This window comes from Cupressus sempervirens, chromosome 11 (assembly GCF_028749045.1).
Source record: "Cupressus sempervirens isolate cs-2001-9-10 chromosome 11, ASM2874904v1, whole genome shotgun sequence".
In the NCBI taxonomy this organism is placed as follows: domain Eukaryota; kingdom Viridiplantae; phylum Streptophyta; class Pinopsida; order Cupressales; family Cupressaceae; genus Cupressus; species Cupressus sempervirens.
Genome location: NC_143128.1, coordinates 723,017,848 through 723,089,936, shown reverse-complemented (window position 1 = coordinate 723,089,936; position 72,089 = coordinate 723,017,848). Strand labels below are relative to the sequence as shown.

Sequence of the window (72,089 nt, the reverse complement as noted above, 5' to 3'; positions counted from 1 at the left end):
AACCCAATTAATGATGACCATGGGAGTCAAAGAGGTCATCAAGAACATGGAACAGGATGAGGTCAAACTCCAAACACTTCAAAGGTAGGTCGAGATCCTAAAGGGATATTTAGCTGAAGTGATTGGTCCTCTGGATTCTGAGTGCCCCAAGAAAACTTTGAATACTATACTCAAAGAAGGGGGAGGTGTATAGTTGGACTCATTTTTGAAAGCCTCTCAGCAGTGGCAGGAAAGTTTTGAGGAGAAAGGTGTTTTGATTATCATAGAAAATTTGAAGTTACTGCATGCTACACAGGAGAATGTAAATAAGATCATATCAATTTTGAAGCAAGACTTTGACATTATGGATGAAGTATGGGTTTGGAGTAAGGATTTACAAACTCTACAAGCCATAAAAGGGCAAAGGTACTAAGTTTTGATTGAGATATATATATATATATATGGGAGAAGAATTAGATATGATTGATGACCGGATAGAGAAAATAGCAGATAGTAATAAAGTAATGGAAACATTACATGAGGAGATTCATCAGCTTAAGGACCAAGCCCAAGAGCAAATTTTGGAAGTAGAGAAACATTATAGCGATGCGTGCTTGGATATTTTTGAAGATGAGGAACGAGAGAAATTGTTGCCTGTTGAGGTAGTAGTAGAGAATTTCAAGATGATTTTTGTGGAAGTTGCTAATGATGACAACATCTTACAAGCCTTTAGAACTAAAGAAGCATTTTTATAATTGGATACGAAACTCGAGGATTTTGCTGACACCTGGATTGAGGTAGACAATTACAGACAAAAGGTCAAGGACAAATACGAGGTTTTAGATTTATTAGATGCAACCAAAATTACTGAGATTATAGAGAAATTCAAGGGCAAACATCCAAACATAGCTTTGGGATGAAGAAGAACAAAACCTAGATTCTAGAATTTCAATTTTGACACTTAGTAAAATTTTGAGATTTTGGACCATTTTGAGATGTGCAGGTCTACAGGTACGCAGGTGCGCATTTTCAAAAAAGTTTCACTGATAGTTAACTGCCAATTCCAAAAATAGAGCTTGCCATGCATCAAAAATGCATTCTGACGGTAGTTAAACTCCTACAAACCCCTTGTGAAGGATCAACTTCCATTTTTGGCACTTACAGACACTTCCACTTTGACTCAGAGCTTTGACATTCTTTCTTCTCTCATAGTTTTGTTGTTTTTAACATGTAAAGATTCATGCATCCAATTAATGAATATAAAATGGATGGAGTCCTTTTTAGCACCAGTTAGATAGTTAGTCTGTATATAATTAGTTTGTTTTGTTGTTTAAAAAGCATTTTATTGCATGAAGATATCTCTCACTCTCAACACAAATTGAGGAGACGATTTCTTATAAATACCCCATTGTAATATGTAATCAGGGCCACCATTTTTATGCAATAAAATTATGCTTTTGGTGCTCGCATTTGGAGTGTAGTGATTCTTGCTTAAATGCGTCATTGTTTTGTGAATTTTGTTCATGAGATTGTGATTGAGCCAAAGACTTTTTGTGTTGTTTCTGGTTGTGTGATCTATTAATTCTGATGTTTGCTATAGTTTCATGAATTTTGCTGACGTATCTAGCTTGAGAAGAGATTATCTAATTGTACTTGCATAACCTTTTGTCTCACATGAGTGCACTTCTCGTGGCATTACAATTTGATGAAAGGTGAAATATCATACGATCATCAAAGTTTCTCACTGACGATTGCATCAATGGAATCTAGGAAGTGTTCCTACTTTCATTGGTTACCTACTAATTTCTTTGAAAGCTTAACTCGCAGATGTGTTGTTTTCTATAGCTTATGTCCGTTAGGATTTCAATTTCATGTTATTTGCTTTGAATTTCATGTTATTTGCTTTAAATTTATTGTTATTCACTTTACTAACCCCCTTTGTTAAAATAGAATTTCCTATTAGCTGCATGGTTAGATTGTATTCATCAAAAACATAAAAATATAAAAACATAGTTTTTTTAGTGTTATTTTTGAAATACTGTGTTGATTCTTCATTCCATCCAAAATCAAAACAAACCAACAAAGGCCTCCTCGTGAACATTCACATTTATCTTCAACTGAGTGGATTCAAGTAGGTCGGAAGATCACCCGAAACCTTGGAGTTGATTCACAAAATCAGCTTTTCAAGAGAGGAATTTGCAAGAATTCTTGTCGTTTAGTATCATGTAAAATGACATCTCAACAAAGTGGACTTCAAATATCTCAATCATAAAAACAAGAAGAAAAAAAAAAAAAGGTGTAATGGTGAAAACCACATTGTGGCAGTGTTAGAACCTAAACAAGTAAAAATAAAAGACATATCCAAGGGTGAGAATTTCTCTAAAGCATCTATGGATGAGATATTTGATGCACCTCCTATTCATTTCCAAGAAAGAGTAGCAATGTTGATAGAGCCAACACAACCGGTCAACTTGGGAACATAAGAAGATCCTCATATGATACATCTTACACAATCGCTATCTTCAGAAGAAAAGGAGGAATTTATTGCCTTCTTCCAAGAGAAAAAGATAAACTTTGCATGGACATAATCAGACATGCCAAGATTAGATCCTGATCTCATAATGCATCACTTGTCCATTACACTAGGAGTTAAACTAGTCAAATAGAAACTTAGGAAAGTGCATCCTCATGTTGTATTGCTTGTCAAAGTTGAACTGGAGAAGCTTCTAAAAGTTGGTTTCATCTGCGCTATTGATTACACTTAATGGATATCAAACATTTTTCTAGTCACCAAACATGAAAAATCTATCAAAGTTTGTATAGATTTTCAAGATCTAAATTTAGCATGTCCGAAGGATGATTTTCCACTACCTAACATTGATATGATAGTGGACATGACAACAGGATATGAAATGTACTCACTCATGGATGAATTTTTTGGTTATAATTAGATCAAAATTATGCCAGAAGATTAGGAAAAGACTGCTTTCACTTGTGCATGGGGAACTTTCTGTTGGAATGTGATGCCATTTGGCTTGAAAAATGCTGGTGCTACATATCAAAGGGCAATTACTACAAAATTTCATGACATGATGCATATAACAATGCAGGACTATGTTGATGATACACTAGTTAAGAGCATAAAACACAATACTCACCTTCAAGATTTGGAACCTATCATGGATCGCATGGAAAAAATTAATCTGAGACTTAACCCCAAGAAGTGTGCATTCAGTGTAACATCTAGGAAACTACTTAGCCACATTGTCTCTGCAAAAGAAATCGAGGTTGATCCAGAGAAAGTTTGAGCAATCATGGACATGCCTCTACCTCGTAATATCAATTAGATGAGGTGTTTACAAGGAAGACTTCAATCCATTCTTAGATTCATCTCAAATTGGAAGATAGGTCACAACCTTTTACCAAGACACTGCATAAAGGTGTGAAATACAACTGGAGTCAAGATTGCGAGCATAGCTGAATTCAGATAAAACAATACCTTGCTAATCCATCAATCTTGATGCCTCCTATTCATGGTAAGTCTCTTATATTGTACATCTCAACAATAGAGTCATCTTTGGGTATCTTACTAGCATAAGAAGATAATGATAACAAGGAAATATCTATCTACTATTTGAGTCGCATGCTGATTTCTCATTAAATGAATCATAGTATCATTGAGAAGGCTTGCTTGGTAGTTGCCTTTGACTCTTAAAAGTTGAGACACTGCATGTTCACTCATACTACATGACTGGTTGCTAAAATTGATCCATTAAAGTACTTACTTAGCAAAGCAACTCTAACAGAAGGATTGGCTAAGTGGGTCATGATACTAAACGAGTTTTGACATTCAGTATGTTGAATGAAAGGCTATTAAAGGACAAGCAATTGTTGATCAGTTAGCAGAAGCAAGAACAGAGAGTCTTCTTGCACTCAACACTAATTTTCCTAATGAATCAATTCTAATAATTACACGTCAAACTTGGGATGGTTCCTTCACACAATAGAGATTGGTGTTGGACTCTTGTTCATTACACCACAGAGGTACCCACTGCCTAAGGCATACAAGATTTTTTTTCCTTGTATAAACAATATCACAAAGTATGAAGCTCTCATTAATGGCATGAAGATTGTAGTTGAATGGAGCATGGATCAATTGAAAATCTTTGGTGATTCACAACTTATAATCAACTAGGTCAATGATGTATATCAAACAAAGGATGAGAAATTGATTCCTTGTAAGCACATGGTGGATGACTTGAAGAAATACTTTTCTCATATCACTTTCCAATAGATTCCTTGGGTAGAAAACAAAGCGGTTGATGTGATGGCTACTCTGGTTTCCTTGTTATAGATGCCAGAAAATGATCTTTGACACAAGTTCCTGGTGGAAACGTTACTCTAACTTGCCTATGACTTTCCCAAATCTAGGATGCTTTGTTCTATTGTAGGACATGATTCATCTCGCCACCACCATATATACTCTTACTTGCATGACCAAACCATTATGAACAATCTAATCCAAAATGAAAAATGTCACCTTATCTGTAATGCTTCATGGTATGTTATTATTGTTGACGACTTGTTTAGGAGAGGTCTTGACGGAACACTCCTTAGGTGTCTAGAACCTTATGAGTCCAAATGCGCATTAATAGATGTGCATGAGGGCATTTGCAGATCTTACTCAAATCGCTTTACACTAGCTCGTAAACTTATTAGAGTTGGTTACTATTTGTCAAATATGGAGCAAGAGGAAATCAAATATGCCAAGTCCTACAAAAAAATGCTAGCTCCATGGGAATTTGATTCATGCTCCAGCTAGGGAGCTACTTCTAGCTATCACGTTGTGGCCATTCCAACAATGGGCCCTTGATCTTGTGGGTCAGATTCACCCATCCTCTTCAAATGGACATAAGTTTATCATTACTACTACAAACTACTTCACTATGTGGGTAGAGCAGTCCCTCTTTCCATAGCAAATGGAAAAACTATAGCTTTGTTCATCATGAATTACATCATATGTAGGTATGGTGTAACTTCCTCCATTATTACTGACAATGGAGGACAATTTAAAAACAATGATCTCAAGGAGTTGTGTAAAAGTTCAAAATCATGCAACATTGATCTTCTATTTATTACCCCTAGGGTAATGGTCAAGCAGAAGCATCCAACAAGGTGATCCTTAAGATCTTGCATTGCACAGTTAGTAAATCTTGAAGGGACTGGCACCTTTAGATTAGTCTGGCTTTATGGGCTTACAAAACAAGTATCAAAACTCCAATAGGTACAACATCCTTTCCTTTAGTATATGGAGCAGATGTTATGCTTCCTATTGAGGTTGAGATCCCTACTCTGAGAATCTCCATGAAGGGCTTCATTACTGACGATGACTACAAAATATCTCAGCTTCAAGAACTAGTCTTGTTAGATGAACATCAACAAGTGGCGTGTGATCATCTTTGAGCTTATCAACAATGTATGCCTAGAAGTTACAATAAGAAAGTAAAGCCATGTGGCTTCCAACTAGGTGATCTCGTCTTGAGAGAAAACCCTAAGAATCAACAACAAAGGGTACAAAAGGGGAAGTTAGAACCCAATTGGCTTGGTCCCTACATAGTCACTATAGTGTTTGGATCTAGTGCTTACCAACTTTCTACAGTTGAGGTAGAGGTCCTCAAGGAGCCTATCAACGCTCTTCACCTAAAGTGGTTCTACATCTGATCTGGTTTTGAAAGCTCTCTATATATATCTAAATGTTCTGAAAAAATTCTAAAAACTGCAAAAAGCCCTAAAAAAATCATTACCTTGGTGAAAACCTAGCAATAAGTACCTTGGTAATACTAAAAACATTTGAAAATTTCAAAAAATCACAAAAAAATCAAACAAGAGAAATTTTTTTTTAAAAATGAAAAATGAAAAAGTGTCATTGACGAAAACTTGGAAATAGACATCATGGTAGCAAAAATAGAATTTATGTTGAGAAGGTGAAAACCTAGTAACCAAGCACCTCTTGTTCCCAATGCTATATCTTACAACGCATCTTCAGGTTCATGTACAGTTTCTTTCTTGCTTTAGTTTGCTACTTTCACTCATGTATCCATGGATTGAATCTTGTCATAACTTGGGGGCAACACCCTACAATGTCACCGATAATCTCTTAAGTGTTAGTCACTAGTTGTTCTAACTACATCTGCCTATTGTCGCTTGTGTCACCTTTTGAGATTCCTCTCATGAATAATCTCTTAAGCATCAATCACCACTTGTTTAAACTACATCTACCTACTGTCACTAGTGTCACTTTTTGATATTCCTCTCACGGATAATCTCTTAAGCATCAATCACTAGTTGTTCTAACTATGTCTGCCTACTATAGCTAATGTCACTTTTTCAAATTCCTCTGACAAATAATCTCTTAAGCTTTATTCACTAGTTGTTCTAATTGAGTCTGCCTACTATCGCTAGTGTCATTTTTTAAGATTCCTCTCATGGGAGATCTCTCTCGCGTCAGTCACCAGTTATTCTAATTGTGTCCATCTCATGTTGTCCTCCTACTGAAGAGATTTCTTTCATATATGTTCTAAACATTGACACTTGACATCAATCCTATAACATAGATTTTGAACTCAAAATGATGAATTTATTTGGAATATGCTAAGCTTTTCTTTGTTTGTTTTGCTTTTTTCTATATCGTGTCTCTTTGAGCAACTTGATGATGTCACTTTTGACTAGAGAAGCGAGTACTAGGGCCATGATCTTTTCTTTGCTTTTTGTTTGTGGTTTAGTTCCAACGATCTAAAGCAACCATATAAAGAGGGGTGTCCACTATAAGAGCCTTCATCTCATATTGGATGGCCTTGTGTACTTCGACTCCTTTTATATGGATAAATTATTGAGGTTGGTTCTTCTCCTTAATTGTTTGAGTGAATTATCTATGCTATGGTAAATACTGATACTTGTCCTACTAAGTGAACGTATGGGTCACTACGAGTATACTTAGCACACTTTTATCTCAGGTTACGAATGTAAGGGTCGTTGTGGACAAAATACTTACTGATTACTTAACATAAGAAGGATCTCTTGTGTGTTTTTATGCAAGAAATAGTCTGGTCATCCTATCATTTTGCTTTGATGCTTATGTTAACTTGCTACATTAAAAGGGACAAATGTTTTGGTCATTTTGGCTTCTTGTGTCTCAAATGCTTCATTTAATCCTGACAAAACTAGAATAGATGTCCTATTCATATTCCTATGATTGTAATGTCAGTGGAGATTTTATGACATCTAAGATTCACTACATGCTCAATGATGATAATTATCGAAGCTTGGTAACTAGACCTAGGCTTGCATCTAGTTTAAGGTCTAGCATAGGATTGCATTTGCATAAGCACATGGTTTGATTACAATACTACTTGCATCCTTCATGATGAGTAATTGTTGACTTCTTCACAATATCACATTTCCTCATGACTGCACAAATGATTGATTCATCACCCCCTGGCTAATTTGGCTGCTATGAATCCATTTTTAGGATTGAATTCGAAGACTGACAGACTTAAAAAACTCAAATTCACACTTTAAATTTTTGAGATTGGCACGATCGAATGGTTGTGCAGTCCAATTTGTTGATATTTTATGAATCTTGAAATCTTTTCAAATCACATTTTTCTTCAAATTTTCCAACATTTCTGGAAAGAGTGAACTCTAGTCAACTTTGGTCAAACTTGGTCTTTTGGACCTCACAATTACTTCGAATTGACTCCAAATTTTCTTCTGATCATTCTGATATCTTCTATATTCTTTTGAAACTCACATTTCTTCTATATCTCTTAATATAGTATTCTACATCATATTTCTGGTGTGTCATATTTCGATTTCGCTCTCAAGGGGGTAAGATGATTACATCATTGAATTTGAATTTCAACTCAATCTGAATCTTATGTCCTCATCACTCAGGGCATCTCATCACTTAGGGCATCTTGTCCCCTCTACTTGGCATCATTTGCCATATATCTTATCTTTTGATTAGCTGATCAATCTTATAACAGTTCTTGTCAAAGTTCGATGGATAGGTATCGAGATAGTCTAAACCTTGACTCCTGAGGATCAAGCCTCATTTTAGGGATGATTCCATGACTCATGATAGGTCTTGTTATCTCTTTTATCAATCTAGGTATCTAGGTGCTCTATCTGGATTCCTTAAGGTTAAGCTTTATTCTAGAGATAATCTTTAAAAGCTTATCAATCTAGGTATCTAGGTGTTCTATCTAGATTCCTTAAGATTAAGCTCCACTCTAGAGATAATCTTTAAAAGCTCATTGATCTAGGTATCTAGGTGTTCTATCTGGATTCCTTAAGATTAAGCTTAATTATGGAGATAACCTTTAAAAGCTTATCAATTGGTCTTTGTATCATCAATTCCAAAACCAATTTCATTTCTTGATCTTTGCATCATACTTTTGATTTCTTTGAATCAAATGTGCTGCTCACACATTCATTCAAAGAGGGGCAAATGTAATACCCCCAAATTGGCACATTGCCATATCAACCAACTTTGGTTTATTCAACTATTCCTAACTCCTATTTTACTAGGCAATTCTAATTTTGATAATCGCTACTTGGCCTAGGTGTCAAATGCAGAAAACCCTAATTTGCATTAATTACACTATTAATTCAATTCTTAAATATTGACTCAAATTAGCTACATAAACTTATTGATTTAATTTAATTATAAGTGTTCTACTTTAATTAAATTAAAATTACCTCTTTAACTAATGTACAAGAGAATTAGATACATTTAATTTAATAAGATATCTCCTTTTTCTAATTATTGAATTTAATTATTCAATTAATTAAAATTATTCATTTATGAGGTCATATTCTAATTTATTAAATTAATTATTCTCTAAAAGGGATTAACTCATTTTATCACTCAAAAAGGAATCAGTAAACTCCTTTTATCACTAAAAAAGGAATTAGTTAACTCCTTTTATCACTTAAAAGGTAGGCAGTTAACTCCTTTTATCACTCAAAGGCAACCAGTTAACTCCCTTTTTCATGAGGAAGTTTCCTTTATGACAGGCTCTCATCTTCAATCTTGATCATCCATTCCGATTAAATCTCAATTATTGATCACCTCTTGGATTCTATAAAAGAAGCTCTTCATTCCTTATTACGTAGGTAGAAAATTGAAATTTACGTTGAACTTATGCTGAAATATCCACTCATTTGATCTTACATTCTTAGTTTAAATTTTTACACTGCAATCTCATATTAGCTTAAAATGCATTCATTTAGCATAATATGTTTCTTTACTTCTTAGCTTAACAATGCATTCTCATCCAGATTAATCTTGCATATCTCATATAGCTAAAAATCTTTCATTCTAGAGGTCCAGTTGCCCGCTTCTCATTCTGAGAGCAAAGGCAAAATCCTTCCAGTTAGAAGGCAACAGGTCACACTGTTGGATTTACTCAGGTGAATAATCTCATATTCATTCCAGGATGATCTTTCGGATAATGACAGTGTTGAAGTGTGTGTGAGGATCCAAGGCCCGCATTTCACATATATAATGAGCACACTTATGTCTACAAGACATAAGCTATCTAAGAATAATTAATTTGTTGATGTGAACTAGACATTATATAGATCCATGATTGGAAAATTGCAATATGCTGTTCATAGTAGACCTAATATTGCATTAGTAGTTGAGATAATTGTTAGATTTTCAACAAATCCTAAGGAGAATCACATTGTAATGCCTCACTTGGGAACCCCAAAGAAATAACCTAACATGATTTAATGTTTAGTGAACTACTTTTTTAAATGTTAAACAATACCAATGTAACAATACAAAATCAATATACACATACACGTACACATCAAGTAAACATAAGCAATTACAAATACAAATTTCCATTCCCCAAGGTTTCCTTCATGTTGAGTTACATTGAAGAAGCTTATTATAATTAGTTTAAGTCTCAAGTACGATGTCATGATCACAAGGAAATAATAGATATATCATCTCATAAGCAAATGCATAAGTACAACTGATACAATGAGAACACATCAAATAAATAGCATCCATTGCACATGTCATAGGGTATCCAAGAATAGATGCCAGTACATTAATATACAGTTCAATATCCTATAGGATCTCAAAACACATGATACACAGATACATCAAATGAATAGAAGTCTCCAAGATAAGAATAAGAATGATAATAATACAACTACATCCATGAACATCCAACATTTGTCAAACTAAGGGGGACCCAAATGGTAAAAATACACTACCTCCTGACCGCGTGGCCACCTAGTTAGGCTTCCACTCCAATTGTGTAGGGAAGATAATGACTGATCCACAAATGGATAATCAAACCATAAAATAATCCTAGGCAAGGAATCCTGATAGTCAAATTGACCTCAAGAGTAACACAAACTAATCAAGAAGAAGAGATAAACAAATTGAAAGAACACTCACCCACTACCAATATCACATACTAAGTCAACACCCAGATACCAAATATAATACAGTATCAAATCAAGATAAATTCAATAAAAGGTATCCACCTTAAGTCAAAGGCCACATGTCCAAGAACAATAATAAAAAGATACAACCATTATCAATAAAAGTAATTCACCAACAATAAGAATATCCAATAATAAGTACACCACAAGTCCTCTGTTGGCCCTTTCGGTCCTTTAGATCTCATGTATGTTGTTTTTTCCATTGATATGGCTGATGCATTCAGCTTATGGGTCTTATAAGATAGCTATTGTATATTTAGTTTGTCCTTGTTTTTCAATAGGGTGGTTTGTTCATAGACGAAATCAAGATCTCCTATGGTTTTGATGCAAGTCTTTAGCTAGTTTATGAAAATTAAGGATGTAATGTTTGGATGGTTTTATTGATATTACGATCCATGTAATTATAAGTAGGATAAGTTTTAGTGTGTATCATTGAATGAGAATGATGGTTAAGAGTATTTTGTTAGATTTTGTAGTTCTGATCCATTCCCCAAGGTGTTCTGCTTGTTCCTTATTAGGTAAATTTTGAATATGTGACTACTAATCATTTTGATGATCCTGTTAGAAGATTTTCAGTGACATTACTCTTAGTGCTGAATGCAGCTGATATCAACTGGCTTAGCTTGATACCACAAGTTTTCAGATGTTATAAAAGGCAATTGATTAAGTAATTTTATGGATTTAATATTGTACCAAGATTAGATGAGTTATACAATTGACTAGGGTATGCCCCTTTTATGCTGTAATAATAAAGGACCACGGTCGCAGGCAAGACTGGAGGTTTTCTTATGTATTCTTTCCTACCAGTTCCCATTTGAACTGAGACATTCTCTTGTACAACATTTCACTAATTAATACTATCAAGGCTATGACTGTTTATTAATCAAAAATAATAATAATAAGTACACCACAACTAAATAGTGGACACTCATCAATAAAAGTCAATTGTCAAAAATAAATGACACCCAATCAATGAGTAATAACTTACAATAAATACACTATCAAAAGTAATATCTAACAAGTACACCACTAGAGGAAAATATTAAAAAACCATGAAGGAGTCTCAAACTACATACTAGGGAGTGTCATCACATGGTCAAACTACTTGAGTTAACCTAGACTGGTCTCTCACTAGACCCCAAACCCTCAAGTGTTGAGTTACTCTGGACTGGCCACTCTAGATCCCAGACCCTCAACGTGACACATGCAGAACTAGAATACCCTCTCATGAAGATGAGGAAAAATGGTCATACCTCTCACTAGGTATCATCCCATTCCCATCCTTAGCCTGTACAAGTGCTCAAGGCATGCGAGGAAAAATATCTAACTTATCTTTTTAATGAATTCTAAATATTTTAATTACTGTGTTATCACTTATTACATAACTTACGATGAGTTACCCTGGCAGCCTCTTTGGGCCTCGACCCTATTGCAAGCCACTCCCATAGACATGAACATAAACTACCTTCCCAAAACTCACAAACCACATTTGTGTCCTATAGCACAAAAATAATACTAATCAAATCCGGTTTCTTAACATGCAACCCAAAAATAACATTGGTTCTCAAAACCCAAGTTCTAATAAATGCTAATCAAAAGATATCTCGTAAAAATAAATCTCAATTTGAATCATAAAATACATCATGGCATCTAGTCAAATAATCATAAATATAAATCTCAAAAATGCCTTTGGTGCACATCCTAACTTGGCCAACTAAACAATCGACAAAGAAAACCATCACGAAAATAAACATCACAAGACTATAAATAGAATATAAGAAAACACATACTTTCCAGCCATATGATTTAATTCCATCAAATTTTCTTGTTTAGTTTGGGTCATAAGGATGTGTTTAGAAATAAAGTAAGAATATAGATGTTAATATATGAAAAAACATTTATTGAACCCTAATTTTCTTGCTAAAATATCATACTAAAATGATTTTACTCCCTTCCAAAACCTAGTGTAAGCATTCCCTCTAGAAATACATTTCAAAAGAAACATATCAAACAAATTTGACTTTAACGATATCAAATTGCACTGATTTCAATCTATGCAATAAGAAGACTTACTTGATAACATATGAATTAAGCCATTTATTCTCTTTTATTGATAAGAAAGAGGCTACCCCCTAGCTTCCTTGAATATCATCAAAATCATCATTACAACGTAGGGAAAACATATGTAGCTTGAAAAACGATTAAAATATGTCATAAAAATATGTGACCTTAAAATAATTGCCAATAATATCTTTGTAAGTTGGATGCCTAAACAACTCCATGTTATTTTCATCAATCACATAATGAGATATACAAGATATAAGATCAAAACAAAGCAAGGATAACATTGCAACAAGATAAAAATGTATGATGCAATGAATATAGTCCATTATTGCAAACTGAAGTTAAAAAAATCACCCATATTGCTTTATATTTCACAACCAATGAAAGTGAATGAAACTTATATTTTAAATATAGATGGTTCAAAAATTGATAGGTATACATTAGTTAAGAATAAATATTTTTAAAGTTGGAAAATACAGTTTCATTGATTTGTTAGAAATGTAATTCTTAATCACAAGTTAAATATATTTTCCTTGTCTATAGTTCTATCACAAAAACTAAAAATGTTTGATTTTTGTTCTCAAATATTTTGCAAACTATTTATTACATTTATTTTTAAAATGAATTTCCAAATATACCTATCACTAGCAATAGTCTTATAATACATGTCATTAAAAATAATCTTTTGATATTTTTTGGTAAATGTACAGTATACTTGTTATTAGAAATAATCTCACCATCTAGATCATTATGAAAAATGTTTGATTTCTAATCTTAAAGATTTAGAATAATCTTGCTATAAATGTCATTATAATAAAAAGTTTGATCTCTATTTTTATTAAATATTTGAAACAACAAAAAATATTTATGACAAGATTTTTAATTAGTAAATGAGGTAATGCATGCATCATTAACAATAGTCACTGTCATTAAAAATAGTCTTATTATGCCTCACAAAATAATGATCCTTATCCTAAATAGACCAATCCCAGCAAAGACAGAATGTTTTACTTTTTTTTTTTTGTTAATCTATAAAAAAATGCTAAATTTCCATTTTCATAATATTAGAAGAACTAAAAGATTTATTTTGGTAAACGAGCTAATATAATTGTCATTTTTTTGGTAAATGAACTATAGTATATATGTTACTAGAAATAGATTTACTATGCCTCCAAAATGATTATTCCACATTTTGTGGGTTTCATTAGAAAGAATATTAGCATGTGTGTCATTAAATGAGCTACAACACTCATGTCATCAGAGTCATGTCATTAGCAACAATCTTACTATGCCTATTTGAAAAATAACCTTATTGTGCTTAGTGAAAAATCTATTCCAAGATTTTTAAGTAATTGAGCTAGTACATGTATTATTAAAACACTTTTATTATATTCTATAAAATTTCGATCCCTTTTACATTTTACAGTGTTTCAAATATGATCAATAACAATTTTTTTCCTATTTTCAAATATTTCAAAATTCAAATTTATTTTAAAATTTCTTTGAAATAAACACTTAAAAAAATCCTTTCACCTAAATTTAATTTAATGTCACAAATAAATATCCTATTTTCAAATATTTAAAAACTTAAACTTATTTGAAAATTTCTTTCAAATAAACAAACACCTAAGTAAAAAAAATCCCTTTACCTAAAATTTATTTAATGTCACACATAAATAAAAAAACATGAAAAACCACTGAAATCCGTTTTTTGAATTTTTAAAGATTTCTGATAAAAACAAGAAAAATCACTGAAATCCGTTTTTTGAAGTTTTTAAGATTTCTGATATTTCAATAAAGTCATACTAAATAAATAAATGGGGAGTCCACTTTCATTGGCTTGTCTTTGTTGCAAAACAAGAAAGTGCTCTAGCCACATCTTTGTGCACTATAATTGAACGTGTTATATCATACCCAAGACTCGGTTGACCCAAATTATCATTCACGATTAAATTTTATGAATTTACGTAGTGCAACTTTTCACGTGAAGAAATTTTATGAATTTTATAAACTTTTCTTGCTTTGTTTTTCCTCTCACACCAAGGGAAGGGATGTCAGAATGGAATAAATACAAAACCCTTTTAATAAATTTCAAGTGAGAATTTCTAATTATTATTATAAATATTATTTTTAGTATTTTATGTTTTAATTATAGGAATGATTTTAAATGAAGTACATTAATATAGACTAGGACATATGGTCTACAACATATCAAATGATTTTATTCATGAACTTAGGGAATCTAAGAAAGGGCAAAATTTACGAGAAAATCTAAAGTAAACACGTTTCAACACAAGTAATAACAAGAGACGCAATGCGTCATAGTCCCTACCATTGTAGAGGTGTAGTAGAGGTGTAGGTGAGTGAGAATAAGGTTAAATAGTTGTAAATTAGGATTGTGAATGCATTGATTTTTGCCTAGAATTGCACTTGTCATCTGATAGATGGCTCATATGTTTTCATAGAATAAAGTAATTTTTAATTATGAAATAATATGTATATAATTTAATATGTACATTTGTAAATAATATATAGATGTAATACATATAAATTAATGCTAATGAATAAATATAATATAATAAATAAGAAATAGCATATAACTATTTAATTTTAGTACATAGTTTAGGAAAACTTAATAATAATTTATCCATCTTTTAGAATTGAAGTATCTTTTTTTTGTGGTTATTTCCTTCACTATGTTTTTTGATGTAAAATATAAGTATTAATTTAATATTAAAATATATATTTAAGCTTTAAATATATTTAAGCTAAATGATAAATTGTTTAAATAAATAATAATAATAATAAATGATATAATTTTTAAATTGTAACACTTATCAATTATACATATTACAAACACTATTATAAAATATAATTAAAAAAGAATGTTGTTTAATTTTTTTTTAATTTATAAAAGTAAAATGATAGCAATAATTCAAGTACTTTTATTAAAAAATCAAAATTTAAAAAAAATTACAAATTGAAATACTAAACTCTATATTTGATTAAAAAACTTGGTAATAAAATAAATAGTAATAATTGTTATTGATTAGACATATTTGATTAAAAAACTTGATAATAAAAATAAATAGTAATAATAATTATTGATTAGACATTCCTTTTTTGTGAGGTGGAGGATAAAAATAATTGTTTTAAAAAAAGTTAATCCACTTGTCACAAATGTGGAAAAGATAAGGTTGTAACTAGCAGTTGCGCGTTTATGTACGTGCAACAATTAGCCGATAGGAATGATTTTTGCAATTGAATGAAAGAAAAAAAAAAAAAGAACTATTATGGTTAGATTTAGAATTATAATTAGATTAGGTTTTCAATTTAACATAATATTTAATTAGGGTTAGAGTTAAGTTTGAGGTTATGTTTCAAGTTGGACAAGATTAGAGTTAGGATTATGATTCAGATATATCCTAAATTTTTAATATCACTTAGGATTAAGGCTATGGTACACAAACATTTCTTAAAAATAATTACATAGTATAGGATTAGGGTTAACTTGTTTATGTTTCAAATAGATTATGATTCAATTTTGTTCTATGTAAGTATTAGAGTTAGGTTCAAAGTTTAATGTATAGAGAAGATTTTGGAAAGTATCAAAAACTCATTTTTTTAGGGTAAGGGTTCAATTTCTAAGTATGATTTAATAAATTTTAATGATAGGTAAATGGTTAATTTATTAAGATTAATGTATTTATATTTTTAGTAGGTGAATACAATTTTCAATCCATAGACAAAATTGAATTAAGTTGGAATTAACATTATGTTTAAGGTTTAAGCCATAGTTAAGGTCATATTGTAGGTACATGATTAAAGTTTGAATTAAGGTTTAGCCTAGGGTTAAGGGTCTAGGAAAATGAATATGGTTAGAATTGAGATTATGATTATAGTTAGGATTGAGATTATGGTTATAGTTAGGATTTACATAATGGATAGTTCTAAAAGTTGTGAGAATGTAATGATCCTAGAATACATTATTAAAATATAAGTAAATAAATTCTTATATTATGTATTATGTTGGAATTAAAATAATTTTTATTTATTTTAAATGAATAAATGATTATGAATTTTTTTTAAAATAACAAGAAATATAAATTAATTTACATATATGACAAACATTTCTAATTTTTAAATCTTTTTTATTCAAAAAGATTTTAATTATAAAATTAAACTATAATTATAAAACTAAAACTTAGATACAAATAAAATCTCTCTATTTATTAAAGGTATGTAAATAATATTTAATTGCATGCATTTCATTTTTATCTTAATACTTACTAAATTAAAAAATATAGAAATAATCTAAAAAATTAAAACCAAAAGACTAAAAATTTAGACTTAATGCGAAATTTCTATATTTTTTTAAAAATATAAGTATCTATATTCTATTTTATATTTTTGCAAGCATATAATTTCAAATTGTAATTAATATGAAAACAATCTTTCAATATTTTTTCTATAATCAACTTTTCTAAAAATAAAATCTAGATACAAATGCAATCTTTTTATTTTGTTTTAATTTTTCTTTTGTATTCCATTGACTTTTTGCATTTAAAATTATAATTTAAGATAATTTAATTTTTTAATTCTAAAATTCAAATGTATATATAAATTGACTATCATTATTATTTTTAAGATTTATAAAAAAACATGAATCATTGTCAACATATTTGATAATAAAAATAATAGAATTTCAATGTCTTTCATAAACAACACATATATATGAGTACATATATTTGTAGAGAGATGGATAAATTTGCAAATCAAATCCAAGGTATCAAAAATGATTTGAACAATAAATCGCAACAAACCTATAGTTATAAAATTAAGAAATTTTTATAACTAATATGATTTAGCCTTGGTCATATTTTTTGTTGTCATGCACGTATTACCATTTCTATTTGTTTCCTCAACTTCTTTATAATCTATATGCATGCATTTTGTAACTACTCACTATGTATTTATTATTATATTAAACTCGTCAAACAATTCAAACCAGTATATAAACTTGCTATAATCTATATGCATGCATTTTGTAACTACTCACTATGTACTTATTATTATGTTAAACTTATCAAGCAATTCAAACCAGTATATAAACTTGTGGCATTATAATACCTGCATATATGAAAAAAAATGAACATGCAGAAGAAGAAAAATAACCAAAATTGTTGATAGGAAAAAATTCAATAGAGCCTACACAATGTTAGAAATGAGAGAAAAACATAAGTTAATTGATAAACATAAAAGTTAAATAAAAGAAAAAATAGAAACTTTTGAAGAAGAAATAAAAGTTAGAAACTTTCCTACAAAATTGACAATGATAAAGGAAATTTCAATATTTTAAAATGAGTTTTTACATCAACGAAAAATCATAAAACCGAGAAGTCTTACAACATTTCCATCCAATCTTACAACATTTCCGTGCAAAAAAAGAAAATTAGGGAGCAAAGCTCCCACAATAAGCCTATCAACTTAATTAATGCATTTTATAAGAATTTAATGTCTTTGCAAAGTGTTGAAAATTCTATATTTATATGTAATGAAAATTAATTTTCCGCTTTACTATTTTTACTCCCCACCAATCCCAATAAAGATAATTAGCCTTTTTTCATTATGTTAAAATCATAGAAAATAAGTCAACATTACAAAAAATATTTTTACTCCCCACCAATCCCAATAAAGATAATTAGCCTTTTTTCATTATGTTAAAATCATAGAAAATAAATCAACATTACAAAAAATATTTAACATTACAAAAAATATTTATTTGCCATTGGTGGAATAGAAAAGGTCGTTGGCATTTATTTGCATCTGACCGATGCGTTAGCATCCTGCGAACGCCAGGAACTAATAATAGGAAGTAAAATTCGCGCGGCTAAAGTAGAGGGACAAAATCCTACACAACGCACAACACAATCCTAATTGTTCGCACCTTTTCTATTTATCTGCCCCGAGAGAGGTATATTACTTGGTGCCATATTTAGTGAAACCACCATGGCTGTCGTATGAAAGAAATCTATAGCTGAATTATACAAATTATTTTTTCTGGGGTTAAACAGTCGAGCATATTTGCATGCTATTGAAAGGGTTAAAACTTTTACAAACCCTCGTTCTGTTATTGGTCGCGGATTCGCTACGGCTACTGCGGTGATCGGCACAGGTATGGACTGGAATTTTTTGTGATCTGCTAATTAACCCTAGAATTCAATGCCCCGCATGCTGCTTCGAACTTATGCAAGTAATCAACAGGCTAATTTCTTGAACATTGTAGATTGATGAAATGAAAATCGTAAATTATTTGTTGATAAATACTGCCGATTATTTATCAGTCAACTTAAATTATACGTAAGTGTTTAAATATCGAATTGTGAAACAAGGAGCTAGAGCGAGCAAGAAGTTGGAATTGTGTACATATGATCTGCGTTGCTATCTTCTAGGGTTAAATATGTTTCTGCTTTACGAAGTAATTGTGCAAGGGCAATTATTCTAGGGTTACAATGCGTTTGTCTTTTAATTCATTTTTTATAAAAGAATTAAGGATTTATTTGGGTTGTAATGGCTAATTGCTGAGTGTCTGGATTTGTGGAAGCTAAGTGAGTAAATGGGTGTCAAAATATAGCAGATTTCGTTGCTTCTTTTGTCAAGATCGGTGCCATTTTGCTTTGTAAACCTGTAAACATTATCACTCATTTGTTGTACTTAGTTTGTTTTCAAGCCCACTGCTGGGTGCAAAGCTTGATGAAGTAAATATTTATTTTTAACATTTCCCTTTTTAATAGAAAACTATCTGATACATGTTTACTCAACTCCCATTAGCCAATTGTCTTAAGATTTTTTATAACCGATATCAGTTCTAAGGCAATGTTAAACTGTCTTTGTTGTGAGAGTATTCGGTAGCTGCAGAGCTCGTACTTTTGGTAAAAAGGTCTTTGGTGCTTATCTTTATCCCTATGTGTCTCTGTAGTTTGTAATCTGTATACAAATTTGGACGAGTTTAAGTCCTGGTCAGGCTTGAATTATGCCAAGCAATTGTCGATATTTGTTCATTTTCTGATTGGACGCAGTGGGCATCAATTATCTGCAGCTAACATGTGTCTATACAATGCTTATTTATTGTATATCCAAATTGTCCACGAGACAGTGAGATGTAGGGATACTAGTTAAAAATCTTGAAACTGTTCGGTTTTAGAGGTTGGCTTCCTAGCTTGTAAACTAGCTCGTGGTCTGAAATGCGGAAGATTAGGAAAGGATTTGTTCCTGTATATTTCCTGTTTGATGGCTATACCTTCTAGCTGGTTGAAAAACACTTCAAATCAATAAGGGAACAAGTTCGGCAAATTAGAGTTTCTTGTATGTTTTATAATTTTTTTTTTGATCTTTCATAGCTATTGGTGTATGCTTAAATTGCCATGACATTTCATTGACATTTAATTATCTTTTTATTTTCATCCGTCTGCATTTATATTAAATGCTTTTTGTCAATGGGACATGCGTTTGTTTTGAGGACAATTTACTTATGCAGTCTGATCCAGAATATCTATAACAGCCTAATCTTAGAACTGCATTTATATTGTCTTTCTGACAGATTTTCACAATTCTCTGCATAGAGGAATATGCGAGTCAATGTGTCAGGACATAGTATCTACTAATTTGATTATTGTGATCTTCAATAAGATTTAAGTAAATGCTTTAGCCAGTGGGATCCTTGAATGAAGCCATAGCTGAAAAATTATGTGGCAATTACTTGGTTGGTGTTGGATCTCTGACTTCATCTGGTATAGATTGAGGATATTGAGCTCTTGAACAAATCAGAGAAATGGCAGGGACTTCAAGGTTTGAAATATCCTCAAGCCCAGATGGATCAAATTTTCCTCCCTATTGTAATGGGCAGCGTAGTCATTTTTCAACCGCTTCAAACATGGAAAGGTCAAGCAGCTTTCGAGAAAACCTTGACAACCGAATTTTAACAGCTGGAGGAAATTTTCCCAGGAATAGTACATCAGTACATGGAGAACATTTGCCTCTGTCACAGATTTTACTTCTGGATACACTGTCAATGGGAGATCAGAAATATGCTCGTTATCCAGAACTGAAAAGGGTGACTAATGCTGCATTGGGAAATGTAGCAGAAGATCCATCATTGGCTCCTTTGCAGGCCAAACCTCTTTGTTCTCTTGGACCAGAAGAATTGAAGCGAGTAAGGAGTTGTGTGACTGAGTATTCCCTCAAGGCGAGGTAATATTGCTTCTAAAGACAAAGATATTTCCTTACTTTTTATTGATTATAGCTAGGTTACTTCATAAAATTTTGTAGTGATTGCGTGGGTTGTATGAGAAGCATTTCCGAGCAGAATATAGAATTGTTACATGCATTTTTCAGTCCCGGATGCTGTGAGGGTTGGTAATTAGTAATCATGGTTTGGATGCTAATGGCACTGGTGTGCATTGTCTTCATCATACTTAATGTGATTCATCTCTTGTGCAGAGATCGGATAAAGTTTTTGAATGAAGCCATATCCAGACTAGATAAATATCGTAGTCCAATGATGCCAAGAAAACGGACTCGAACAGAACCGTCAGCACCTAATCCATTGTTTTCGGTTGACCGATCTGCTTTGGGTGGAAATTTGCTGAAGGCTGGGCCTCAAAATCACACTGCTTCAAGTTGCGCAGATCTTGGTTCCCAAAAACCCGATGACAGGAAATCTACTGTACCAAATAAACGAGTTCGCACCTCCATGATGGATATGCGGGTTTGTATCAGAAACGCCCCTCCCCAAAATATACTTTTTGATCCTTACATTTTTCTGTTTCACAGCATTTTCTTTCTTCCACATTCAGATCTGCTAGTTTTACTTTATTTTTTGGTAATAGGAGCTCAGGAATTTTAAGAAGGTTGAAAATTTCATTAAACAACTGTTTTGATTGACTTGGTTTTCAACTTTTTAGTTTTCTCTCCATATCTTCATTCGTGCTGTAGATGCTGATCTTATATTAATGAATGTTTCTAGTATTCTTGAAGATTTTGTAACTAGAAATAAATAAAATAGAAAGAGAGATGGCCATTTTAGATAAAACTATTTAGGGTTTAGAATTTGTTTCCTTTTTTTGGGAAAATAATTGTGATTTATGGTAAAGTGCTTAGTAGTGTGAGATATTTGAATCTCACATTATCTCAAGCACCTTGGAATAGTTCAGGATTGTTCTTGACTGTTTTTGAACTGGTCCATGCTGCCACTGATGGATAAGACTATAATAAAATTCTGAGGTGTTGCTTAATGTTGATGAATGGTCTTAGGTGGATGGGCGTCCCAACAATTTGCTTAGACCACCTGGAATGACAGATAGGGAAAGAGACATTTTGAGGTCTGGAAATGCTGTGAGTCAGTTAGAAGACAAGGATCGAAACTTACCAGCTGGAAGTGAAAGCTGGGAGAAGACAAAAATGAAAGGAAGACGTACTGGAATGAAATCAGATATTTCTGTTAATACAGTAGCAAATAGAATGTTGGATGGAGATAGGGATTATAAACGGGGTATACCACAAAGGCTAAGCACTGAGAGCCGCTCAAGGCCAAGTGAAGGTCATGGCTTCAGGTAGGACTTGTGATCGACACATTTTATTCTTCTATCCAGGATGCTTATTTGTTTTAAAATCTTTGTGGTCAATGGTAATGTGTACCATAATAGCATCATAATACTGATGCTGTCAGACTTTTAAGTTTTGAGCATCATATATTTGGGAAAGATAATAAATTCTTAACTTTTGAGCATTGAATTTTTTGGAAATATAATAAACCCTGTAAATTTTGAGCATTGAAAATTTCTGTAAAGACAATAGATTTCTTAGAGGATCTAAAGACTATGCATTCAGAAGTTCAAAGCTATTAGTTGAACAGTTCTCTCGAGTATAATTGTTTTTAGTAAGTAGGTCTCTGTTATTACCCGCAGAAGCTGCTAGATAATCCACTTTAATGGTTTTTTACCACTCTTTATTCTAATTTTTGGAAGGTTACTAAAGTAGCCAATTATTTCTCATTTTGAATTCGTTCTATACTACAAATTGTTGGTCAGCCATGGATGATAATGTGCATCTGTAATGTTCCCAAATGGGGATCTTCCACAATGTGCCTTTTTTGCCATATTTTCTGGGCATTCAATTGAAAGTAATATGTGGTTTTTGTAAAATTATTTATCTTTTCGGTATATTTTGATTTATTAAGCTTGCATAAATACTTATATCTTAAATTCTAAACCTAGTGTAGTGCTTAAAAATGAAATTTAAATTTTTGGACTGAAAATTAGTTGATACTGAATATGAAATACTAAAAATAAAGCTGACAGAAAATATGTGAGTAAATTAAAGAAGCAGAACAGCAATATGCCTCATTTTGGCGTTCAATTGGAAATATCTGGTTTTGGAGAATTCTGTCCTTAGAATTCTCAAAATAAGATTCCTTTCGAAAGAATATTGCCTCTTGAATAAATGGACATTAGAATAAAATGGCCACATGTTTTATCTGTAATTTTGCCCAAAGATCGAACTTTTTGGTCACCTGCATCTTCTTTTATCCTTTGCCATTATCTTTTATTTCTGGTGTACTTACCTAAGGTTAAAAATGATTGACATCCTATTTTAACTTTGGCTTTAATATGATAAGTTAAAAATAGTAAATAAATAACCACCTTTCTATAATATTCTTCCTTTTATGAATAAAACATCACTTGTGTAAAGTGGCTGATATTATTTTTACAAGCGTTTTCCTGGAATGTGATGTAGTAATAAAAAAAATGCTTTGTAAATGATGATCTAGAACTCTTGAAATTTCACTTTAATATTCTATATTTTTTGTTGTACATTTAAGTATTTCACATTCTTGTAGATCAAAATGTTCCGACCTCTCTTTTATTATATCATTTTTCAGATTTTCATAAAATTAACTGGAATGTGATGTGTAATCGGCCTTAAAGCAGCATTGTAAATTATAACTAGTAAAGTAAACCACGGGACTCTTTTGGGTGACTAGTTATGGTTTGTGTTGAATCTGTATACAGTTTTAATGTTCTTGGACAAAATTATTGTCCTTGAGCTCCCGTTATTATCCCAGCTTATTTTTTATTTCATAATGATAATATGGATAACTATTTGAGCATTTTCTTATATATTTATAGGAAAGTCTGTGTCATTTAGGTTTTGCTAGAGTTTAATATTCAATATCTGTCTCTCAGTCCTCTTCATAATCTCGTATTTTGGTCCTATGTAATTTAAAAAGCAATGTGTTTGGAAGAAATTCATTATTCTTCACTGTGGAGCTTTGTCTGTATCATTTTCTAGTGTAATTTAGGAAGAGGAAAATGCTTACTGAAGGTATTCATTATCCCATTCCCTGGAGCATTGTTTCTTTCTTTGAAAGAACATGAATTTTCTTTTGTGCATTTTGATCAAAAGAGTTGGCTGAAGGACATTATTCTATTAATCTACATGATTACCAAATGTAGGTTCTCACCTCAATGTTGGGATTTAACTTTTGCTCAGGTCTGGTCCTGTTCATGGGATTGTTTCTATCCATAAGATGGAGAACCCCTCTCAACCAGGTGGTCTAAATGTGCGCGCTTTGGCAAGAAGTGAATCTGATTGTGCAATTCCTGCAAATGAGAAGAGGGATCGATTTGTTGGTTCAGAGAAGGATCGAATAATTCCTAAGAACAGTATTAAGTATGAAATTCAGGCTATTGGCCTGCCTTTTCCTCTTTTGTGGCATACTTTGATATTGCTTATATGACAATGAAGGTTAAGTTTTTTAATTTTGTTCCATTTTGAGACCAGTTCTTCATACTTTTAAGAGACTATGTCATGTACGCATCTATATAATATAGGTAATAGCATAAGTATATACTCAACTCCCTTGTCAATGTCTGGAATAGTTTGTAACATTTGACTTTATATGTCTTAACATTCAATATCTGAATGGTATTTTATTTTCAGGGCAAATGTCCGTGATGAAAATCATGCGGTAAGCCCCACCACAATTACAAAAGGCAAGGCATCTCGTGCACCTCGCTCAGGTTCAGGTGCATCTGCAAATTCATCTCCAAATGTTTCACGCACCTCTACATTTGATAGCTGGGAACGGACATCAAATCCAAACAGAGGTCAGATCACTGGTGGTTCAAACAGCCGCAAGCGTCCATTTCCTACAGGATCTTCATCAGCTCCTGTGGCCCCGTGGGCTGAGCAAAAGCCACCAAAGAATCAACGCACAAAAAGATCAACCGTACCCCCAGTTTCCAATCGCGATGATGTACTGGTGGAGGCATCTTCAAATCCCGAGTCTGTTGCTAAACCTGATTCAACTGAAAGCAATGGCCAAGGTTTTTTAAGACGGTCTTCAAACAATAGTGCTCTCCAACAGAGCAGATTAAAGACTGACAAAATCTCTTTAACTGCCTTTTCTGAGAGTGAGGAATCAGGAGCTGGGGACAAGTGCAAGGACAAGAACAAGAAACAAGGAGAAGCCGATGAAAAAATTGCTCCTGTTAGTCAGAAGGTTGGATCATTGGTTTTGCCTCCAAAAAAGACAAAACCTGTCAAGGAAGAAAGTGGAGATGGTGTCCGGAGACAAGGAAGGAGTGGAAGGGCTAGTACTCCTCTTAGAGTGAATGTTCCTCCATGTGGAAAACTTGAAAATCCTCCGACGACAAAGCAACTGAGAAGTAATAGGCCTGGCAGTGATAAAGTAGAAAGGTGAGTGATTTTATATTTATACAATTCTAGTTTGGCATGATTAAATGCTCATGTATTATTGGAAAAATATGGCTATTACATATACATGGAGTGGTAACAGCCTATTGGATTGTTCAGTAAGACAGGTCGACCTCCAACCAAGAAGACATCATTGGATCGAAAACCCATTACACGTCTAAGGCGGCCAATAAACAATGGATTGCCAGATTTCACAGGCATGCTGTTTTTATTTAAAAAAATTTAATGCTCAACTCTCTATGGACCTTGAGAATCATTGTTCCATGCTGTCATGTAATGATAATGATTGCCTGGTGATCTTTGTAGGGGAATCAGATGATGATCGTGAAGAACTCCTGGCAGCTGCAAATGCTGCTAACAATGCAAGTGGTATGATTTCAAGACTTACTCAATTAAGGATTGGCCAATTGGCACTAATTCAGAATATGGATACATAGTCAGACCTGGAGTTGAAAATGCCAGTTGCTGTGATTCACCATTTTGTTTGCTAAATTTTAAATTATTTTAAAGTCAGATACGAGATTCTGTTTCAAATCCTTTTTTTTGTCGCAATAGAGTTACTTCAATTGAAATTTTGAGGAAGTTTCACTTAATATCAGTAAGATTTTTGAGTTGAATGGCGTCTTTATAAATATGCCAAATTTTAAGTTTCTAAAAATCATCTCTGCTGCTTAGAATGATTCTGTTCAGAGCTTTTGTCTGACCTAGAAGTACTTGTGGCAGATGCTGCATGCTCGGGACCTTTTTGGAAGCAAATAGAACCATATTTTGCATATCTCACTCAGGCTGACCTAGATTATATTGAGCAATTGGTAACCGCTTTCCCATGCATGAGTACTTTCCAAAACATAGATTAAAGCATATATTTCTGGTAATTTATATAGTTGTGTTGTTTTCTTCAATTAGATTCTTGTCTAAGTTTATGACAGCATATGTATTGATTGGGAGATGCAGGTTAGAGATTTAGATGACGTAGATGCAATTCTGATGAGTCCTTCTGGCAGTAATCAAAGTGGAAAGGTGCATGCCTAGTTCATTAATTGATCATCTTAGTTTTTATTAGAAATGAGAATCTGATTTCAATGCACCTTTTAGAGTCTTGTAAATGACTCATTTAGTGTACCAAATATTGTTCACTAAGCATCAAGTGCTCACGCTTTTATGATGTTCATAGGTGTAGAGATTTTATGGGTTCACAATTACCTTCAATTTACTATTTTACTGTTTTTCTCGTAATTTTGCACATTTAAAAAATAATTCTTTGTAGTGCTATTCTTTGACAAATAGTTCCTCTTTTGCTAGGTGGGTCTTATTTGCAGTACTCTCCCAGCAAACCTAAGTCAAGGAAATTTGGCGAATGGGTGCATGGATAATGAGTCCCTGAGGCCTTCTAGCAGTTTGAATGCCAAAGATGATATTGAGAGGCCTGATAAATTTAGGTGGCTTGACAAGATGATTCCACTTTCTCAAAGATTGCTTTCAGCTTTAATTGTTGAAGAAGACTTGGAGGAAGCAAACAGAATCTTCTATGATGGAAGACAAGGTGATTGTGTTCATTACACAAGTGATGATTCTCCTCGTGGTAATTGTACTCAGATTGAAAGTGAGACTAGAAATGCTGGGAAACTGGAATTGGAGATAGAGTCAGAAGTGGAGATGAAAAATTGGAAGCATCACATGCTTGACTATTCTAATCACAAGAGTCATTTTGCTAATGGGCATCAGAATTATAATGCAGAAAATATTGTCTGTGATGATTTCATGCAAGATGATATTGTAGTACAATCAGAGGTTTTAGGTTTTAATGCAGATTTTAGAGATTGGGATGAACAATATACACATGGAGGGCAAAAGAGTCAAGATGAATTGAAATCCAATTGTCAAACTTTTGGAGTAGTTTCGGGTATTGCTGCATATGACCTCGACATTCCATACCAAGAAATGGACCTTAACCAGCGAATTTTGTTGGAGCTCCAAAGCATCGGACTATTTCCAGAATCAGTGGTATTTTTTCTAGTCTAATGTTATCTCAATCATTATTTATGGCAGTTGTGTGTATTATCATGTATTTTGAAATTACTTGCTTTAGGTTTTCAGTTTCATCTACAGTTTTCTTGTAATATACTGCAACTTCCCTTTTACAGCCGGATCTAGCACAGAGGGAAGACGAGGAAATAAAGGAAGATATTTTTAAGCTTCAGGATGAGCTCCAACAACAGGTATTTTTCATTAAAATATCTGCAGTATGGTGGTATTCCTATCATTTCTACCTCTCCTAAAAGTTGAAAATAATGGCCAAGTTACAATGAGTCATGGTAAAAGTGTATGTATATTAAATAGATCCAGAAGAAATCACAGAATCCTCTAGATAGGACATTTTTTGATGTTGTCAATGTGACTGATGTCATTGTTCTATAAAGTAAGTGAATTTTGTTTTATTGTTTTATGCTAGTTGTTTTTATGAGAGTTAGTTACCATACAATATTTTCTGAGTATGGTATTTATTTTTGTATTTGACGAGTGCCAGCATAACTATCTTATCATGCTTTTTTGCCTCTGTAGAAATCAAAAACCAAAGAGCATCTTCACAAACTGGAAAAGGCTGTTATCAAAGGTCGGAAAGATGAAGAAAGGTACAGTGAATAATAATCTTGTTTGCTAGCAGCAGATGTTCGTTCAATAACATTGTTATTGAAGCTTCTTGGTGCTCTTCACCTGCTCACTTTGAATTTTGTTTGGAGAAGCAGTACTCTGCATTAATAGACAGTTAGGCTTATCATTGGGCATGAATACATGCTTAGTACTGGCACTACTTTCTATATTTCCTAAATAGAGAGTTGATAAAAATTTGTGGTGCACCTTAATCATAATGATTTTTTAGCTGTTTTCTAGTTTATCTAGAGTACCTAATATTTTTTATTTTTTTTTGTTAATAACGTGTTTAGAGATCGTGAAATTCTTGCCATGAACAAGCTGGTGGAACTAGCATATAGTAGGCACACGGTAAGCTCTCTAACACTATTTCAACTACTCTATTGATTTTATATTAGTTATTAGCTTCTTCTTGCATATTGATTACAGAGATATACACCAATCTTTTCAAATAACCCATGCATGTATTTAAGGTTCTTTGATGCTTAGTCTTCTTAGCGCCTTAATTCTTGATCTAACAATTGAGAGTTTGTCTTAATTTAGTTATCCAAATGTAGAAGTCTTTATATAAAACTTATACTGTGATGACCTGGAAAAGTTCTATAAAGCAGATATGGTATTTAGATGGCTAAGGATTTTGTCAATAAGAAGACTTCTGCCATTTAATGTATGCTTTACTCAATGCTTGAACATTTAATGATGCTCTGTTAGATAAATAAATATACAATTAGTGTACTTCAAAAAGTAAGGTCTTTGATTGACTTTACAACTATTTAATGTTTTAATTGAGCATAATGCACACTGAGTGCAAAGTACAGAGGAAGTTTCTTAAAACTCTAGAGAAGCATTTTTTTAGGGTTCTATGTTCGACCATTTAATGAAGTTAAATAGGTAGCAGATCTGCACTAAAATGGGCAGCTGTAAAATCCTAGAGAAGTTAACCTTGGAGCAGTATACAGTGGACTGTTGTGTAGTGATGTTGTTCATAGAATTCGAATTTTTAATGTTGATGGTAGTTGGGTTTTTCTCATGAAATTTTGAACTGATATACTGGAAAATTAAATAGCAAAGTTCCAAACATATTGTAAGTATTTTTCATTTTAGGACTAGAGTTGTCCAGTAGATTTGGTTGTACTTATGCTGGCTTTCAAGCCTGCAGGGTTACATATAAGAGTCACATGTCTAAGGACTTACAAGCAAAGGGCCAACCCACAGTGAAGAAAGCTCCCCCAGAGCTTTACAAGTTGTTATAGAAGCATCTCTGTTTCTGATCAAAAGCTTCTATTAGATTCTGACGTTGTGCAAGCTATGTACCTGAAGGAAAACAATCTAGAAAGGCTGTTTTATTGAAAATTTGTTTTCTCTTCAAGGAGAGAGATGCAGAGTTTCTCATGTGTCCAGGGGGCTTCTACTTCAAGGTTTATGTATGATGGGTAGACCAGCAGCTGTGTTATTTACAATTAGAGATCTGAAATAACAATAGAAAAGTGAGTTTCCACCAGAATTCATGCTCAACCAGGACCTAACATCTTGTAGTTTTAAAGAGATGGGATGATGTGATGTCGGATGGCAAATCTATACATTTAAATCACTGCCATGCTAAATATGTTTCTTTGAGTTTGGAATAATCACTCAACAATTTGGAATTGCATAGATTGCATTTCATTCACTTGATTTTTATTTTGTAGCTCCATCATGATTTTGTGTCCTTTTTGGGAGTCATTCTGGTTATGGGAAATTTTGTTTGCCAAATACCTGGACCACTTTTTGTTTCCACATAAAAGACCACCTCAACACTGCCCACGAAGAAACTCCATGCAGCAATTAAAATACAACTACTCAGGGTGAAAAATATATAAAAACAGCCCTAATGTAAATTACTACACAAAAAATTTACAAGCCTTCTATAAATTATAGTAGAAATACCTATAAATTATAGTAGAAATACCAGTGTTGCAATGTGTCAGGAATGTTGAATATCCTTTGAATTCTCTTGCATTTCATTCATTTTCTTTCTTTCTTATGTGAGTGATACTATGCCATACTCCTACATATGGGTATTGTGGATCATTTTGGGAGCCATTACAGCTATGGAGATAAGTGTTTGAGTATGAGAACTGATCTTATCGCCATATATGCTAATCTTCATTGTCTATGAAGAAACTAAATGCAAAAATAAGACTATTGAAAAGAAATGTCGCAGAGAAATGTACAGGATAGAATATAAAAAGTGAACAGTGCAATTCCAATGCAAATTATATCCTTAAAAAAGTGCCCAGATCATATCAACAATACTTGAAGTAATGGTGCTGTAATATGCCAGAATTATACATATTCTTATGATTGCCTAAGGAAACCCTTTCACATGATCTTTTTGGGGTTGTTTGCTATTCCTGTTTGCCTTGAAAATGAAGAAGTACTTTTGCTTAAGTTTAGGATATATAATTATTTATTTCAGCAAGCATTTCATGTTCTTTTCATCATGTCACATGGGGATACGTTGTCACAAATATTTCAATATCAAGATAAATTAAAATACACCATAATCTGGGGATATGTTTCTGGTGTCCTTGGCACTGCATCACGTATATTTTTGGTTTTGTACATACCCAGTAAGTTTAACAGTTTACTTAAAGTTAATTTACTTCAACTGCACACCCTTGCTAGTTGGGAGAAAAGCCAATATACGTCTTGACAATAAACAGACAAATAGCAGTAGAAGAGGTCGTATGAGAAATGCCAGATGATAAAGGTTAGATAAATATTCAATAAGAGAAAGGGGAAACCAATGAAGTATCAGATATTAAGGCTAAAGTTTGAATGGAGCAAATGTCTGTACCAAGTTCACTTGTAGAATAGAAACTGAGATGAAATTGAAACTGCAGGATGCATATAATTCTTACAACTTCATTTTGTAGGAGGAAAAACAACCGTTGTCTGCAGATGAACATTTTAAATGGACCCATTCTGCCAAACTTATCTGGTTCTGAGCAAAGTTCAAATGATGGTATAATAATGATCTACAATCTGAACTTTGCTGGTAGGTTTAGGTTTGACCTTTTCCAGTGCCATCTAAGTGTTCATGATACCATCTATAGTATTTGAATGCTGAAATGTGTTGCAAGGCTTATGAGATATCTAGGGGCCCTTGGGGATGAAGAAGAGTACTGGCACACAATCTTGGAACTGGGTTCTCTATATGGATCCTAGACCTGAAAGAGATCAACCCTACCGCCCAATGGTTTGGTGAGTTTTCGTAGTGGATGCTGGCATGTAGTTTTCAGCCAGTGAAGTGTAGTTGTTAGATATAACATGTGGTGACTTCTGTGTAAGTTGTCCATGATGGAAAAGTTGCTTGTTGAGTTGGGCTAGCCCAAGATGAGGTTTTACAGGTTGCGGATGTTATGTGTGATTTGTGTTGCACTAAGCTTTAAGGATGCATGTGAATGTTGCATATAGTGCTGGCCCCTCACTCAAGGTTGCCTAGTGTGGAGAATGTTGGAATATGAAAGATATTTTCTGGATTTGAGTTCTTAAGATTTTTTATCATCAATATCTGAAATGATACTACATTTTCTTCTCTTTTTCCTCTCTTGCATCCCAATGAGGGATCATGTAGTATGATCCAAAATGTTGATGATAAAATTTTTTACACAAACAAATCCAAAACTATCTTGCAACTTCAGATGGATTGTGGAAATCTGATATCTTTGAATGTTGGAATTGGTCAAGGACTTTGAGTCCCATGAGAAAGAGGCAAAGGTGCTTTGTGGACAAGGTCCCAAATGTGAAGGTCTTTGAAATAGCTCATAGGTACTTAGGGAGCATTAGTCCAATGGCAAGTCTGTGATGGGTAGCAAAGAGGGTGAGAACTATGGAACTGTTAGTACTTAAAGAAAAGTGGAACCTACACAAATGGGTTGGTGTTAGGATGGTCTTTCAATGAATGCAAGGACAAGATTGCAAGATGCAAGGAGATTGGAACTTTAGAATTGAGTGCTAGAGGCACGAGTAAAAGGTTTGGCACAATGCATATTTTTCCATAGTGTGTGTTGGTTGTGATGCTTGAAGCATCTTAGGTAAAGGGTGTAGTTCAATTCACTTGGACAAATTGGTTTGTAAAGTTGAGTTTAGTTTTGAGTGGGAAGTTGAAATCATGACTGTTAGGTTGGTATTAGAGCTGTGGAAGGATAGGTTGATATATAAGCTATGTAAGGCTGAGTGTGTGTCAAAGCTATAGCTTGATGTTAGAGTTGGTATCTAAATCTGAGATAAGATAACTGGTTATTGAGTTCAGATATGGTCAAAGAGTAAGGCCATTATGGATGGGACTTGGAATTAGGAAAAAATTGTGACAATACTTCTCACAAGATCCATTAGGGATGGTCTTAGTTACTAGTTTGGATGCTGGTATGAGAACCCGAAACATGGATGGGTGGAATTTTTTGTTTTTTTTGGGGGGGGGGGGGGGGGGAGGGGGGTGTGGAGGCGGAGTTGGATGCATTTGTGTACGTGTGCATGTGTATATAAATAAATAAAATAAAGGAATATATATATGTAAAACTAAGTCATCTGATAGCATGATACTTCATCATTGATCAATGCCAAATGCCAAAAATACAAATAAATAAATAAATATACATTATAGAAATATACAGTCCAGGGTGCACATTCTGGGTGCATCCATATGTGTCTGAACTTGTACACATCTGGATTGGATGTGCAGGGGCAGAGCACAAATCCCACAATAGGATGGTTGAAAAGCGGCTGTGATTGTTTGGGTTGCAAATCAAATGAGTTGGAAATAGAACCTCCGTAAGTATTGGAATTCAAGGGTGGGTCTCTCACAAGTCAGTGATTTAGAGTAGATGACACTAGCAACACCATGGGGGTTGTATTTCCATCAGTTGGAAATAGAGTTGGACTTGATGGAAAAGAATCTTTGCAAGGAGCTTCTAGTTATGAGGTAAGAAGTATCGAGGCCATTGAAGGTGTGGGCGAATGGCAAGTTGGTTAGGGAGTATTATTGAGTCAGAATGGGGTTTTGGGATGGAACAAGTATTTGGATGGGCCATAGAGAAAGAGTTCAGGGAGCTTATTGAGGGAAGCATGGATGCGGAAGGAAGTACATTTGAATGACAAGGTTGGAGAAAGTTGGATTTCCACACTTGATCAATAGGCAACATTGGTAATGCAAGGGATTTGGGATCTATTGATTGGTTCATGTGGGGAAGGACATGATGTTCACTTGCACGGTTCACATAGTTGGGCATACATCTAGCTTAGGGAGTTTGGGTGATCCAACTGGAATAAAAGGGGCCTAGGATCGAGTAAAAGAATGTAGTCATCCCTGGGAATGCAAAAAGGAGTAGATTTGTTCAAGGATAGGGCTAAATATAGAGTAACATTGGAGCAATGTTTGGTTAGTGCTATGGCATCCTAGGGAGTTTGGCAAAACAACAATAGGGATAAAGGAATGGAGTTGGTTTTAGGAGTCCCATGCAGTCATGAAGTAATGTGCAATTGAGGGAGGAGCTAGTAGATTGGGAACAAAGGAACAACAAACAAAGTAGGATCAAAGAAAAACTATCCATGTTGGAACTAGAAGCTTATCAGGGAAGTGAAGATGTGTGTTGAGGAATACGTGGAAAGGCTCACAGAGCTAGTTTGGTTTATGGAGTAGAGGATTGCAGTTTCAAAGTTAACTTTTAAAGGGTACTTAATTAATGAAACATTGTTGGATCATGAAGGTGGGACATGAGTTGTCATATTTGTAAAGCCTAGAGGGTGGACAAGAGTCAAGGGGGGTTTCAGTTGTAAATATTGGCTTGATGAGTTATGGGACTTAGTGCTTAATTTGGGCTCTATGTTTGGGATATGTCCTGATAACAAAGTTACTAGTTCATAGAGGGAATTGCATGGTAGGACAATGTAGCGGAACCACATGGTAGGAGAATAGAGTGGGAGATCATAATAGGATCATGAGAGGTAGTTTTGAATGGACGGGCCATAGAGTAGGGCAATGTGGTTGAGCAACAAGAGTAAGTTGAGTGAGGAAAAATGAGAGTTCCTTGTCTAGGATGTGGTCGAGATTGAAAGCGTGTCTGGGATGTGCATTTGAGGTGACAAGAGGACTAGCTGGTTTTTAGGCCTAGGGGACTTAGTAGATGACATGGTTATGTGGCCAGAATCAGAATGTGCAATTTTGGTACCTGAAGATTGGGAAGCCCTTTATTCAAGGAAGGCAATTGACTAACATAGAAAGTTCGGACGCTATGCTGTTATGTACCCTGTCTAAATATTATGAGAAATAAAGGACTGCTAACTCACAATTTGATTATCAGAGAATTCTTCTTAACTAAAACTCTACTTATAGCACAGTATCCTTGATAGTCAATGACACTTATGACAAAAAGTTGATCTCGACCAATATATGCTATCCACTTGTGAATGAATGTCTTCATACTCTTACTCAATGGGAGGGATTTAGTTTCATTTGTAATATCTTGATATAGAATATGCTAGAAGTATTTAAAATACTATAGGTAGCTGCACCTGATGATACTCCCCTAGATGTAAATATGAAACAAAACATATCTTTTACGTTTGATCCAAATTGATTAGTGTTACTTCCTCCGTATCCTTTCTATTGACTTTAAGCATGAAAATAATTTGATTTTATGATGACCATATAGAAACTATAAGAATGAATCATAATTCTTTTCTGTTTAGAATATAGTTTTGATTTATTATTATTATTCTTGCTGCCCTCTTTTATCCTCCCTTTCTATATGATGAAGCTCAAACTTGCAGGTAATAATATAACCCTGTCCCTAGGAGATGTTGAAATTTTGGAGTGATCCCGTTTTGGAGTTAATTTATATACTAATCTGAATCTCTATTCTTTCTTTTTGTTTTCATTCTTAAATCTTATTTGCTGATCTGAAATTGGTATTAGTAAGTTCTTATTCGATGCCCTCCTATAAATGAAATTGAGTGTTCTCTTATACAATGTAATGGGCAAAAGAAGTTTTATTGGACAAGACATTTCTCTCCATTATAGGAATCATATCCTTCTATTGGATGATCAATCGACATCATTACATTATAATTATGATAATTAATGGATGAACTAACAAGCTATGTTGATCGTTAGTGCAATAATCCAGACACCCTCTGCCTTGATATTTCGCTTTATTTATGGGTCCGTATGGTACGGATATGTTCATTATTAGCAAGCTGTTTGGTGGAGCGATACCAACATTATTGTTGATGCTTCTTTTGTTAACATGTGATAGTCTCTTGTATTCCAAGTATTGCAATTGCTCCTTCCAACCTCCGTCTATTTCTTTACAGATATTATCTGTTGTCATCGACTAGTAAAGGGTAGTCATAAACTTAGTCATAGTAAAATAGGATGGCTTTTTTAGGCTTAGTTTTATTTATTGCTTGTTTGTTTATTTATTAATATATTACTTTTTCTTTATTAGTTTGTTGTTCGTTTGGTTATTTACTTATTATTATATTTATTATTTACTTTTATTGTTTATTGTTATTATAGGTATTTTTTGTAATAATAATAATTTTTATTTATCATTTTTTTTGATACATAATGGGCTGAAGCTTAGATTATTTATTTATTATTATTATTATTGTTCAGGTTAATATTATAATGCATTAAGCTTGAGCAATTTCAAACTCACGACCTCCCAAATGAGAGGCTCACAATTTAGTAATTTACCATTGTGCTATAGGCTCTTGCCTTTTATTTATCATTTATTATTAATATATTATATTTTTTTATTAATAAAATAATAAATCATTCAAAAAATTAAAAATAAAATAATAAGTTGTATTATTCTTTTATCATTAGTATTAAATCCTACAAAAACGGGATTGTACATTCTGCACTTCCCAAAGTTGCTTGTCCTCAAGCAATACAATACTTCGGTATGATTGATGCCCTGCTATGTAACACTAAAAATCAGTTTGATGACCCTGGGATGAAAACTTCAAATTGAGTTAGAGCTGCAAAGTATTCATTAATACAAATTTATCAAATTGAGAGACATTTCATCATAATACTTAAAAAAATGAATATTAAGAACAATTCAAAAGGTAAAACTTATCTTAATTTGTTGTAGTTATTTTCTTCTCCTTTAATAGGTGTCTCTGCTCTTGTGTGAATGAGCCTTAAGGGGGATAGAATCTCTATCTTAATCCTTTTTTGGGAATTTCAACATTCATAAGAATATCTTGACACTCGCCAAGAATGTCGCTCGACCAAGCTCTGACACTCACCAAGAATGTCCTTGATCAAATTCCATTGCTCTCAAAAAATGTCTAAATCAAGTTTTGACACTCACGAAGAATGTCGCTTAACCAAGCATTGAGGCTTACCAAGTATGTCCTTGATCAAGCCCCATTGCTCACAAAGAATGTACAAATCAAGTTTTGACACTCACCAAGAATGTCGCTTGACCAAGCTTTGATGATCACCGAGTATGTCCTTAAACAAGACTCATTGCTTACCAAGAACGTCTAAATCAAGTTTCGACACTCACCAAGAATTTCTCTCTTTCAAGCTTTTTACACTTACCAAGAATGTCTTTGATCAGGCTTCAATGGTCACCAAGAACGTCTAAATCAAGTTACACGAAGAATGTCTCTTGATCAGGCTTCGACACTCAGCAAGAATGTCCTTGATCAAGCCTCAATGGTCACCAAGAACATCTTAATCAAGTTTTGACACTCACCAAGAATCTCTTGATCTTCGACACTTAACAAGAATGTCATTGATTAAGCTTCGATGCTCACCAAGAATGTTTGTTTTGACACATACCAAGATTGTCTCTTGATCAAGCTCTGACTCATCAAGAAGGTCCTTGATCAAGCCTTGATGCTCACCAAGAATGTCTAAATCAAGTTTTGACACACCAAGAATGTCTCTTGGTCAAGCTCTGGCACTCACCAAGAATGTCCTTAATCAAACCTTAATGCCTACACTCACCAAGAATGTCCTTGATCTTTATTCCCTTTTTGACGTATATCTTTGCTTAAGTTCTCTTCCAATTTTGATTTAAAAGTTTTCTGCATTAATCCTTCATAATGAGAGATTTTGTAGATCTTTTCCTACAGGATAATAATGTTTTGTGTCTATATATTATTCGAAATAAGGTACTGCTAACTCATAATATTATTATTAGAGAATTCATCTTAACCAAAACTCTACTTATACCCGAGTATCCTTGATAATTAAAGACATTTATTACAAAATGTTGATCTGGACCAATATATGCTATCCACTTGTGAATGCATGTCTTGATATTTTTACCCAATGTGATGGATTTAGATTCATTTCTAATATCTCAATCTAGAATATGCTAGAAGTCTTTTCAATTCTATGGGTAGCTGCATCTGATGATAACCCCCTAGGTTTGATTATGAAATAAAATATATCTTTTATGTGTGATCCAAATTGAATAGGTTACTTCCTTTTTATCCTTTCTATTGAGTTTAGGTATAATAATAATCTGATATTATAATGACCATATGGCGACTATAAGAATGAATCCATAATTCCTTGCTGTTCATAATATGATATATGACTTATTATTATTATTATTACCGCTGCCTTCTTTAATCCTCCCTTCCTATATGATGAGGCTCCAATTTGCATGTAATAATATAACTTTCTTCCTTGCTAGGCTATGTTGAAATTTTTGTGTGCTCCCATTATGGAGTTTATGTATATGCTAATCTGAATCTCTATTGTTGCTTTCTGTTTTTGTTCTTAAATCTTGTTTGCTGATCTTAAATTGGTATTGATAAGTTCTTATTTGATGCCATTCCTTAAATGAAATTGAGTGTTCTCTTATACAACATACTGGGCAGGAGAAGTTTTATTGAATGAGAAATTTCTCTTCTTTATAGGAATCTCATGATTTTATTAGATGATTAATCCACATCCTTACTTCATAATTATGATAATTAATGGATCAACTAACAAGCTACGTTGATCATTAGTGTGATAATCCTGACACCCCCCGTCTTGATATTTCCCTTTATCATTGAGTCTCTATGGTGCTGAGACATTCATTATTAGCAAGCTGTTTGTTAAAGCGTATTGACGTTATTGTCGATTCTTGCTTTGTTAACATGCGGTAGTCTCTTGTACTCCAGTTATCATAATTACTCCTTCCTACGTCTGTCTATTCTTTTACAGATATTATCTGCTGTCTTCGGCTGGTCAAGGGTACTTGTAATCCTTAGTCATGACCAAATAGCCTGACATTTTTTACACTTAGTTTTATTTATTGCTTGTTTGTTTATTAAATTATTTATTAATATATTACTCTGTTTATTATTTTGTTGTTTATTATTATTCCAACTATAATTATAATTATAATTTTCTTTATCGTTTATTATTAATATATTAAATTTAATAATTTAATTAATACTACATTATATATTTTATCACTAAAAAAAATCATATTATTTCTTCTTAGTTTATTAGTATTAAATCCTATTCGAAAAGGGGACTTTACATATAAGATGGTGAGTTGGTGATCTATAAAGTGGAGCTTTGGGCACAAGAGTTGAGTCGATGAAGAGACGTTGGCACTAGGATTGGGATATCGCAGTTTGGATAAGGCTTACGAGTGTTTGTTGACAAGGTGGCATGCAATTAGATGACATGGTGTTGATAAGATTGAGCTGAATGATGTGAAGTTTTGATGGAGTAGGTGAAGGTACTTGAGCTGTGAGTGTTTTGGCACCAATGGTGTTGCATATTTTAAGTGAGGAGAACATAGGGAGGATGATTATTGAGATATTGCCCATAAGCGTGAAGAATAGCAATCCTCCGACCTATTTTAAGAGTTAGGTTTTTTACGTGGATCCTAGGGATGAAAGACAGTAACCTTGCTTCTCAATGGTTTGGTGTGGTTTGCTAGCGGATGTTTGCACATAGACTCAAACTAAAGAGGTTCATGACAACATAGGTGCTCATTGAGTTGGGTATGCCGAAGACGAGATATTGCTTGTTAGGAATGCTCTGTCAGTAATGTGTCAAGTTGAGCTCAAGGATGTATGCCAATGTTGGTGTAGTGTTTGGCACTCATTCAATGATGCCCAAGTGCAAAGAATGCTAGAAGAGGTACCTTGATTCCCATGAGGAAGTTGTAAAGTGGATCTGTGGGTAGGGCGTTTGGATATTTCACAGGTACTCAGTGAGTAATAGTCTGATGCCAAGTCCATGATGGGTATCAAAGGGGGTAAGAGGTATGGAGCTCTTGGTGTTAGGATGGTCTTGTGGAGTTTTGCAAGGAGACAGCGCCAAGTTGTAGGGAGATTGGAGACGGGCCAGAAGGTCTAGCCAATGTGTACAGTTCTGCAGTGCATGTTGGTTGCAATGCTAGGAGCATTTGGGTGAAAATCATTGCCTTGTATGCTCAAACAGCTTGATCTGGATAACAAGCTTAGGAAAGTTTGTCCGATGCTATGCTGGGGGCTAACCGCATGGCAAAATAATTCCTCCTTTAATGCACATCATTCAATAAGGTTCAGATGATTTTTATCAGCGAGTGTTGCAAACCTGGGCTTCTTGTTTGAGTTGTTTACTTGCTATGTTACTCGTTCGAGTTTGGTTCCAAGTTTGAAGTTCAGGAACCGGTTCGCAAGTTAGTCAAAATTTTGAACTTGGTTTGCCAGTTTTTGGCATGGTCCACCCAGTTTCGAACTGGGTTCCAAGCAGTTCGAACCAGCAGGGAAAAAATCAAACTCTGCCCAGACCACCCAGCTAACCTGCCCCGAATCACGGACCAGTTCGAACCTGGGCTGGTCTGGGGGGTCCAGGGGCGAACCCTGGTAACTTAGTTTACTTGTTAGCCAGACAGATCTTCTTTAGTAATTAGTGCACTATGTATGCTATGAATATGAACTACAGGAACTTCCATCATATTTTTCAATATGTTGCTTAGTGAAGCATCCTTGGTAACTGCTCGCGGTTTCACTATATTTCTTTTTTATTGGCACAGAGCCCATCTTATTTGTGGTTGAAGGAATTTTATTTTTTTGTGAGGTAACCCTTTTTATAGAAGGCCACAGACCCGAACACCAATTTTATCTGTGTGCCGCTTTCACTATGGAATCCTAGAATGGTGGTTCTTTGAACTTTCCACTTAGCACATGGATTGGTCAAATTTCATTTTTTGGAATTTACCTCTGTGACCAAGTTCAGGAGTAATGTGGTTGCTACACTATCAGTTGCTTAAAATAATACAATGATCAACTACATAGTTAAATACTAGGTTACCAGGTTTGCTGTTCTAGTATGCACTGGGTACCGGTCCTGGTGTGGTTCACCTGTGGGTCCGGCCAAGGTCTGCTCGTGGGGGGTCAGTTTGTCTCGGATAAACCTGGTGGACCCAGGGCTAACTAGGATGTCTGGGTGCAGAAAACAAGTTTTTCTTTATTTTTTGCACATTTAACTTTAATTTGAAGTCGAAAATCCAAAAAAGTGACTTGTGACACACTACAGTTGTTTCTGGTGTGATGTTTTGCAAATGCACATTAGTTTATATCATCTTTATATGCATTGTGTTCTACAATTGTTTTTGAAAAAGAGATAATGGTATCTACAATTTGTTACTATCCATTTCATGTTGGCATTCAATTTTGTTAAATATCTTTCAAAAAAATCAAGGGTATACATTAAACTGGCATCAGAACTCAGTCATTGTAGCCAGCTCGTTGGATTGAGTTATGCAACCACCAATTACACATCATTACATTTGAGAAGGAACATGTAAAACCTTGACTTATTTATATCGGACAAGAAAAATACAGAGACCATTTACCAAGAATCAAACAGTGCAAGGAATTTTGGGCAGCAGTATTGACAATTTGATTGAAAACACTATTTTGTCAGGCCTATTAGGTGGTATGACAATAGATAAGAGGAAGAAAAATAAAATGATATTGAATTTGAAGTATATGATGCTATGATGGTATAATCATGATTCTCTGATTACAATTTTATACTGTTTTTGGTATTTATATGATACACTGTGATTAAAAATTTATGCTGTTTTTGTTGTTTAGATTAATTGTCAGGCTCGTCTGAGGTAATTATTTCTTTTACAGGGACGAGGCACAAATGCATCTGGTGCTAAGAGTGCAGGAAACAAACTTACAAAGCAAGCTACTTTGGGTTTTGTTAAACGGACACTGGCTAAGTATCGAGTGTTTGATGAGACTGGCAAGAGTTGCTTTACAGATGGAGCTTTAAAAGATAAAATATCCTCAATATCCTCGAAGGATATAGATAAAAATATACTTGGTGATGCTCTTGAATGTGATCCTGCAAATGTTCTTGCTGAAAATGCTCATGCTCTCTCAGATGTCAAAACATCAGGTGTTGTGCATCTGTATGCTAAATTTTGCTATTTCATTCTGATTTACTGAGGCATGTTATGTTATTACTGATAGCATAAAATGATTGATGTAGGAATGTATTATGAATAGATATTCAAATTAAAGCTCTTTTGCGCTAAAAGCTTGTAGATAGTCTCCATACTCTTCCACGGCCTTGGGAAGAGTTGTGTGAGCGGCCACAGGTGGTGGATTAAGTATGAAATTACAAATTTTTACTAGAAACATAAATGCATTCATTTGTTGTTGCATTTGCAGCTAATTCTGCCACCCCTTTAGAGCAAGCTGCTCGTGTTCAAACCCAACATATGCAGAAGCTGGAGAATGGAGATAGGGAGTTATCTAACACAGTGCAAGGGACAGCTTCTTATCCAGAGCAATCACGCGTGAAAAAGAGAGAACTTCTTCTTGAAGAAGTTAATGGCAGTGGCATTCTAAAAGGTGCAGCTACTCTTGGGACTACCCTACTTGGGGGGACTAAAGGAAAGCGCACTGAAAGAGACAGAGAGGGCAAGGTTCAGCCCAAAGAGATCTTAACCAGATCTGGTTCCACTAGGAGTGGTCGACCAGGATTGGGTAATGCCAAGGGTGAGAGGAAAAACAAACCTAAACCGAGACAAAAGACTGCTCAGTTGTCAGCTGCAGCGAATGGCCTTCTTGGAAAACCAGCTGATGCACCAAAGCCATCATTGACTTCAAGTTATTGTGAAAAACCTAATGATAAACTGGTTAAGGTGAAAGATGAATTGCCTGCATCACAAAATTCCAGCGCTGATGATGATGGATCCCATGATAATGGCCCCATAGATTTGTCACATTTGCAACTCCCCAATATGGAAGATTTCAGTGTTGCTGATGATATGGGAGGCCAAGGCCCAGATTTAGGTTCTTGGTTGAACTTTGAGGATGATAACCTTCCAGATGCTGGCGGTGATAATCTTATGGGTCTCGATGTACCAATGGATGATCTATCAGACCTGAAGATGTTCTAAGAACAAGATGGAGCTACTATTCCATATGACCTAAACTTGAAGCTGTTTAAACAAGCAGTTGTCAGAAGGCGACCACTGGCACGAGTTACCTTTGTTCTGGATACTTGTATTGTATTAGAATAGTAAAATTCTTTTGAAGATTTCTTGTACAAGTTAGCTTTGCAGTTGGGAGCAAAATTGTTTTTAGTTATCGCAGGAATTGCTCCCGTTGTAACGAAGTAGCAAATTGTTACTGCACCAGCCTTGGTTTTGATCTGTACAAGCAAGCTTTCCCTATTATCCAAGGTTACGACAAGTGTTCCGTCCTGGTCATTGATCTTAAACAAGATTGGGAGGCAGACATTCATTGTGTCACAAATAATTGTTGTTCATGCTTTTTGATGTGCCCATTTCTTACAAGCTGCACAATTTGCATGAATTTAAATTCAGTTCTCTGAACTGGACAAATCTCACATTCTATGTCATGGATCCATGGTCTGGCCTGGGTTCAGAAGTCATGTACTGTACCATTTTCTCCTGTATATAAATTTTATCTGACTGGTTCTATTACAGACAGTTTCTTTAGAAACTGGCTTGGAATTTATCTTTCTGTAGATGCTACAGATGTTAGTTTTGATGATGATATCCTTCTTTGTAACAAATCAATTTCTGTAACAATCAAGGAAGTCCATTACCCTTGAATCTCAAATTCCATGGTAATACTGGTTCAAAAGCATTCTGCACATGATTCTTCCATGCATCTATACTAAATCTGCTACGTTTGTAATTAAGTTACTTGGAGGTCTCATCTTTCAAACTTGGAAATTTGACAGCAGCAACAAAAGCAGTGGACCATAATAAGACCAGAAATGCAGTCCCTTAAACAAATGCCATTTTTTATTCAATAAAGAAGCTCTCTTTCGTGGCCCAACCAGTTCCAATTTTAGAATTTGTTGAAACATGACTTTACCAGTTGACACATTAATTTAGTTATTGAATGTTGCAGTTCTCCGCAATTTCCAAGGATGGAATATGTGTTCGGATGCTCAGATCGATATATAACAGTGAATCAGGCAGGTCCTCGATGATTCTGTAATACTGTACTTGGAGCTTATTATTTTCTTGCTTTTGTAGATCTATCACACTGTTTATCAGCGCTGATATTGTAGTTTCTAGTGTCAATTTATATTTGCTAATTATTAAAATTTCTATATTCATTATCAAATTATCAAAGGGGATTCATTTTTAGGTTTTGCTGCTTGAATGGTAGCAATGTGATGCAACTTGCAAGCTACAGATTTGTACATCTGGGCAGAAGTACTTGATTTCGGTACACTTCAGCAAGGGATTATCCCTAAGGTAATCTAGTAACTGTGTTTAGGTATAGGATGTTTTGGTTTAGTTTATAACTGTATTGGTACATCGAACTTTAGTTTGAAGTTATATAGTAATATGCATATACTCTTTTGCAAGTTCGAAAAATTTCTTTCCTCTTCAAGTGGTTTTCTGATGGAGCTACATAAATTGATTTGTGTATGTATATTTGATTGTGCACAGATTTGGGCAGGATGTTGAGGCAGTGGATAAGATGTTCTGGTGGTTGTAAGCTTCACATAATGAGTGGTGGTTGGGCTCTTGTAACTCAGGCATCCCTATTTACGGTATGTCACTATCACTTACAGAAATGAATTGGATAGAAAAATGTGATACTATAGTAGATTTAAAGAAGACTCAGAAAATTATTATTCAAATATTTTAGGATTTAGGCCGTTTTGTTTCACTCATCCCTGTCAAAATGTTCTAATATTGACACAGTGAGCTTTACTTGGAAGTTGGTTCTGCAATATATCGTAGATTTTCTTTTGCAAGTACTGAGTGGATATATCCACTTCCAAGTTGGAAGTGTTCTTTGATTTAGTAGGATAAATTCATTTTAATAAATCTGCCCATGTACAGATGTAGGCCGGATGTTGAAGCAAGATGCTCCTATGGCTAGCCTCACATGAAGAGTTCTGCGGTAATAACACAAATATGGACTGGATGGAAAATACGATACTCACGGGGGAAATTATGTCTGCAATGATACTCCCCTGCGAGGTATATTAGCAGAAGAGTACTGAGAAGATTGATGTTTGAAGCAGCTGCTGGATTAATCCATTTCAGACTTGTAATATTGTGGCTGCCCACTCTTTTGTTATATATTATGTTGGGCGTAAAAGATGATATTTGTGATTTTTTATTCCCAAGTTAAGAAGATCAGACTGTAAGTATCATTTTGTGAATTTATTTTTAGGGTGTTTGGACCCCTTTCTCCATCTTGTTTCCTCATTTCCGATGCTTAGTGATTGAGTATGTCTTAAAATGCTTCAATTGCTCTAGGATTCTTAACTTATTTCAGCGAAATAGATGATAAGTCTTTCGACTAGAAAGATACACACCTGGACATACACATGTTATCATTGCCACGTAACATGGTATATTTGCCATAGAACGGTCATACTATGAGCTCTTCGTTATTCACTCTAATGCATATATCGCAATTTTGTATTGTCTTAGACTCCTAGCTTCTTAAAGCCCTTACAGTGTAAAGAAAAGTCTATGTTTTGGGAGTTTAAGAACACATCAATGCTCAAAACAAACAAATCGGATTTGATCCCAAGCATCTGTGCAGGTTGTAAATAATTTTGGTGCGTTCAAAGTTATCTTTATTTTAAAATTTATGTTCGGAAAAAGATTTAGTCATTATTTTTAGCTTTGTCAAGTAGTGCTATATAACTGGATTAATAATTTGAAATTTTAGGTATGCTCTATCTGATGATAATTTTCTTAGCTTTGTGAAGTGATATTGTAGGACTGGATAAATTGTTTGAATGAAGGTGGGCACCATCATGTGTTAAGGTGATGTATTCCGATTAAGTATGACAAACGCTATTTATTCAAAATCATTTGAAACTGACACAATTTTACAGTCTCTATATGTGCCAATGAATTTGGGAATCATGGGAACACTAATTAAGTTTTAACATTTCATCTGTTACATTTCTTTGGAGGACTGAGGCTTCTCTGTTTTGTAAATGAAAAAATTATAACAAATGTATTCTTCGTTCTCTAACGATTTTCATAAGTTGTGTTTTTGAATGGGACAAAACACCCAAAACTGCTTTTATTTTCTTTTATCTATAGAAAACGGTGGTTTTACTTATCATTGGATTTAAGACAATATCAATTGCGAGATTGGCAAGTCAAATCTATTAGTCCTAGTTACGGTTACTAGAAAAAAATTGCTGTCAGGATTTGAACTTAAGGGCTTAATATTATTAATTCATCTTCTTTTGATTGAATTGAGAAGGAATAATGAGGAAATTTTAATGGAGTTCAAGCAGTCTGATGGATTCAAGGCCACACAATTAATATATTTTAGATTATTTCAACTCTTATAATATGAACGTTGATCAAGAAGTTTGTCATTTTCTGAAGACTTAAAAAGTTCATAAAGATTGATAATGATAAATAAATTTTCGAAAGTATATAGTTGATCTTTGATGGCAGTAAAGAGCTGTGGATGATAACTCTACACTTAGATGATTTTTTGATAGCACTCTAGAATGCATTGAGGGAATTCAAATCCGTTCAATTACTTTGAAGTTATATTCCTAGCCTAGCCTAGTCTAGCCTTGGTCTTGATGACAAAATCACCTTCAATTGATTATAGCTGCTAAAGCTTGATAATTAAGACTTTTCTCTTAGAGACTAAGACGCACTTCTTGCTCGGCCTACTAACCAAAACCCATTTAATTAAATCCCATTTTTGAAAGCAAGTTAACAACCCATTAGAATTATTGGGGAATGACATCAAACTCATGGATGAAGCTAGAAGGAGATGCTTGTACAAAACATCTGCATAGAGAGCGAGATTGAATCGCAAATTTCGGTAGAGTTGCCCATCCAACAAAAGAAAGACACTTGCAATTCCAATGAGAGACTTTCTTGAAAAATTATCTAAAACATCCCACCGAAGTTTGCTAGTTAGAGAGCCTATAGTAATGAAAATATCAAAATACACAAAAGGTAAGAGTGCCTATATGGAATCTAAGAGTTCTAGCAACATTCATCTAGATGGGCTTAGGAGTGTTAGAGAAGAATATAGAGTTGTCTTTATTAATCCTTTTCCTTGAGGTTGTTAGATAGATATCCAATGATCTTTTTTGATTGATCGCCTCATTAAGTATTGTAAGACTCATTAAAGAAGTATAATCATCAATTATGAGTGAGTGGGACAGTACTATTTCTCCCCAATTTCAGCCGTAGATCGACCCTTTCCTAACATGAGACTTCAAAAATATTTCCAAGCCCTTAATTATTAAGATAAAAAAATAGAGAGTGGATCTTTTTCCAAGCCCTTAATTATTAAGATTAAAAAAAGCAGAGAGTGGATCTTTGTTACATAAACCTTGAGAAGCATCAAAGAGCCCAAAAGGTTCATTATTTATAAGGACAAAGAATGAGGGGGTGGGGATACAACTCATGACCCATTTACTACACTTGCTACCAATTCCAACAACTTTCAAAACCTTAAACAAGGAAAACTAATCGACTTCAAAAATACCTTTAAAAGATCCAACTTTACAATGTCCCAACACTCCTATGAAACTTAGCTGGAAGGGGCTTTCCCTTTGTTCAATTGGATTGAGTCTATGCTAATTTCTATGATGTGATAGGTTTGTTTAAAGCATCATTCATCTCACTAGTAACCATTGAAGGATACACTAAGAAATTAGATCTACTTCCTCTCCATTGAAAAGGTTATCCTTACTAAGCAAAGTAGAATAATAGTGAATAACCTCTCTAAACCTCATCCTGGTAAAAGAGAGTTGATGTTATTTAGGAGACTTGATTGAAGTAATGTGATTCCTTGGGCCTCCTATCCTAAACATAGTTATGAATGAAAGTGGTGTTTCTATCCTCTTCATGCAACCAATTAATGTGAGACTTTCCCTTCTAGAATATTTTTTCATAAAGCTCCTAGTCCTCTAGTTTCTTCTCATATTTTGCCTCTATATGAAAAATAATAGTCAATAAGACCTTATTCGGACTTGGTGAGTGATGACATCCAAACAATATTAAGAAGCCTCCTTAACCCATAAGATATTGCCAATACACTATTTATCCCATCTTTTAGGCCATACTTCACAAATTGAGCTCTTCGTAAACAATGACATAGTTGTCGCAAGCACATGCTTCCTTTTCAACCACCAAGTTGATATGAACTTCAACAAAGAGGAGTCAAAGAGCCATACACGTTGGATTTCAAAGGACTTTAGATGTTCTCAAGAAGGAAGTTGAAAGTTTGATTGATCAATGATTTGATCCTTTCTAATCAAAGATATTTAAGTTGGCGGTCCACATATTTTCAACCTAGTAATTAGGCACCAGGAACCTATTAAGCCTCTCAAAGATAACATCAACAACTACTGGTCATTTCTTGGGATCACCTAAGCCTTCCTCATTTGATATGGCCCTTCGTTCCCATAAGGGAAGTCGAAAGGGAAATCTTAGTGATGTTTGATTGGCTTGGGCTACATGTAGATTTATTTTGTCATTTCTTTTGTCCTGCAACTTCTTCTCTTCGTGGGGAAAGCTTGTGTGGCTTGCCCCCTATTCTTGGATTGGTCCCATATTGCTTTGTTGTGCTCTATCTACTAAGTAGTCTTGAATATATTTAGTTATGAGGTTTTAGGTCCTTTTTAAACTTGTTTTGTAAAGGCTGTCAACATCCCTTCAAAACCTTCTTTGACCTAATAAAAAACATCAGCAACTCACCTTCTATAATTCCAAGTGAACATGCCATTATAAGGCTTAAGATCCACTAAAATTCTAAAGATATATTGTCTTTTAAGACATAGAAGAATGCTCAAACGCTACATTTCTTTTCATCCAAACTTATAACATTAAAATTCCCTGTAGATATCTAAGAAAGGGACCAAACCATCTTGATAAATGTCCAAAGCACATACTTCTTGGAAGATCATTTGGAGCATACACATTGGCCATGAGATTAACTTCATTTAATTCTAAACTTGAGGCAATCTTTCTTATAAATATTCATTAAAGGAACCCACTTCATAGGAACAACTTTGAGACAAGCCACACCACTTAGACTTCCTTGAGGCTCGATGTAGCAGCATTTGCTTCTAAACCAATCTTGGATCTCGAGCTCAGCATTCCTTTAACACGTCATAGTATCTTAAATATAGATAACATGAGGAAGATGAGTTTAAATCAAATAACAAATTACCTTTTGTCTATGAATGTTATTTATACCCCTTACATTCCATGAAAGAACCATCATTTTTGAGATGGAGAGAAGTGAGAATCAATGTACTTGGCAACCAAGACTCAACCAATGTCTCACCAATTAACTTCACCTTTTTCTGATCCTTCTTCCTACTCCCCTTAGTAGGCTTTTTACAAAAACCCTTCTTAAGAGTTTATCACTGAAACCCTTTTGCAAGTGCGGGATACAAATATATAGCTAAGACCACTTCTTATGGAAATTTTGGAGTTAACCAAAAGTGCAAACATACACCAATAGAAAAGTGATCCCTTTGTTTTTAGAAATGGGATCCCATTATGCATTAGGGACCGAAGCCTTAATCTATCTAATGGGATCTTATTATTTATAAAGGGATCTTATTATTTATAAAGGGATCTCAATATTTACAAAATGGGATCCCATTATTTATAAAATGAGATTTTGATATTTACAAAATGGGATCTTGTTATTTACAAGTTGTTTTCATTGAAAGTTAATAAAAAATGGCAAAAGCGCAATGGGATCCTATCATATTGTATTTTTTTAGAAACAAGTTCATGTTTCAAAAATGGATCTCATCTCTAAAAATATAATACATATCCAATTTTAAACCTATATATATAATATATTTTTTCTATGTTTTGGCTTAGGAAAGGATTAGGGACCAAGTCCCTAGCCTTGGACCAACAATTTGAAGGTCATGTCATTGTCACCCCAAAAGAGTGACTATGTACATATGCCTTAAGAAATTTCTTGCAAATTTTTTAATGAAATTAGAACCATCAAAGATGAGACAATGGAGATTTAAAATGTATTGTTGTTTCAACAATTGAATATTTTTTCTATTTGTCAAATATCCTTTGATGAAATTAGTCCATAAACTTGAAATACCAAGTTGTTTTTTAATAATTTCTATTATTATTTTTGAACATTTTTTTTGAAAATAATAAATTGTATGACAATAATCTATACAAAATTCTTTTTTAATTTGAGAAAGTGTTAAAAAAACTAATAAGTTAAGGTCTAGTTATGGTTGTCATACACGAAGGGTTTTCAAATAACAATTACATCTAATTCAAAATCAATTGAAAAACTTTTGGAAAAATAAAATAAAATAATTCTCAACAATCTTGAGTGTTCTAAAGATTTTTTGCAAAAAGGATTCATACTTCATTAGATCAAATTATGGTTTGTCTACATGGACATGGTATGGTCCTAAAATAGCGACTTAAATAATGGTTTTTAGAAATGCCTACTAGAAATTGATTTATATCCTCAGATGTTAAAACAATTTGCATATTTTGAAACTACACTTTGAGTACTACGTTTTATTATGTTGACTTTCTTAAGATTCAACATTTTAAGTGCCTCAAATTTTTAGATCAACTAGGAAAAATTGTTAAAAAAGGGAAAACACTCCCCACTTTTGGCCAAAAAGTGAACTCAACTTCTTGCAAGCACATCATGGTTCCCTTTCTTTTTCCAACATTATTGTCTGAACATACCAAATAACTGTCCAAACATGGAGAATCATTCACACTCTTTTATACATTCTATCAAAGGATCTTTCCCAGTATAATTCTTAGGTGATGGACAAGATGACCCATTACTATAAGACCTCAAATGATTAATTTTAGGACAACTCCTTAGTAAATAACAATATTCATGACAAATGTGACAACACAAAGGAAGAGTTTCATAACAAAGTAGTTAGGTCCAACAGGTGGATCCCAAATGAATCGACATATAATTCACCAAGGATTTACTTAAATTAATTTCAATGGAGTTTTGGCATAAGTGATCACCTTCTTATCCATAGTTTGTCAAGACAAGCATATAAGATTACTTGGCATTAGTGCAACCAAATGGAAAATGTCATGTCTACAAAATTCCAATATAAAATCATGGAAGTTGCACCCAAATTGAAACCCTTGATTGGAGATTCTTCATAGGGTTGAACCAAACATGCCCCAATTTGATAAATAGACCAGCTTGATTCCAACAATGTCCACCTCTTCAAAAGCATTAATCCTAGTAGAAATGCTAAAAAACCCACTCGAAAAAGGCTTTCTATAGTCAACATTAGCTCCATTTTGTCCTTAATATTCTATATGCGACACACCCTTGATTCCAAAAGAGAAAAAGATACTTGGATCCCCATGAATTTGTAAAGATAAATATGAATAGTTAGGTAAATACCATATTCCTTCATAGTATCAAGTGGGATCATGAGAAAAAGGATGTGCTTGCTCTATGCGAGGCAACCATTCACCTTCAAATGTCAAAATCCTCCATTTTGAGAAGCACATTTTCTAATATCTACATTATTCACTTTAATACTAGGATTTCAATGCATGAGGGGGGAAGAAAAGCCTCATACCACCATATCCTTGAAAGGGAGAAATTGTCCCAGTAAAGAACAATTGCACATAACCATGTGTGGACCTCAAAGAGAAAAATTAACTATAAAGAAAACAAATATCTACACACATCCCACACACAACAACAAAAAGTCCCTCCAATGGCCCACACACCCCAAAAACTCAACCCCTTCTTACCAATATCTGTTCAATCTTTTCATTGATATCAAATTAAAGTGAGTGAGTGTCTACTTGATGTCTAGTGATTATTTGAGGTTTGGAAATACGTGCTCATATGTTGTTATGATCCATGGTGGTAATATTGAGTTTGTGGTTTTTTCAGAAGGTGATGTTGATGCTATTGTTTTTGGTCTTATAATGGTTGTCATTGATGTCAACATATCTTATGGTTATATGTAGATATGATTCCTTAGTGGTTTGGTGTAGTGTGCTATAGATGATGTACTATGAAGATATACATTTAGTCGTGTTCATTTTCTTCCCGTTCATGTTACAACATAATGTGGTTCATTTCATTGGGTTGACTCTTATTTTTAAATTGGTTGTTATGCTTCTATTCAAGTGTTTGCATTATAACATATAAATCCTATTTTCTTGGTTTTGAAGATTACAATGAATGTGTAGTGTTCTATTGTGATCGAGACATGTTGAATTAAGGATAATCTTTGCAGTTCAATGGTTAATTCCTTACCACTATAGGAATGCTTTCATGTGACCTATTCCAAATTATATTAGGTTGACTTAGTTGATTGGTGGAATGGCATGGTATAAGAGAGCGACCATTCTATTCAATGACGAATGAAAGTAATATGCAAAGTGAATGAGATTTTGACAAGGAATGATTTGTGTGTTGTTACGAGTTTATACAATGAGTAAAAAATTGTAATATCATTTTTGTGTTTCTACTTATTGGAAATGTGACTTTCACGACATATTCCTTTCTTACTTCTTATACTTTGTAAGTAAGCAATTTTTGTTGGTAGTGATCTTTATTACTTATGGGTAGTTATCCCTACTGACAACAAGTTTACTAACAATGAACCTTACTTGTAGTGAGAAAATCGATAACAAGCCCTCGTAAAAATCACTTTCATCATTGTTCCTTTCACGAGAAGAGGATTCTTTGTGTTTTTTTCAATCTTGAGTTTCCATGTAAATTTTGGTGTTCTTGGTGTCTGGTGTTTTGTGCTTTCATGTTCATATCTACTTTATCTTTCTTTACATATTCACTAGATTAATTAAGGTTAAGGAAATTATATTATATTCACTAATTCACCCCCCTCTCAATTTTCTTTGACATATTCAAAAAGTAGTATTAGATCTTTGGTTCCTTGGAGAGAGCTTAATTGTTTGAGGTAGATCTAATGACACATAAATTGACTATTCTTACATTTGATGTATTCAATTATAGTTACTTGAAAGTGTAGATGCGAGGTTACATGTTTTCTTTTAGTTACAATACTTGGAAAGCTATTGAGACAAGGTATGTCACACCTTAGAATGGTCCTACTATTGTAGATGCAATTTCAACATATGAGGAGAATGAGAATGCAAGGTATGCAATTTGTAGTGATTTATCAAAAAAAACAACAACTAATGTTATTTAATTTAATACTTCTTATGAATTTTGGGAAAAGTTAAAAGATAGAAATAATTGATATAGTCAAGTTATCTAAGAAGTTAATTACTAAGCGCCAATATGAGAACTTGAGAATGAAATAAGGTGAAGATAATGCATACTACTTTTAGAGTGTTGACAATGTTGTGAATGAAGTCATGAATCAAAGGATCACTATCAATGATGAAAATGTTATAGAGAGGATCTTGATAACCCTAACAAAGATCTATAGTGAAAAGATCTTTGATATTGAGGAAGTTTATGATCTGAAGAAGTTTACTAGAGAACATCTTTTAGACATGTGACAGTTTTGTATTAAGGAAATTTGGAAAAGAAAAGAAAAAAATTGAGATAACCTTAAAGCCAAAATAATAGAGGACAATTTAGAATATGATAGTTCAAATGAGTTGAAAGTGAACTTTGCAAGGCAAATGAAGAAAGGCACTAGAAAAATACAAATATATATTACATTTTAAATGTTTTAGATTTGGAAAGATTGGTAATTTAGCAACTGGGTGTCTAGAAAAAGGAACAAGAGACAATTTTAATTTGTTCAAGAAGAATTCTTATTACGCTAAAGAAAATTCTAGTATTTCAAATGGTGAACCATATTAAAAGTGTTGATACATAGTAGTTTCCGTAAGATACATAGATGATTGCTTGTATTGATTATATATGTGGATGTCTGTATGTATGTTAGTTCATTATGTGAACTGACATACATGGACACACACATTGTTCTTGTGCTCAATAAGAAATATCATTTCATATATGTTGGAGACTGTTGGTGTAAATAAGTATTCACTATTTACACTTTACTTAAGTTTACTTAGGTCAATGCATTATTTTATTATTTATTAGGTTGACACTCAGGAGTTTGCATACTTTTAATGAGTTGTCATGTTGACAACACAGAAGTAAGCAATTCTAATTCAACACATGGTGTCTACAACACTAGAGTTTGCATAATTAATTGAGTTTTCATGTAGACAACACAGTTATTTGCACTCTTAATTAAGCACATGGTGTCTACAACATTATTTTTTGTGCTACACCTTTATAGGCTTATCCTCCCATCATCACACTTACTCCTGTGCTTAATGGAGGATAACACACACTTGGTGGACATGTGCCTAGTTGTAAGACTTATCATGTTGCTGATTCTTAGGCATTCTAGATGCATCTTAGAGGCCTTTATATACAGGCACTCCTAGTGTACTTGTACATTGAATTGAATACTATGTTGTTATTCTGATCATACTTTTGGTCTATTTTGTGCTTGTGTTTGAGTTCCTTGGTCTTGGGTGAATTTTTTCCTAAGGCAAATTCTTCCATGGTATCAAAGCTGAGGGAGATTCTCTTTACATAGCCATTGGAGACCTTGTTGCTTCATCTCTCAGAGAGACCTGATTTAGATCCAGAGCATCTACAGTCATTGGGAGCATCTAGAGCCAAAGCGGACCTCGCCATTGTGTTTGGAGTGTCAATTTAGTGAAAACCGATTATAAATTCATCTATTTTTGGTCATAGTCAATTTTGAGGCTAATTTTTTGCAAATTGGAACCTGAAGGCCTGATTTGCAAACTTGGTATCGTCTTTTATTAGATCTGTTAATTTATTTTCCAGATTTATATTTTTCTTTTCATTTTTGGAGCTATTTTTTCAAAAAATATTTTAGGCCAATTCGGCCTATAGAGATGTTTTTTGTAGGAACCATGCGGTGAAACCTCAGCCCCTATAGAGAATATTATGAGAAATATTCCTTGTTGAGATAATGGGTGTTGCACACATTGCATAATATTGTTATATTTTATTATTTTATTTTATCATGTAATGTTCCACCTAGATAGACATGCAACATGTAAAGATTCCCATGGAATATTCTTGATGAGTTGTATTGTAACATTGTAATAATATTTCATGTAATTATTCAATATTGGGGAAAAGAATTAAATGCCCAATATTAAATGTGGGGTCAGTGGGTTAGGTAGCACATGGTTTATGTAATACCACTTAGTGGTTTTGTGGGACTTGCTACTATATAAGTAGCCACAAGGGTAGTTGTTGTAGAGAGTAAGAGTGAGAAAGGCAAGAGTTGAGTGGGACAAGGCTTGACAAGTTAGCCAAGGGAGCATTTGTGAAGGTTGGAAGCATGTCATGGGATGTGTGGATTCATGCTTGTTCACATAGTTTGCTCGATTGTGGCTATGGCCATGAAGGCTTTCATGGTTGTATTGCAATGGTAATTTTTTGCTGAATAATACATGGTGATGGATGCTTTTGGAGGTTGGGTTTTTCCCTCAATGAGGCTTTCCCAGGGTATATCTTGTGTCACAATTTTGTGGGTATGTTGTCTATTCTCTTGCATGTGGATTTTAATTTCGTATTTATTTCAGATCTATTATGGGTTATGTGGAAACGATTATATTTTTTATTGCAAGTTTCCTTACATTTCTTTGTTCTACCAGCTGCAAATTTTGGCCAGTAACACTCTACAATCTGGTGGTCCCATCCGAATATTCCACATTCTGGTAGACCACCAGTGAACCACACATTCTACTGGCCAATTCTTAATATAGTCTGGTAGCTCTTCATTTGTTATTGTTGTGGCTTCTATTTTTAATACATTTATAAGTTTTATCAGCTCACATTAGTGGTGACTTAAATACTCTCGGCGATTGTTTTAACAATAGTTTTGGCTCTTGCAACTCACATATTTCCGGTCAAAGCATTTTAACACTGCCATAACTGCCTCTAATTTCATCTACCCTATTGACTAAAAACTTTGACATCGACAAGGTTAACATTTCTATCAACAAAAAATCTACCCACTAGATCGGCCAAAAGTTTATCGCGACAAACAGACTTTCAGTGCCTGCATCACTATTTCTCAGCAATTGTTCTTTGTTTCAAATCTTGCCACGTGGTTTTTGATACACCCACCCATGTGGCTATACAACCTGTGAACAAGTCAGACAGCCGCCATGCGATGTTTGATGACTCCTCCATGGTGGATGCCTACCTCCTTTGCCATGCATACAAATCACTACATTCGAATAGCCAATTGTTGACACGTTTCTACCACATGGAAACCCATGCAGTCCTTTTCGTACTTGATCTGTACAATGACATGTAGACCCTGCAATACACCACTTCATCCCTGACACACTAGCAAATTTTGTACATTGCTAACATCATCATGACATCAATGCCATGTCAGCAAGGGCCTATGTTTTCACTGACATTATCAATTTGCTTGCCTAAATTTGATGGCCGTGAGACGGTCATCAGGACACAAATTAGAATTGCTGCGACAACCATTTGACAGCAAGTCTTCTTTGCTACTCAATCACAATGATGGTCTCTAGAATTTGGAAAATACCTTTCCTTTATACCATACTCAATTATTAATCTTTTGAGTCAGTTTCATACACTTAACATTCATTTGAGTTGGCTCCATATTTAATTAAATGAAATACACATTTAATTAATGTTGTTGGCTCACAGTTGTTCCCAAACTTCCACATGTGCAACTTTTGTACCTGTGCACTTGTTGACATCATCAGTTGTTAGTGTACTTTCTCCAGTTAACTGTGCAACCCTTCATTCCAAACACAATGTGATATTAATCATACAATAGAGACTATTTTCCCAATGCTTTGTTTCCCTACAGATCTTTGTAAATCATTAATATCTTCTGTATGCTATCAATTCAGGTTCTGCACACTTGACCACATGTCAAATACATGCTGTAGTATATTCTATTAACTGTGCATAGGCAGATACACAATGAGGTGTCCTTAATACACAGATCTCAGTCTACTGCTCTACCAATCTTACTATGTTGTCATCAATGACAAAAAAAGTCATAAAACTATTTTGCACTACTTCCCCATAGCATCAGCATTCATGCTAACAATCTCCCCCTTTGGCATTGATAACAACATAGATGACAAACATCTAGTTCTAAGAATATCAATCAATCAAATCCTTCAACACTACTCCCCCATATTGCAAGTTCTCTTTGGTGTCTTTCACATCACTCTCTCTCTCTCCCTCCCTTTCTAATGTTTTTTTATATTGCTCTCTCTCCCCCATTGACGTCAATGTCAAAGGTAGTACAAAAATTGAACACATAACCTATTACCATTACCACAAGCTGATTTGTTGCTTTACAATCTTTGTATATAATTGAATAACACAAATATCTAAAGATACTGTTGTATACTAATTACTTATTACCAAGAGTCCTTGATTGACTCTATTCATCATAGATATTCCCCCATTAAGGAAGCATCAACATTCAGTCTAGTCTAATAATGGTGCTATGTACCCTGGACTGATGCACTTCTGCATCTTCTATTCTGAGCTAGGTAGGGGCATAACCCCAAGCATAATTCTTAGGTATTCAAATGTATCTTTTGGTAAGGTCTTTGTGAAAATGTCTACAATTTGTTCATTAGTGTTGATGTATTCCAATCTGATTTCTTTCTCTGCAACTTTTTCTTTCAACACATGATATTTTATAGCAATGTGCTTAGTCTTAGAATGCAAAACAAGATTCTTAGACATGTTGACTGTACTTGTGTTATCACAGTAAATGATAACAGGTTCTGTGAATGTGATTCCAATATCCTTCATCATCTACTTCATCCACATGACTTGATTACAGTTGTTTGTTGTTGCAACATACTCTACCTCTATAGTACTTTGTGAGGTACAATCTTGCTTCTTGTTGATCCAAGAGACTAATCTTCCTCCAAGGAAAAATGCTCCTCTACTAGTGCTTTTACTGTCATCCCTATCTCCTACCCAATCAACATCTACATAGGTGCAAAGAGTAAAGTCACTATTTCTATCATACCAAATACCATAATTTGATGTTCCTTTCAAATATCTGAATATTCTTTTCACTGCTGCATAGTGATATTCCTTAGGATCAGCTTGAAATCTTGCCACAATTTCAACTACATTGGCTATATTTGGTCCGCTGAGTCAGATATTGCAATCATCCAATCATAGATCTGTACTTCTTTTGTTCAATAGTAGGTGTTTCATCTTTGCTAGATAATTTATGACCAATTGCCATAGGAGTTCCAACAAGTTTACAACTTTATAAACCAAATCTTTTCAGTAAATCCTTTAAATACTTGGTTTGAGAAATAAAGATACCTTCTTTTTTCTGAACAATCTACAATCCCATGAAAAATTTCATTTCACTTGTCATGCTCATTTCAAACTCATTCTTCATATCTTTTGAGAATTTGTTACTGGCTTGGTCATTTCCACCAAAAATGATGTCATCAACAAATACAATGATTGTTAGCAAACCATATTCTATTTTCTTCAAATACAAGTTACCATCTACTATTCCTTTAGTAAATCTAAGCTTTGCTAAGTATTTGTCCAACCTTGCACCTCTTAGTTATATTAGTAAAATATTACTTCTAACAAGTGGTATCAGAGCTTGGTCACATGTTTGAATCTCCTCGGGTAATGTTGAGAGGGGATTGTTGGACTAACCACCAACATCCCCCTTTGTGATTCGTGACATGGCTTAACTACCTCCTGTGTTCTATAAGTCTATTGGTTGTATCAAACATTATTAGGTCAATCTTTTGGTGCAACGACAACTCTAGCTTGTAACAAGTAATACCAATTGTTAGAAGTAATCAATAACCCTTAAGGTCACTTACATGCATTAGTAGATTACTCTGCTCCTCTACTTCACAATTCACAAGTCTTCTCTACTACTCTATCACAATGATGGTCTCTAGAATTTGGAAAACACCTTTCCTTTATACCATACTCAATTATTAATCTTTTGAGTCAGCTTCATACACGTAACATTCATTTGAGTTAGCTCCATATTTAATTAAATGAAATACACATTTAATTAATGCTTTTAGCTCCTAGTTGTTCCCAAACTTCCACACGTGCTACTTCCATATCTACACACTTGCTGATGTCATTAGTTGTCAGTGTACTTTCTCCAGTTAACTACATAACCCTTCATTCCAAACACAATGTGTTATATTAATCATACAACAAAGACTATTTATTTTAATACTTTGTTTCCCTATGAATCTTTGTAAATCATTAATATCTTCCATAAGCTATCGATTTAGGTTATGCACACTTGAACACATGTCAAATACATGTAGTATATTTTGTTAACTGTGCATAGGAAGATACACAATGAGGTGTCCTTAATACACATATCTCAATCTACTACTTTGTCAGTCTTACTATGTTGTCATCAATGACAAACAAAATCATAACAGTGTTTTTCACTACTTCCCCATAGCATCAGCATTCATGCTAACAATCTAGCCCCTTGGCATTGATGACAACATAGATTAAAAACATCTAGTTCCGAATATAATAAAATCAATCAAATCCTTCAACACTACTCCCCCATAGTTCAAGTTCTCTTTGGTGTCTTTCATATCACTCTCTCTCCCTTTCTAATGTTTTTCATATTACTCTCTCTCCCCCATTGGCATCAATGTCAAAGGTAGTACAAAAATTAAACACATAACAACTTATTAGCACAACCACAAGCCGGTCTATTACTTTACAATATTTGCATAAAATTGAGTAACACAAGCATCTAAAGATACTATTGTATACTAATTACTTATTACCAAGAGTCCTTGACTAACTCTATTCATCATAGATACTCTCCCATTGAGGAAGCATCAACATTTAGTCCAATATAACAATAGTGATGTGTACCCTAGATTGATGTACTTTTGCATCTTTTACTCTAAGCTAGGTAGGGGCATAACCCCAAGCATACCTCTTAGGTGTTCAAATGTATCCTTTGGTAAGGCCTTTGTGAAAATGTATACAATCCATTCCTTAGTGCTGATGTATTCCAATCTGATTTCTTTCTCTACAACTTTTTCTTTTAGCACATGATATTTTATAGCAATGTGCTTAGTCTTAGAATGCAAAACAAGATTCTTAGACATGTTGATTGTACTTGTGTTATCACAATAAATGATAACTGGTTCTGTGAATGTGATTCCAATATCCTTCATCATCTGTTTCATCCATATGACTTGATTATAGTTTTTTACTACTACAACATACTCTGCCTCTACAATACTTTCTGAGGTACAATCTTGCTTCTTGTTGAGCCAAGAGACTAATCTTCCTCTAAGGAAAAATGCTCCTCTACTAGTGCTTTTACTGTCATCCCTATCTCCTACCCAATCAACATCTATATAGGTGCAAAGAATAAAGTCACTATTTATGTCATACCAAATACCATAATCTGATGTTACTTTCAGATATTTGAATATTCTTTTCACTGCTGCATAGTGGTATTCCTTAGGATCAGCTTGAAATCTTGCCACAATTCCAACTGCATTGGCTGTATCTAGTTTTCTATGAGTCAGACATTGCAATCCTCCAATCATAGATCTATACTTCTTTTTTTCAATAGTAGGCATCTCATCTTCTTCTATTTCTTGCATGGTTAGTGTTCCTATGCATTCCTACTATTTACGTTATCACTATCAAATTTAGGTTTCTTACAATCTACTGCATAATGACCATATCCATGACAATTATGACAATAAAATTTTGAAATAGGTTTGAAAGACTTACCTTCACAATTGGTATTAGAGCCTAGTTATTTAGAAGAGGCTTAACAACTTGAATAATATCCATATGGATATGGAACAACTAAAGAAAAATCTTGAAGAAGCACTTGAATAGATTGATCTTCTTACTAATGAAAGAGATGGCCTCAAAGATAGATACAAGGATGCAAAAGCCTACATTGGTGAATTGAAGGAAAAAATAGATGACCTAAAATAGAAAGGACCTACTAATCAGACCAATGATGATGACATTGAAGATCTGAAGAAAGAAAATGAATCTTAAAACATGAGTTAAAGATAGTTGAACTTAAGATGAGTCTTAAGAAAAATGGAGGAAAGATTGACTTTGAAATAAAAGTTGAAAATGCAGATCTAAGATCCCAGTTAAGCAAGGTAACATCAGAACTAGAATCTATTAAGTTGGAACATGCAAAATTATAGAAATACAACACCATTGTGAAAGGTGAGTTGGTACAAACCAAGCAACAACTTGAGAAATTATATACCAATAGTGATAAAATTGAAGAACAAATATGTGCGCAAAGACCTAGTTATGATAAGATTGGACTTGGATTCTTTGTTGGTCAATCCACCAAGAAAACTCTGGAAAGAAAAGAACCTATTACTCTTGAAGTCAATAAGGCTAAGCAAGAAAGATGATACATCTAAAGACAAAGTCAACATTGCTCACTCTGAGGAAGATAAAGAATCTGATCAAGATACGAATACCAAAATAAAAGAATCTTTTGCCTGGTGTGATGAACTTGAAGACACTAAAGCCAATTGCAAAGGTAAGTCTTTCAAACCTATTTCAAAATTTTATTGTCATAATTGTCATGGATATGGTCATTATGCAGAAGATTGTAAGAAACCTAAATCTGATAGTGATAATGCAAATAGTAGGATGCATAGGAACACTAACCATGCAAGAAACAAAAGAAGATCCCACAGTAATGAAAGTGGAGAAAGAAGACAGATTGTTTGCTACAGATGCAACAATCTTGGACATATTGCAAGGAATTGTAGAACACCTAATGACAAGCTGAATGAATAGAAAAGGGATGTACCTGTATGTCATTTATGTAACAACTTTGGACACACAATGAGGTTTTGCAGAATGGACAAAAGAGACCTAAATAGGAATCAAAATTATAGAAGGAACAATAGAAGAAATGAAGTAAAAGAGTAGACAAATGAATGGAAGGAATCATTTGTAAAGGAAAAGGAACCAAAAATATCTCATAGAGCTATAGAAAATGCACCTGACAAGATGATGAAGTCACTTATTGTCTGTGACTCTTCTCACTATAATTAAGCATTCTCAATGGAACAGAGTATCAATTGTTGATAATTGATGCCAGAGGAAGTATCAAGGGTTGCACAATTGATAGTATATAGTAGACATTAAGAGAAGTCTATAGTGAAGTGCACATTGCTTGATAAGATTAGGATGAGGATATATAAGAAAATTTAATTCTCTATTGCATAGAGACAATATACTGAACTAGTGGTAGATATGCATTTATTGCACAATACATATTGTGAAAGATTTAAAGGAAACAAACTAACTTGCATATATCATTTGCTTGTGCAAAGTTTGTGTGCGAGATTGAAGTGAGATTTGGAGAATTTAAGAGCCCTGCAAGCACGTGAAGTCACCGAAAACCCTAGCATGCAAAACTGAGGTATTTTCTAAATTATTGAGCATAATCCTTCAAGGATGGCAAGTCAAGAATTTTATAATGCAAGAAATAGGCCTAGGTATAATTTCAAGAAACACCTATTTGTTTTTTTACTCAACGATTTTGTTGGAGCATTTTCACAAGTTCCAAAAAATGTTCTTCACGTAGAAGATATCATAGGTTATATTCACTATAAGATTGAAAGCATAGGTGACTCAAAGATTCACAAGGATCTGGAGAAGATGTGCAAAAATGATTTATCATTGAAACCTAAACATATATTTTTGGAACGTCTTAACCTATTCAAGCATATGTTCTACATGAATTTTGATAATAATGAATGGACAAGGATAATCCTTAGTAGAGCACATGAAAATATTCTATGGCTAGGAGATTCCATCATTTATATTGACAATGACCTAATTCACAAGGTCACAGGTTTGAGCAATTAGGGCAGTAATCCAATTAACATCAAGAATGTGTGTAAACTTGTTGAGGCAAATCTCAACACATACTTCAACATGAAAGTCAACTCAATCCAAGATGATGGAGTAAGAATCATTTGAAAGATTTTGGGATATAAATATAATCATGGATCTAGAATAGATTCAATCCCTGTATGATTTCTACATGTAGCTTACTTGGCAGTAAGAGGTGAAGAAGTTAACATCTGTAATATTATCAAAACACAATTGTTGGATAATATCTCAAGAATCAAGAAATCAAGAAGTGCATTTTTCAAATTTGAATCCCTTCTAACACACATATTTTTATTTTCTATTAAAAATTTTCCTAGTATCACAGTATGGAATGAAGTGTGCAATGCAATAGATCACTTGAGCTTATAGGTCAAGACCTGAAGCAATTAGAGACAATGATTTGGACAGGATGATGAAGTCTTTTCAAACTGAAATGAAGAATATATATAGAATACCTCCAGCACTAGTGGAAAAATATAAGGATGAATTATGTTTCATGGTTGAGACAAATTTTACATGCATGGAGGTAGTAGTTCCTTGGGTGAAATTTATTGAACCTATGGGATATAAGATGAGCGAGGACTTGATTGAAGGGTATGCATATATAATACTTTACTCTGAAGTTGACTCTAACTATCCCAGATGGGGAAAATATATAGAGAAAATGAGAGAAGTGAAAACTAGTCAAGTAATGGACTCCAAGAAAAAGGTGAAGAAAGTTATTGATTCTATCTTGAAAGAATATGGAATGACAAGGAAAGAATTTGATGAGGTAAAGGGAATTTGATGCAGATCCCTCTATAGTTACCTTCAAGGAATCCTAGTTCAACTCAAAGGCTTCAAAATAGGCTGGAACACCTTTAAGGAACTAAGTAAATCTCAAAGACTTCAATAGAGAACCCTTACATTTAGGCGAGTAAGTCAATATCCCCATCCACACAATCTGATTTCTATATCAAAATAAATTACTCATAAATTTCAAATTTGAGATTTTATTTCAAAAAAATTTGGAGGAATTTTTTAAAATTACTATTTATCAAACATATCTCAAGATGAGTCAAATCCAATAAACTAATTAGAATTTATGGTCTCTCTACCAAGACCCATATTTTCTGTCAAAAACTAGATGTAAACCCAGTAACCCTGCCTAGGGCATCAAATAATTTTTTCAAGAGAAGTCCAAATCATACCAAAAAAATTTCCACTAAATATTTTATGATTATAGTTTCCAAAAATATAAGACATCAATTTTTTCAATTCATAAATCATTCTACAATAATATATCTTTGACTGTAATTCAAAAAGAGATCTGTAAAAACCAGTCTTCACTCAAATGCACATAACTTTTACAAATATGAATAAAAAAGATCCAAACAAATTGGAAAAGAAACCTATTTAATATATATTTCCAATGCATATATATTTAGTTCCTGATTCATTATAATATTCCTGTACCAAACATTTCAATCTGATTATAGTCGGACATCCTTAAATCTGAAAACAAAAACTTTCGCCAAAACTTGCATAACTTTTTCAAAACTTACTGAAATTAATTCAAACAAAAAGAATGAGAAAAAAGATTCATTACTCTATCTATAAATTACTAATTTATAGAGTTTATAGGCTATAAAAGGCCGTACAAGGCCTAGAAATAGAGACTAAATGCAAGAAACCAATCAAAATAACAAGTTTGAATACTCAAATTTTCCAAATTGATATCCTCCTTCTCTCTCTCTCTTTGAATGACCATTACAATGTTTTTATAGTGTTTTTGGTAGTTCAAAACTTCCCAACCTCTTTTTAAACCAATTTATTACATTCTTTTAGCCCTTTACAACATTATGCATTTGTTTTCACAATCTTTTGTGCACTTTATGCATTTTTCTATTACAATTTTTGTATAAGCCAAACTAGATAACACCTATGACTCAAATGACTTTATATGGATACATATAGTTCCATTCACATATTAAATGACCATTTTGACATCATTGATCATATTAAGACCTCCTCGGACAACTTTGACACCTTATTACAAATGGCTTTTCTAGCCTCTACATCTTGACTCAAAGGACTCAAATGAATTCAAATATCTCATATTAGAAATATTAACCTCCTCCTTTGTTGTATATTAGGTGCTTTTGCACCAGAATTGCCATGGAAATGAAGGCCAGTGGTCAAATTGAGCTCTTATCCCCTACACCCATTGTAGTGGCAGGACCTACTAAAGAGGTCACAGTTTCTCAAACAAGTGCACAAACTCCTTCTGTGCCTTATGTAGCAGTTGTACAACAACAATCACTGAGAAAATTAGTAAAGATAGAGGAAACATCTGCTACAAGAAGTTCCACAAGAATCACAACCCCTCCTAAAAGGAGAGTAAAGCAGACTATCAGTGGCCCAAGAAAAAGGAGAAAAACTCTATAGATTAGCTCATCTAAATTTGAGGAAGAGATTGGTGATAGACCAGTTGAAGCAATTGATCAAGAAGCCAAGATATTAGTAGGGTGCAAAGCATGGAAGCCAAAGGTAGAAAAACCTTAACATGCAAATCATTAATGATAACAATTTTGTACAGTTAAATAAATACTATGACTTGTATAACAATATGGATAGGAGACAACAGAAAATGCTGTAGTTGGGAACATGATTCTAAAGGATAAAATGTTTGATACTATAAAAGGGAAAATACTTGAAGATCTGTACAATAGATTGCTAAATAAGAAGAGAAAAGTTATATAAGAGGATAAACAAATAAGAATAAACACGGGGAGAAAGTTATGCTCTATAAATAGAGAAGAAGATATAAAAGAAAATTTGAAAGGTATAGCACTATTATTGAGGCATAAGAAAAAATCTATTCTTATCATGGGAGGAAACTACAGGGAAGTCAATAAAGAAACTCAAGAAGCCATAGTTTCTTTTATGTCCACCATGCCTAAGGATAGTGCATAGACTAAGAAGGCAAGCCAGATGCCTAGAGATAGTGCACAAATGCCTAGGGATAGTGTGCAGATAGAAGAGGCAAGCCAAAAGCCAAAAGTAAGTGTGTAGCTAGAAGAAGCTAGCAAAACACCCAAGGAGAGTGCACATACATAGGAAGATAGTCCTACAACTTGTAGTCCTCATCACAATTTTGAACTAGTAGTTGCACTAAGCTCTCCTCCTCACATTACTATTGGAAGTGACTCTATGCAAGTAGACAACACCAAAGTGATTGTTGAAAAATTAGCGGATCCATTCAAGGATTTTGGTGCCAAAATTGTTGGCAATATTGTGGATTATAGTATATTTGATAAAGAAGAGGATCAAGAGACTACTAGAGAAGTCACATAGTAGAAGGAGAAAAGCACTAAAATGACTATCTCAAGTGTGCCTTTGACAAGAGTAGCAGTAGTAGGAATTTCCACTCCTCTTACTCAAACAGTAGCAATAGAAACCCCATATCAATTTGATGAAGAAGATGAAGCGAAGAATCTCATATCTTCCTCAAGAAAAAAAATTGAGAAAAAGAAACCAGTCAAGTTAATTAAGAAGACTTTGACCATTGTTTTGGATAAAATGGAGAAGGTAGTAAGCCCTGTGGACACCCCAACTAATATTCAACAGTGTGCAACAATTTTGTGCAAGGCTTTTGATGATGAGTTCACTACACTCATGAATGTGGCTACCATTCAAGCACAAACTGAGCACAATGGTAAGCTTCTAAACACCATGTGTACTAACATGAGAAATGATATAGAAACTCTGAATATATGTATTAAAGCACTAAGGGAGTGCATAGAGGGAGGAAAATAGGCATATGCTAAGTGTAAGCATACATTTATCTAAAAGAATATGATGATCAAATCAAGGAGAAAGTGACTGAGCTTCAGATAGTCACTGACAACTTTTTGAAGCAGAATCAGAAAGTAGACACCATTGAGCATACAATACAGCTACTTCATGACAATATAAGGGAAATAAAAGTGGAGAAGGAGAAAATTCTAAAAAGGTTCACTCTTTTGAGAATATACTTATTCCCTTAGATAACTTTGCTGGAAAGTCAATTGCAAGAATGCTTATCTACAAAATCTTCACATGACAAGTTTGTGGCTACAAACTTGAATGCAATAGAATTGGCAACATATGCTTTATATGCACTTATCAGTGTATCTAATGCATTGAAGGATAGTTGGAAGAAACAATTTGAGCAATTGAAGACCAATTTCAGTGATTATTTTTCCAATTTTTGATATATAGCTACCAGATTTTGACAATCTTTTTGGTACCTTTGTCATTGATGTCAAAGGTGGAGATATATGGAAAATTGTATTGTAAGAAATTTTAATATGTAAAGGGGAGCAATAAGTTGTGATAGTAAGTTATACGGGATGTAATCTTTCATAACTTAAATACAAATATTTCTTTTTGTTTTATGTTATGACTATTTGAATCAGTATTTTCAATCTTTTTACCCACAACTAAATATTATTAATTACTTTATCATATGCATAATTAAATAAACCAATGGTGCAAAATAGTGTAAACAACCATACACGAAGAGAGATCATGAAACCATATTTTTTCAACTAGGGAAACCCTGGACAAGGGAAAACCCCGGTGGGAATGGAACCCACTAGATGAATCACTATATAAAGAATCCGATTAAGAATATTGACCCTGTTACAAGTCTATGAAGCATGTATAGTGTCTTGAGTCCCTGTTAGGAGATTAGGCCTTGTTAGAAGCCTCAACCCTATTAGGAGTTGCTTCAACCCTGTTAGGAGTTGGTGGATCACATACAAATGTGTGCAAGAAGAGCATACTACCCTAACATGCAACTATACAATGAGTTCTTCAAGAAGTAGGTATACATACAATATTGAGTAGTTTACTATACTTTGCAAATCTTTTGATTGATGATTCTTCACACAAGAGTGACTGCACACATATTAATCTGCATCATATCTTTGCATCATATAGAAAAGTATCATAGTCACTTGTTACTTGCATTTCACAAGATCATATCGACTTCACATTTACTGATCACTAAATCATCATTCACCTTCACACTTTTTCCTTATTTTTTTCCTTTTACTTCATAAATAAAGTTCTTTAGTTATACAAGAAATATTGGTAAATTCTTCCTTAGTTGGCTCATATAACATTATTAGAGTCGGCTCAACAATAATTCATAACTCAAAATAATAAATCAATTTGTTTTAGATTACGGTAAAAGAAGGTTTTGAAGGGACCCCAAAACTCTTTAACAAAAAGTGGAAAGATAAAGCATTACAACCCAACAGGAAAAAGAAACCTGCAACAAATTGTAGAATAGTATCAAAATCAGGTTTTATAGGGACCTAAAACCACTAGAAAAGTCCAAAAACAAACTAACCCAGGTTTTACAGGGACCTAGAACCACTAACAATCTAAACGAGAAAAACCAAAAACCAAGACCAGAGACCCCAACCAGTAACCAGCACCAGACAGGAACAAAACTAGAGAACCTGACCGAGAGCCACTATTGCAGCTCTAAGATCATTTTAGCAGCTTCCTTACCAATTGCTGTAGTCTCTTGAATGGTATCAACAATCAAAGCAACAACAACTTTCATTGCACTCTTCCTTGAGCTCTGCTTGTTCTTTTTCTCGGACCCTCAGTTGAAGTGATTTCTTCATTAGCCCTTTTGCCCAGGCTTGCAGCGACCACACATATACTCAAGGTGACTTGCTCCATCGTAGTGCCACTCTCCTTGATTAACATTCTGAGGTTCTGCTCATAGTTGTTAAGTTTTTTAGGGATGTCTCCCATCTGCCCTTCCAGTTGGCTAAGTTTGGCATTGATATTATCCTAGTTTTGTTGCAGAATTTCCACATTTTTTTTTTCAAACCCATCATTTCATTGTAGATCCAAGAATCTACTTTGAGCATGGTGCCGACTTTAACCTTTGCAGAATGCAAGAAGGTGAGCATGGTATCCCTCTACATTGAATTGCTATTATCTTCAGTAGTCTCGTGTGGGGGGGAGTGAACATTGTCATTGTTATCCTCCATTTCCATTTGATCCTCCTTTCGAGCCTCGACAGAGTCCTCTATGTGAGCAGAGTCCTTCCTTTTTTCTTCCTCTATTCCCTTGACAGGAGAAGCAGTCTTAGCCGTATGGTCCTCCTTACTCTTCTCAATAGGGTTCTTGACAGTGTTATCTTCCACTTTATCACCCCCACTAGATATAGCCTGGTTACCCTCATTAACAGATTTACTCTATTTAGAATTACCTTCACTATTGGCTTCCTCTTTCCTTTTTTCATTATTACCTTCAATCTCCGGGTACCTGTCCAAATTAGAGCTTAAATCCTCGACGTCAATATCATCTTCATCCTTAGGGTTAATATCTCACAGCTTTTCGATTTCTCGGTCTCAGACTCATCCTCATGTTTTTGAGAAGCCGAGGGTTTCAAATTCAGGGCTTTATCTTTACCTTTAACAGAGTCACCCTTCTTACTCTTAATGGAGTCCTTCGTCTTGTCCTTAGAGGGAGTAGAGGAAATGTGTTTATTTTTACAATACCCCTCAATAAGAAGAATTAGCCCTTCATGTAAAATGGGTCTGGACTCCTTCTTCTTATGGGCTTCTAAACTATGAAGTAAAGAAAACCGCAAAAAGAAGGGGAAAGATATTCTATCTTTGTGTCTTAAGTGATTTAAAAAAATAAAGTGGCATTTATGAACTCTTTTACTTCTTCCATCAAGTATGAAATACTCATGGATATAGTAAAGAACATCCCTCTAGATCTCCTTTATCTGATGCACATCGAAGAAATCACCACTCTTTTCCAGTTGCTTCTCCTCGTCTTCCATTTTCGAAATTTTTTTGTAGGCTGCATTTGAAATACTGGTTTTCTTGGTGAATTTTATGCCCACCACGGGGAGCCCCATGATCTCAGCAATAAAATCCTCTGTAAGTTTCACAGTAACACCATGGAGAGTGACTTTGTCATTGGACTAGTTCTTAAAGAAAGTCGTAGTGATGTGTGGCTTAAAACCATTCAGTCACTCCAGATAACAAGTCACATCTCCTTTTTGTAGAATATTCCATACATCCTCACGAGCCTTCCAGGCATCACAGTTTTTTGGTTCCTGCTTGTGTAGTTCACCCCCCATCTGCAGAGAATAGAGAACGCACTCAAACCATAGTAACCAGACACAAAGAATGAAAGGGTTAAAATGAAAAATATTTTTTGTCCCATCAAAAGAGACTCCCTTTTTCGAAGATATGTGTGAAAACCACATCGTATTCATTTGAGTGTGCTTCCTTGGGGAAGAAAATTTGGCAATAATATGATCACTCCATGAAATCATTAACTTTCTAATCTTTACAAATCTTTTCCACTTGTGCATGGATGGCTTCACAATGAATAATTGCTTTGAGATCAACTTGGTTAGTTAATTCATCGGTCCACCTCACCATTTGCCTCGTTAGGACAGCATAGTTGGCTAGCCAATCAGCAACACTGTTGGCCTCCCGAAAGGTATGGGATATGAATTTTTTTTCAAATTTTTGAAGAAGGTATTTGATCTCCTTGATTGTGGCCTCTATCAACCATGAGATAGAACTTTTATTATTTAGGATATTAACAATATTTAAAGAGTCACCTTCCAACCATAAATTCAGACATCCCAAATCCACGACAATTTTCATAGTATAAAGGGTAGCCGTTGCTTCAGCAATGTGACTATTAGTCCGGCCTATAGGGATTGCTATAGCATCTTTAACATTTCCCATATGATCTCTCAACACACCTCCACAACCCGCACTTCCAGGGTTGCCCTTAGCAACACCATCAAAGTTTCCTTTAATCCAACCATTAGGGGGGGAACTCCAAGTGATGGTCAATCTTGGGTTATCAGTTTGAAGTTTAGGATTTTCAGAAAGCATTGGATTATCAATAGGAAAGGTTTGATCAGGGTTCTTCAGAGATATGAAATTCTCCTCAAAATCTCTAATAATATTCTGACCAAGCACCCATCCTAGAATCTCTCTGTTTCTAAAAATTCTATTATTTCTTTCTTTCCAAATACCCCACTAGAGATGAGGAAGAGTAATTTTCCATAGGAATTGAACATCAAAATTCTTAGAAGGGCATTTCCAGCTTTTAAAAGAAGATTCCACATTGTTTTGATGAACCCAGGTCAAGTTCCAATACATTAGGATCTTAGTCCAGACTTGCTAGGTATAAGAGTAGTTTAGAAATAGGTGATCTCTATCTTCAAATGCATTCTTGTGTAAAATACACGTATTCACCAAATTTATACCTCTTTTTTGCAAGTTATCAAGGGTTATAATTTTATTTTGAAGCAGGACCCAAAAGAAGATGCTAATTTTAGGAATGAGACCCTTAGTCCAAGCCTGAGACCAAAAGGGAAGATTTTCCTTCTCCTTAGAAACAAAGAAAGAAGAAACTTTGAATTACCCACTAGGATCAACATACCAAATAATCTCATCCTCAAAAGAAGGGTGGAGAGAAACAACATTGAGAGATAATTGGATGTGATTGAAGCTTTGATCAATGTCCTTCAAGTTCACCCAAGAGTCGTTCTGCCAGTAATGACTAACAAGAGTGCCATATCTCTACTTGCATAAGTCAACTTGTGTCATATCTTGAACATCTTCAATCAGGGGGTGATCCTTAAGCTAGACATCTTCCCAAAATCTCACCCTAATCCCATTACCAATTTTCCAAGAGCACCCTTCTCCAAGAATTTTGTTTGTTCCCTGCACAACTCCCCATATGGAGGAAGGATGAATAACATCAGAAGAAGAGAAGAAATCAAAAAGAGAAATAGAATTAAGAAGGTATTTGTGTTTCCAAATGGTACTCCACTCTTTGTTTTCATGGAAAACACGCCATCCTTGTTCAGCTAGAAGAGCTTTATTCATGCTTCTAATTTTCCAGATGCCTAGTCCACCTTCCCTGATCGATTTACAAACTTGGTCCCAAGAAATTAAAGGCATTCTCTTTTTTTCCTTTGAACCAGTCCATAAAAAATTCCTTTGAATTTTATCAATAGCCTCAACAAATTTAGTGGGGATTTTAAAAAGACTTAAAGCATAAGTTGGTATACTTTGGAGAGAAGCTTTAAGAAGAATTAATTTACTAGCCTAGCTTAAAAGGTTCCCTTTCGAACCAGCCAACTTCTTGCTGAATTTGTTAATAAGGTCTTCCTAGAAGGAATCCAGAGCCTTCAAGCCTAAAGGAAGACCCATATAGGAAGAAGGGAAAGAACCTATAGAACATCCAAGGATTTTGGAAATTTTATTCTGTCTAAGAATAGGGGTATCGAGAAAAAACACAACACTTTTATTCTAGTTAACCAGTTGGCCTGAGGCAGAAGAATAAATATTTATTTCTTGCTTCAAATTTTTGGCTTCTCTGACTTCAGACTTCTCTATAAAGATGGTATCATCAACAAATTGGCCATGAGAACATATAAGAGGATGGGAAGAGGGTTGCAATCCCTTAATAACTCCTTTATGCACCAGATCCCCAATGTACGTCCCCAAAAAATCAACCATAATAACAAAGAGGATGGGGGATAAAGGGTCCCCTTGTCTCAA

The 72,089-nt window shown here is 34.1% G+C and overlaps 1 protein-coding gene and 1 long non-coding RNA gene across 2 annotated transcripts; both read left to right on the top strand.

The window, feature by feature from the left end:
- The first annotated feature begins 18,468 nt into the window (after positions 1-18,468).
- Positions 18,469-42,993, top strand: LOC149531694 (serine/arginine repetitive matrix protein). The gene is made up of 16 exons (XM_089810970.1): positions 18,469-18,745; positions 20,171-20,820; positions 21,070-21,337; positions 21,883-22,181; positions 24,121-24,300; positions 24,571-25,329; positions 25,447-25,544; positions 25,654-25,716; positions 26,071-26,159; positions 26,302-26,367; positions 26,650-27,351; positions 27,492-27,566; positions 27,910-27,980; positions 28,293-28,350; positions 41,146-41,416; positions 41,692-42,993. The coding sequence occupies exons 2-16, from the start codon at positions 20,402-20,404 to the stop codon at positions 42,423-42,425; spliced, it is 4,152 nt and encodes a 1,383-aa protein (XP_089667096.1). The 5' UTR covers positions 18,469-18,745; positions 20,171-20,401; the 3' UTR covers positions 42,426-42,993.
- Positions 42,994-43,299: 306 nt separating this feature from the next.
- Positions 43,300-44,719, top strand: LOC149531693 (uncharacterized). The gene is made up of 4 exons (XR_016359042.1): positions 43,300-43,477; positions 43,675-43,763; positions 43,962-44,065; positions 44,361-44,719. It is a non-coding gene; the product is annotated as an uncharacterized LOC149531693 (long non-coding RNA).
- Positions 44,720-72,089: the final 27,370 nt, after the last annotated feature.

What these genes read in the sequence shown, in the direction of transcription:
- LOC149531694 (XM_089810970.1), top strand. Translation starts at nt 20,402, where the DNA reads ATGGCAGGGACTTCAAGGTTTGAAATATCCTCAAGCCCAGATGGATCA. An exon ending in GAGTATTCCCTCAAGGCGAG is followed by an intron (nt 20,821 to 21,069) that starts GTAATATTGCTT and finishes TCTCTTGTGCAG; the next exon opens with AGATCGGATAAAGTTTTTGA. An exon ending in GACTATTTCCAGAATCAGTG is followed by an intron (nt 27,352 to 27,491) that starts GTATTTTTTCTA and finishes TCCCTTTTACAG; the next exon opens with CCGGATCTAGCACAGAGGGA.